At 51.5% G+C, this 70,774-nt stretch overlaps 1 protein-coding gene and 1 long non-coding RNA gene across 4 annotated transcripts; one reads left to right on the forward strand and one right to left on the reverse strand.

Annotated features, from left to right (window-relative positions):
- Nucleotides 1-29,575: 29,575 nt before the first annotated feature.
- On the reverse strand, nt 29,576-31,174 carry C1QL2 (complement C1q like 2). 3 transcript variants are annotated; one of them, XM_047872921.1, is made up of 3 exons: nt 30,793-31,174; nt 30,491-30,744; nt 29,576-29,814 (listed from the first exon to the last, which is right to left on the reverse strand). In XM_047872921.1, exons 1-3 carry the CDS (start codon nt 31,172-31,174, stop codon nt 29,635-29,637), a joined length of 816 nt encoding a protein of 271 aa, XP_047728877.1. In that variant the 3' UTR covers nt 29,576-29,634. The 3 variants fall into 3 exon arrangements, with proteins under 3 accessions (XP_047728877.1, XP_047728876.1, XP_047728875.1); XM_047872920.1 differs by having other exon boundaries at nt 30,491-30,739; nt 30,785-31,174; XM_047872919.1 differs by having other exon boundaries at nt 30,491-31,174.
- An 829-nt stretch (nt 31,175-32,003) lies between these two features.
- LOC125173337 (uncharacterized) lies at nt 32,004-39,318 on the forward strand. The gene is made up of 3 exons (XR_007154998.1): nt 32,004-32,921; nt 36,232-36,332; nt 39,035-39,318. It is a non-coding gene; the product is annotated as an uncharacterized LOC125173337 (long non-coding RNA).
- Nucleotides 39,319-70,774: the final 31,456 nt, after the last annotated feature.

The following is a 70,774-nucleotide window of genomic DNA, read 5'->3' on the forward strand; positions in this document are numbered from 1 at the left end:
GTAACACTGGGTGGGATACCCACAGGTAGGTGACAACCCTGTGCTTGCTAACTGCTTATTATATTCTTTCAGTGGATGCAAAAAATGAGGCACAGAGAGGATAGAAACTTGCCCAAGGTCACACAGCTACTGACGGGTAAATCTGGATTTGAACTCAGGCCCTGGTTCCACAGCTTCCATGCTCACAACCACCACCTTCTGCTGACTTCCTGGGGTGGAGCAGGGCAGGGGGGCTGGGAAGTGAGCAAACCAGAGTGACAGAGATAAAGGGCCTCTTCCTGCAAGAAGGTCAGTGACTCATGTCCAGAGGAGAGCACGAGGGACCGAAAGCAAGAATGAGAAAGCTAAGGGAACAAGGGGAAGACACAATGGCCTATTTCATCTACATCAAGAGTTGTTGTCAAAGGAAGCACACGGAAATTTTGACACCTCGTGGGCTCCTGGGGACAGATTAGAGACCAACAGAGGGAATTCAGGTACTTTTCTGCCTAGGCAAAGAAAAAACTTTCTAACAGTTAAGTTGTCCAGGGTTGGACTGGCGTACCTGGTGGTGAGGGCCCTATCATCTAATCCAAAGAGGTGACTCTCAAGAACAATGTCTGAATTGGGATGGAAAGCAACCCCTGAGGGCTCGCCCAGCTTGAAGACTTTATCAGTCTGTGATGCATAGGCTTGGGACTGAAATAAAAAAGAAAATATCAGAGTGGTTTAAGCTGTGTCTAAGTGACCCCAAATTGCACGCATGGAAATGCAAGCCATGTCGTCAATTGTCTGGATGTTGATCAACAGCTTTCCAAACACCAGACAACTGAAAACGTGTTTGTGTTTTCCCCCTGATGGTCGTTCTCCTGTTGATGAGAAAGTAAGAAGGCCCAACGAACCCACAATTGGCCGCAGGAAATGCTCGGCAAATCTGAGGACCCCTGTTTACACCCAACTGTGAATGCGAACCATTCATCACGAGAGAGAGAGAGAGAGAGAGAGAGAGCCCTTTCAGTTAGCTGTGTTAGCTGATGCTCATGTCATCCAAGCCTCAGTTCCTGCTCTGGAGGAACATCTGGGCGGGGGGGGGGGGGGGGGGGGGGAGGGGCGGGGCAGGGAGAGGGCCAGCCAAGGGCAGGAGCAGACCAACAATACCTCAGTTCCTTATTCCCATAGGGTGTTCGACTCAGCTTCAGTTAACAACGACAAACAAAGTTCACATTGACTAAATCACGTAGCCCAGTGACAAAGACATCCCGATGTTTTATTTAAAAACATATATCTTGGGGGCACCTAGGTGGCTCAGTAGGTTAGGTGTCCGACATCGGCTCAGGTCGCGATCTCATGGTTCGTGAGTTCGAGCCCCACGTCAGGCTTCGTGCTGACAGCTCAGAGCCTGGGGCCTGATTCTGTGTCTCCTTCTGAGCCTCTCCACTGCTCATGCTCTGTGTGTGTGTGTGTGTCTCTCTCCCTCAAAAATAAGATAAAAATAAAATGCCTGGGTGCCTCAGTCGGTTAAGCGTCCGACTCTTGACTTGGGCTCAGGTCATGACATCGTGAATAGTACCAAGTGCTGGCGAGGAGACGGAACAACAGGAAGCCTCACGGGCCACTGGCGGGTATGTGAAATGCAGCAGCCACTCTGGAAAATCGCTTCGAGGTTTCTTAGGAAGCTAAATGTACATTTACCACGAGCCTCCGCAATAATCTCACTCCTGGGAATTTATTCCAGAGAAATGAAAACGTGTGTCGACCCAAAGACCTGTACCCGAATGTTCATAGTACCTTTATTCACAGTCCCCAACACCTGGAGACAATCCCCGCCCATCAGCCCATCAACTGACGAATGGGTAAATAAAATGTGACCCATCCATACACGGAGGTACTACTCAAAACTAAAAACTGATGCAACCTGATGGATCTCAAAGGCATAAGGCCACCTCAAAGAAATCGGTATCAGAAGATGACAAGCGGTATGCGTCCGTTTATGAAATAAGAGCCTGCTGTTGGAGAAATAGATCAGTGGCCTCGGCGGGGGAGGTTAGGGGTGGGGGAAGAACGTAATCAGGAATGGACAGGGCGAGGGGATTTTAGGGGGCCACGGAGCTGTTCTGTACCTGATTGTGATGGTGATTGCACAAACCTACACGTGCACTAAAATTCACAGACTGTACACCCCAAAGTCAGTTTTACTGTGTGATAATTTTTAAAAATATAGCTAATTTTTTATATTTTTTATTTATTTAAAAAATTTTTTTATTTATTTTTGAGAGAGAGGACAGAGCGCAAGTGGGGGAGGGCAGAAAGAGAGGGAGACGCAGGCTCCAGGCCCTGAGCTGTCAGCACAGGGCCCGACGCAGGGCTCGAACCCATGAACTGTGAGATCGTGACTTGAGCTGAAGTTGGACGCTTAACCCACTGAGCCACCCAGGCGCCCCAAAAATACAGTTAATTTTTTTTTTTAAAAAGCAATATATCTGACATGAGAAAGATTTCATTAGGTAAAAAACAAAATGAGTCTGAGAAATGAGTCATTCATGTTTTTAGAAAATCTTATGTGGTCTAAGTTTGCATATGTTATGTAGATGATATGTAATATAGAGAGAAAAGTTCAGGAAACATTACAGCCATATTGATTGACTATGGCTACTTCTCCGGGCTAGGAACAGATAAGGGTAAGGAAGAACTATCATCTTTTATTCTATGTACGTCTGTATTTGGGTTGTTTTTTTTTTTTTTTTTTTTTTATACTGGTCAGGCATTACTTTCAATAAACAAACAGGGAAGGAAAAGCACCAGTGAGCCCTCATGAATTGTTTAATGTTTTGAAAATGGATGTGTTAGAACTCAAGATATAGTGTATCTGTCAGTACAAAGGTGGCTGCTGAGAAGGGACCCCGTGGAGTGGTTGTGATGGGAACGATGGCCCCGGGCAGACAGGTATCCCAAGAGGGACCCATGATGTGTTTCCCAGACAAAGACCCCATCAGTGCTACCTGCGGGCTGTGCCCTTGGCTCTGCAGGAGGCTATAAGGGGCTCATGCACAGCCCCCGCCCACGAGGACCTGAGCCCATCTGGGAGGACGAGATGAGGAAAGAAAAACCACTAATAGTAGAAAGAAAATTGACAGGGGTACCTGGGTGGCTCAGTCGGTTAAGCATCTGACTCTTGATTTGGGCTCAGGTCGCGATCTCACGGTTTATGGGTTCAAGCCCCGCACTGAGCTCTGTGCTGACAGTGCAGAGCCTGCGTGGGATTCTCTCTCTGCCCCTTCCCTGTGTTCTCTCTCTCTCTCTCTCTCTCTCTCAATCAATCAATAGAAGATTAAGAAGCCCAAGAGTGGCAGATGCCCTCCAGGAATCTGGTAACCATTTACCCGGAGTACCCCACCCCCAGACAGGTGTGTCCATTTCGCATACTCCTCCCTCAATCCTGCAAGATAACTGCTATTTGTTCTGTTTTATCCATGAGGAAATCGGGGCTCAGGAGACCAGGAAATCAAGGCTTAGTGTCCTGCCCGCCTAGGATACTAGCACCTTGAACACACAGCTGTCCGGGAGAGGGACTTGGATTCCAACCAGCTCTCTGTGAAGCCAGAGTCTATCCTCTCTTCCAAGATGATTCTGTGACCCTTAACTAAAAGCTGGTGAACACACACTGCCTAGAAGACCCGGACTGTCCACCCCCCCTCCCCGCCCACCCCTTGGTGGATGGAACACAGTTGTCAATGGGATAATTAAAGGAACAAGAAACAAAGTCCCAAATCGTCCCCAAAGACCAGCAAATAATTGGTCACGAGCATGGGTGGAAGGTAGCGATACGTACTTCAAAAAATATAATTTCAGAAAAAGCACACCACGAAGCTCCCTACAGCATAATCATATTAAATATTAGTCATCCAGAGAAACACAGACCTTGAAGACAGCTAACAGACATCCGCTCTTGATAGGTGAGGAGATTGGGCTTGAAGAGGGAAGCTGTTTAGTCAAGGGAGTTGCAGACCCAGCTCTGGAGCCAGGCCTCCAGACTGCTCGGGGCATCCCCAGCCAGAGTACCCGACGGCAGTCAGGGGGCTCTCTTCTCCCTTGCCCAAATTTCCCCTCATTACCCCAAGTTTGGAGTCCCCACTTGCCTAATAACATAGTCTCATTTCTTGACATGTTGCTTAATCACCCTTGTGGTGTTGAGCGGGTCCCCGGCTGAGGCTTCTGATCTCAAAGATGGCTCCCGGAAAAGCTGACATGTTGAATTAATGTAAATTTTTTCAGATAATCTTTTTGAAAAAAAAAATTGCTATACTATTTATATGCTGGCATGAAACCCAGAACCATTTGGACGTGTTTCTGCTCACTTTGACCTCCTCACAGCCCCTCCCTCACCCAGGTGAGATGCCTATCTTTGGGACAGGGATAGAATCCTCTGGTCCCAAATGGGTGTCTGTGGGATACTGGAAAAGAGTCCACGTGGCCCCTCTGTCCACAGGAAGGCAGTCAGCCTAGGAAGACAGAGCCCACTTGGTATGGGTGTTTTGTGGGTCCGGTGGGTGGAGGGTCCCCAGGCCACCTCAGATCCCCAGCTGAAGCAGAGTCCAGAATGAATAGCAGCCTGGGTCTCCACTTGGAGTCTGGTCCTCTCCCTCCAGATCCAATCACAAACATTGATTCTAAACCCTGGAATCAGGTCCAGGAGAGAGTGTAAGGAAATACAGTGGACCCCCAGGTGAGTCTTGGCTGGACAAGGTGGACTGTCCCCCTTAGAACCTCTGATACATGGCCTTTGACAAATACTTCCGAGCCCTTCTGAGGTAGTCTTGTTTCTTTCTTTTAATTTTTTAATGTTTATTTATTTTTGGGAGAGAGAGTGCACGTGAGCAGGGGACGGGCAGACAGAGAGAGGGAGACACAGGATCCGAAGCAGGCTCCAGGCTCTGAGCTGTCAGCACAGACCCCGATGCGGGGCTCGAACTCACAAACCCATGAGGTCATGGGCCGAGCCGAGGTTGAATGCTTAACCGACTGGGCCACCCAGGCTCCCCATGACCTTGTTTTGTTCTTGACCTTTGGTCACCTCCTTAACTGGGAGCCAGCTCCATTTCTTCTGTTCTAGGATGTTCCGTGTGAATTCTGCCACCATCACTGCCTTCATCAGCATCTTCAGCAGCAACATGGTCTTTAAAGATGGTAGCCTTTGGAGTTGCAAGACCTGCCTGGCTCTGGCCTTGACCGCCACTTCCTAGCTGCATCACGACCAGTTCCCTCTACTGCTTAGCTTCCTCCGGCACCTGTCGGAATAGCACTGTAAAACGTGTCACTGATTATATCAGTCATCTCCACTTGCCAGAATGGAGTGCCACAGACTGGGTGGCTGCAACAACAGAAAGTCACCTCGCACAGCATTGAAGCTTGGAACTCCCAGATGAGGGGGCCAGCTGAGCTTGTCTCTGGTGAGACCCTCTCTCCTGGCTTACAGATGGCCACCTCCTTGCTGGGTGCTCACCTGGCGGAGACAGAGAGAGAACAAGCTCTCCTGTGCCTCTTCTTATAAGGACACTAATCCTATAGGATCGGGTCCTCACCCTAATGACCTCAATTCATCTTAATTACCTCCAGACAGGCCCTACTGCGATATGGTCACTGGGGGTTGGGGCTTCAACTCGTGAATTTCAAGGGGGGTCACGCTTCAGTTTGCAGCCCCGATGAAAGAATCCTGGAGAACTTCTCTGACACCCCTTCTCTGGGAGGACCAGCATCTTCCTCCAGAGGCAGCCAGTGGCCTCCTGAATTCTCGATGGGGCCAGACAGGGCTGCTAGTTCTCCAGCTAGGATTTGCCCAGAAGTGGTTGCTTCATGGCCAAAGAGCACCCATGGTGGCCCAGAATGGCACCCCTAGTTCCTTCGTCCCCGACCACCCTGCCTCCCAGCTCGGTCCCTAGGAAGGGCCACCTGGGACAGGCCGGAGTCCTTCACCCAAGCACTCTTGCCTGGGTCAGCGCCCAGACCTCAGCCCTCACCCCAGGTCCTGGGTCGTGCCACCCCTTCACTCCAAACATCAAATGCCAGCTGAGTACCTGCTGGGTGCACAGGGCCGGCATGGGCTCCATGATTCCTGGCCCCTGGCCCTGGTTTGAGCTGATGCCCTCTCCATCCAAGCTCGGAGTGACTGTTGTTGCTGGAGAGGTGGACGAGAAGAGGTGGATGCCATCCCAGAAGCCCCCCAGTTGCATTCCCCCCACCGGCTCATGGGGGGTGATGGGTTGGGTGACGCTCATCCCCAGCCCTCTCCCTCCCTGGAGAGCTCTGGTTCAGCATCTTGGGGAGGGTCCACTTGCGCTGCTAATTTCTAACAAGGACACTAATTTCGGAATGTTTACTTGATGACTTTAATTGAAAAATAAAACCACTCAAAGCTAGGCAATTAAAGCTTCCCCGCTTGGATTTACAGGATTAACACTCAGAGATAAAACCGTTCCTCCTCCCCTTTCTCTACCCTCAAGTGTTGGTATTGGCCTTGGTCCTCTGTGTAGTGGCACAAAGGTCCCAGGTGTGACCCACGGTTTCCATCACCCCTCCCACTTCCTGTTCAGATTGTGGAACCGCCAGCCTGTGGGGTGCACTCACTCTTTCATTGTCTCTCTTCAGTCATTCAGTCTTCCCACAAGCACCTCCTGTGAGATGCCAGGCCCTGAGGAGGCAGTGAACCAGGCTGGCATGGCCCCTGCCACTGAGGAGCTCCGGGCTCTGCTCTGTGACCATGCTGGCCGGGACCTCGGAAAGAATCCCAAGACCACGGCTGCCAGAGCTGGGTGGGCCTTTCCAGCTGATCTGGTTCAACCACCATTTTACAGAAGTTATGGGGGCTAGGCTGCCCCCACCACCGACACCCTTAAGAGCTGTTCCATGGCTAGAGATACCCACCCACAACTTGGACCAGAACCTTCTGCCCCTCAAGTCCCTCCCCTCTCTGCCCCACAGAAGATGACGGCACCAGGCCCCCTGATAACTAACACTGGGCCCTTCCCTTTATCCCAGGGAACCCCCTACTCCCCACCCCCACCCCTACCCCTACCCAAAGCAGTTTCTCCGTGGCCCTGGCTGAAACTGTCAATATCCCCCATGCATCCACGTTTAAGTTCCTCAAAGTCAGCTCTTCTCCCTGAGCTGCCAACCCACACTGGCTGACTCCAGGGTGACAGATACAGCCCTGGAGGGAACTCGTGACAGGAGCACCCAGAACCTGACTCCTTCATCTACTGTCAGCTCCCTCAGACCCCGGGACTCTGGCCTCTCTGTGGAGTAGGAGAAAGAAAGGCATGCATTTGAACGCCCGCTCTGCCCTGATTAGCTCTGTGCTCTGGAAAATGAGATAATAGTTACCTTACAGGGTTGTCGTGGGCATTAAATAACACAGTCCCTGTAAAGCACTTAGCATGAGGCCTGGTACGTGCCAAGTGCTCAGATTACGTGAGTTTTCTTCTCTGCCTCCGGGATGTAGCCCCGAGACCTAGCACAGACTTTGGCATATGGAGGACCCTCAGTGCTGGGGACTGAGTGGCCCACCCCAGCCAGGACAGGGCTGTACAAGCCAAGCTGGCTGATAGAGGGGCATTCAACAGGCTTCGGGCAGATGCTTCCCAGGAACACCGCTCTCCTCGGCCTGCTCCCTGGGACACTTCTTGGCCCCCACCGGAGCCTCTGGGGTAGACCAGAGAGCATCACCCTCCTCCCTGGGCCTCTGGCAGCCTCGTTATGTCCACATTCTCCTCTCCCACGCACCGTTAGCTTTCGGGGTTTAGCTCAGTCTCTGCCCATGCTCCCTCAGCTTTACAAACCATCGGGAGACTGCAGGGCCTTTGCTCCTCTCCAGCGCAGACCCGCCCCCCATCTTGGGCCCTTGTCCCTACCCCATGCTTCTGTAACCCCTTAACCCCGTTTCTTCCCTGCCTCCCAGTCATGGACCAGCCTCCCTCTAGCGCCGTGGCCAGAAGTAGGGTGAATATTGTTTCTAACCAAAAGCCATGTCAGGGAACTATAGTTCAGAAGCGGCAGAGCCCATGAGGGCCCCTCTCAGAGACCAGGGAAAGCCAGTATGGCTGGAGATGGTGAGGACTGAGCTGGTGTCCAGATGGGCCCAAGGATGTGCCTTCATGGGGCCGAGCGGGGATGGACAGGGGAGCGTCAGAGGGTCTCTTTGTACAGTGAGCCACAGATGTGAGGGGGTAGAAACTAGAAGGAAAAGAACATGGGAGGCACGGTAGATGTCTGAGTGAGAGAAGACTGGGGGCCAGGCAGGCGGCAATGTCGGTGTGAATGGAGAGAAAGAGAGAGGTGTGAGGAAGTCTGCAAGGACCGCAGAACTGAGGACATGGGAGGTGACTGTGCTAGCTGTAGTGGCCGGGCCCTGGAGGGAGGGGGCGAGGGGAGGCCCAGAGGTGGGGGCCGGAGCTGGTTTGCCGAGAGGAAGAAGTAAGTGGTGCTGGCCTCCCTTACTTTCCCCGAAGCAACATAACTCCAGAGGGTCCGAATTTTCTCCTGTGAACCCATGGGACTTTCACGAGCTGGAAAAAAAATAACAAAAGCCATTTTCTAGTAAAGAAACAATAAAAGGAACATCCTTGGCCCTTGTTTGCTTATATATATTATCTACGGAATGTCTAATACTGACCAAAAATAAAAAGCCCCTGTGGGCTTAGGGAAGAAAACGGCGAGAGGAGAAGCTGTTTTATCTAATTTGTAAACACCCGTAGGGTTGGGGAGCAGAACTGGGGAGCCTCTCCCTTCCCCACGGTGGGTTCCCCAGCAGGGTCAGCAGACCTCAGGCGTCCACACTTGCTCTGCCACTGAGCTGTGCTTCACAGAACGTGAGTCATGAGTCCCAGCTGCAGCCAGCTGGATGAGAGCCCCGTCAAAGTGGCCAGAGATGTGGATGGAGTCGTGGCCTCATGCTTCCCCGACATCAGAACTCCCCATCCTGGGGAGCGGGAGCCCCAGACCGGGTCTGGCAGTGCAGTCAACACTGGGGCCCCGGGCCACACCAGGGGCTGTGAGAGCAAGGATAGAACCCAGCTTGGGGCTCCAGGGGAGGCTTCCTGGGAGAGGGGACTCCCAGGCTAGCTTGTGGGACAAGTGAAAGGTGACTGAATGAAGAGGGTGGGGCTTTCCAGGCCATGGTGGCCGGATGGGGACAAGGCGCTGAGAAGTAAGACTGTGTGGCAAATGAAACTCAAGCAAATGAAAATGGCGGTGGTTTGGCTTGACTGGTATGTGGGGTGTGTGGGGATCTGGGGCTAACAGGGGCAGGGAAGGACCTGTGTGCTGGCTAAAGACCCCAGGCTACCCAGGTAATGGGAAGCCCTTGGTGAAGTTTACCGGGCAGTGAGGGGCTGGGAGTACTGTGATTGGTTTCACACTTCCAGGAGGTCAGGGCCACGGCCCTGAGCTGTTTTCTTAGCGTCATGACCTACCAGACGGTCAAGATGAGTTGGGTGTGTGTGCTCGTTTCCAACAGCTGCTGTTGGAACTTGCCACACAACCAGGGGCTTCAAACAATAGATACTCATTCTCCTGCAGTTTGGGAGGCCAGATGTCTGAACTGAGTCTGACACAAGTTGGGGAATAGTGGTGCCTAAATCAAGATGTCGGGGGGCGCCTGGGTGGCTCCGTCGGTAAGCGTCCGACTTCGGCTCAGGTCATGATCTCACAGTTCGTGAGCTCGAGCCCCGCATCAGGCTCTGTGCTGATGGCTCAGAGCCTGGAGCCTGCTTCAGATTCTGTGTGTCTCCCTCTCTCTGTCCCTCCCCTGCTCGCTCTGTGTCTCTTTCTCTCTCTCAAAAAGAAATAAACATTAAAAAAAAAAAAAAAAAAAAAGATGTTGCCCAGGCTGGTTTCCTCAGCTCTCCCAGCTTCTGGGGGCCCCATGCATTCCTGGGCTTGCGGCTGCGACCCTCCAGTCTCTGCCTCCATCATCACATGGCCTTCTCCTCTGCCAAGTTCAAGTCTCCCTGTGCTCCCATCTTTTAAGGACACTTGTCACTACATTGGGCCCACCCAATGTCCAGGATCATCTCCCCATCTCATGGTCCTTAACTTAATCACATCGGCAAAGTCCCTTTCTGAAGTAACCTTCACAGGCTCTGGATCTCCAGAGATTAGGATGTGGATGTCTTTGGTGCATTACTTAGCCAGCCAGAGCACTGCCAGTTACCAGGTACGACTTGAGTGTCGGCCTCCGACCGCAGGGGATTCAGCAGTGAACAGGCAGGAACAGTGCCAGCCCGCATGGAGTCCCGGAGCTAATACAGGACCTGAGATCAGCCTCGCCTGTAGGAGTAGGGTATGTCCATGGCATGCTCCCCCAGATGGTTCCTTGGTCACCTGGATCAAAGGCATGTTGTTCCCACACGCTGGGGAGGAAGAAGAGTAGCTTGTGGGTTTTAAGGACTGGCCATACTTAGAGGGCTGTGGGCACTGACACTGACCAGCCAGAAGAGACTTGGAGCTGGACCCAACTGTGCCAGGGATTAACTCTCCAGTTGCTACAGCGTGGGGAGGTTTTGGGGTCCCGGGAAAGAGGCCAGGGCAGGTGGGTTGGCTCAGGGTTATCCATTAACCAATATGAAAGTATCTACGTATTTAAGTACCTAAGTAAAAATGTAAATATCTTAACCCACCAATATGGCTCTACTGGGTATTTACCAAGTAGCTATCAGCTCTGGGTGGGGGGGATTTGGAAGTTTGCTTCACACTTGTTGGAACCGAGGTGGTGGCCGAGTTGCTGAGTGGAGCTGGGCAGGAGGCTGAGAACAGAGGTTTCTAGCCCCGGGGGGAGCAAGGGTGCACAGAGGAGAAGCTGGCATCCCACGCCCAGCCCCCACCCTATCCCCCTCCTAATACCTGGAAGAGTGCGTCATTGAAACTGGTTTTTCTTAGGCATTGATGGAGTGTGAACAATTCCATTGCCTTCCTTTCTCCCCCCCCCCCTTAACTTTCCCCTAAGCACTCTGTATTTTTCTTAAAAGCCCTTTTATTATAGAATAAAATGTACTTGTCATCTAACTGCATTTGCTGGAGCCAGCTCTCAGGACTGCAAATCTGCCTGCTCCTGAGCCGGCCCCTTTGTCCCTCCACCTCGGGACAAAGGGACAAAGGGGGCCTCAAGCCCCAAGCCCCAAGCCTCGGAGGCTCTGGGGGTGGGGGGAGGGAGGCTGGAAAGGGAAGAGGCAGGGATGGGAATACCAGACTGAATTCCCCTGGAAAGGATGATGGATGTGCCGGGCTTCAGGAGCCAGGCAAAACCACTCCCTTTGGAAGTTTCCGCCCATTTGTTGCTCTGTAAACTGAGACCAGGAGCTGTGGACGTGACCAAACACTCTAAAGCGTTTGTAATGAAGGATGGTCTTCTGGACCACGTGAGGTGCAGCCTCAGTGTCCTCTCTCCGTTTGATATGCCTTGTGTTCATTCGAAAACCCATCTGAGCGGGGCGCCGGGCGGCTCAGTCGATTAAGTGTCCGACTCTTGGTTTCGGCTCAGGTCATGATCTCACGGTTTGGGAGATTATAAAATAAAATACGGATCGTAAAACAAAATACATCTAAGTATGTGCAAGGCAGCCTGCCCACCGTACCCCAGTTCACACACTTCCTTTCCTTCATTCTCAACTACTGTTGCCCTGACCCCAGACTGTACGTGACCCATGGGCAGAGCTCCCAGGTACATTGATACAGCCTTTGTCACACTGATACAGGGTGTGGGCCTACAAGCCCGTGTCCCCAGCACACTGGGAACTAGCTCCTGGGGAGAGAGCTCATCTTGGATCCTGGGACAGGGCCCTGCACCCAGGGGGCACTCAACATGTATGCTCTCAACAGGCATGAACAAGCGCCTCTTTGCAGTAAGACAGGAAATAAAATGCAGAAGCAAAGTGGCTGCCCTTCTAGAACTTACTTGCTAGTAAGGGAGACAGACTTTAAGTGAAGAAGCGGCAGTGTAGGTTTAAGTGCTATGAAGAAAACTACAGCCAGAGAGGGGATAGGTGGGGAGGTCAGGGAAGGCCTCTCTGAGGAGGTGACATTTCAGTAGACACCTGAACAAAGTAAGGGAAAGAGCTACGATAATACCTGGGGCGGGGGGTGGGGGGGGAGGGGAGGAATGTATTCCAGAGGGGCAGCAAGGCGAAGACCATGAGCGGGAGAGGGCTTGGTCAGCTACAAGACGTCAGGGAGGCCAGTGTGCCCAGGAACAGTGAATGAGGACAGGAAGCCACAGAGGGGCAGCTCCAGAGAGCAGAGATAACACCATGAAGGAAGGAAGGAAGGAAGGAAGGAAGACAGAAGGAAGGAAGGAAGGAAGGAAGGAAGGAAGACGGAAGGAAGGAAGGAAGACGGAAGGAAGGAAGGAAGGAAGACGGAAGGAAGGAAGGAAGGAAGGAAGACGGAAGGAAGGAAGGAAGGAAGGAAGACGGAAGGAAGGAAGGAAGGAAGGAAGGAATATGGAAGGAAGGAAGGAAGGAAGGAAGGAAGGAAGGAATATGGAAGGAAGGAAGGAAGGAAGGAAGGAATATGGAAGGAAGGAAGGAAGGAAGGAAGGAGGGAAGGAAGGGAGACTCAGGAGAATGGAATCTAAATCCAGACGTTGGGTCACCAACATGATCTTGAGCAAGTTACACTAACCCTCTGTCTCCCGTCCCCACATGTAAAAAAAGGAAAATCCTTATGGGTGTCCAACTCATTGAAATGAGAATTAGGCTCTCCAAAGAGCCAGAACTAGGGATTGAGAGGACCTGGTCTGGAGCGCCAGTTCTGCCATATTCTAGCTGAGTGACCTTGGGCAGGTCTTTTCACCTCTTTGAGCCTCCGTTTCCTCAGCTGTAAAATGGGAATCACGGTGCCTGCCCTGCCGATCTCAGAGGGCTGTAGTCCGATCACACGTCACGGCCCATATGGGGATGGTTTGCATGCGGCACCTGTCGTGCAAATAGAGGGGCTTGCTGGACACCGAGGGCCTAGGCCGACCTCTCCCCACCCCATCAGCTCTTCCTGGGACACCTCTTCCTCATCCATCCTTGTCCTCGGTGTTCTCTACCCCTCTTTGTTCCTCAGCCTCTGTGCCCTGCACCGTTCGCAGACCCCACTTGCCCTGTAGAAAACGGGGCGCCCAGGCCTTAGGGGAAATGGGAGCCACCTTGCTCTCCTCCATCTGCCCTCCCTCCACACTGTGTCCTGAAAGATCTTTCAACACGGACGCCTGACCCCATGTCTCCCGGATTCCAACCCTTCCCTGGCTCCCCAAGCCCTCAAACGAACAGCTCAGCTCTCTCTCACGTCCCCCAGGCCACTGGCCCTCACTGAACTTTCCAGCCTCCCTCTTGCTGGTCTCTGTCTACAAAGAACCAGTTTTAATTTCTCTAGATAGTATATGGCATTTTCCTTGCCTGGAATGTCTTCTCCTGTGCCACCAACTCTTACCCAAATGCCTGGAGAGCTCCTATTCATCCTGCAAAACCCCATAGAGGTGTCTCTTTTGAAGGTAAGCTTCCTGGAACATGTCCATGAAGCAAGCTCTTTCCTTCACAGATGTCGGCCCTTCCTTCTGCTGTGCTCCTCTAGAGCTTGTACACGCTTCCCTGATTATTCTTACACCACGATGCCCTTTGACGTGTCTTTGTCCTGTCCCTGCACCAGACCATACATAAGCTCCGTGGAGACCGCATCCAGGGCATCCCTGCTGCCCGGCACCGATCACAGGACTTGGCACACGGTCCAAGATGGTCACGAAACTCTTATTGAGAGGACATGAAATGCACCTGGGGGGGGGGGGGTGCATCTAGGGGCCACAGCCCCTCTGCCCTGAAACCGGAAGCGATTTAGAGTGATTCTTCGAAATGGCACAGGTGCGCGCTGGGTGGTCTTTTCCACCCTGCTCTATGCGGCAGCTCCGAAGTGAGAGGAAGCCCAGTCATCTACATTCTGAACTTAGTGAATATTACAAATGACCACATTAGTGAGACAGGCATTTTAGAGGCACCAGTATTGACCCAGGTAAGAAAGGCTCTAAATTTAGTGCCCCAAACACGGAGGCGGGTGAATTTGTAGCCTCACAAATGACCCACGTTGGGTAGGAGGCTGAATTCGATTTGCATGTCAGAGGAGCGTTATCTGGTACCTGATGTAAGACTAATTTTATTATTAAATTATCAACACTGATTTACTGAGAAATACGGTACTGCCGGGAGCTATTTTTAACCTCCCCGCCTCAGCCCCGCTCAGCAAACAAATCATCCTTTGAAGGACACTGCATTTGCAAAAGTGAATTAGGTGAATAAATATCCATCTATTCATGAAGTTTCTTTATTGAGAAATAAATAAATAAACGGCTCTTGAATGCCTTCATTGTCCCCCTGGCAGGTTTCCGCCAGGAGGGCGGGTGCTGCTGTGTGCAGGAGGGAGGGTGAAGGGGCCACCCTGTGAGGCGCGTGGGAGGGTGGGTGGGAGACGCAGGGCCTGGGGCCCAAGGGCTCTGGAAGGTTCAGGGCATCGGCCAGGGCTGGGGGGATTGGCCTGGAAGATGCAAGCTGGGACTCTGATACCAGCCTGTGGTGGCTCTGTCACTTACTATCCCTGCAGCCCTGGGCAAGTTACTTAGCCTTTCTGTGCCTCAGTTTTCTCATACATAAAATGGGGATGATTCCTACGTCATTACTGGGTGGCTGAGAAACTTCAATGAAGTAAGTCACACATGCAAAGTACTTAAACAGTACCTGGCGGGGCGCCTGGGAGGCTCAGTGGATTAAGCAACCGACTTCGCTCAGGTCATGATCTCGCAGTTTGTGGGTTCGAGCCCCACATCGGGCTGTGTGCTGACAGCTCAGAGCCTGGAACCTGCTTCGGAGTCTGTGTCTCCCGCTCTCTCTGCCCCTCCCCCGCTCATGCTCTGTCTCTCTGTCTCTCTGTCAAAAATAAATAAACTTTAAAAAACAGATACATAATAAAAAGAGGAGTACCTGACGCGTACCAAGAGCCCAGTAAGTTGTACACATTGGCACAGTCATCGTCATTGTTGGGACGGGAGAAAAGTAGAGACGGAAGCATCCAGAGACAGTCGGTCCTCTGATGTCTTAGGGGAGGCCTTGGAATCACAGCTGGGTTCCAGCTTCAGCCTCACCCCCACCCGGCTGTGTCACTCTGGGTAAGCTGCTCGCCCTTTCTGTTCCTCGGATCCTAAATCGATGAAATGAGTGTCATCACGCCTTTCTCTGCAGGGGAAAAAAAAAAAATATATATATATATATATATATATATATATACATATATATATACATGTATATATATATATATATGAATGACATCACCAATATAAAATCTACAGCATGGTACCAGGCACTGAGGAAGTGCTCAATAAACAATGGATGGTTAGAAACAGGAGGGTTACTCTTATCAAGATTAATGCAGTCGATCATCCCATTCCTGAAGTCTTAGGGCTCCAGTTTCCCTCTGCTCTCCCTCCCCTTCCACAACCTGGTGCTCAGCCGGGATAAAATGAGAATCAGGAATCCACCCTGAAGGAGAAAAGATATGCTCAGTGTCCTGAACGGATGGCACTTTTATTGAAAATGTTGGTATTGTGGATCGTGGATTGCATTGGCTCTGAGGTTTTAAATAGTGCGTTAAAACCATTATTTACCTTGATTGCTGAGGTTTTTTGGCACCCCCCCCCCTTACATGGGTGCCTCACCCTAGCCCTGGGCCTGCACGGAGGCAAGAAGGAGCCCTCATGTGGGGAACAGCGTCTGGCTGCAGCGGAAGGGGAGAGGTGTGCCATGAGGCGGTGGGGCTGGATCGTGATCCTCCAGCCCCACCAGCTTTGGGACTTGAGGTCACCCTATAAATGCCAGAAGACATGGTAGGTTTACCAAGCGAGGATCCAAGAGTGATTGGCCGCCATTTGATCGGGCTTGGACTTCCTTTGCCCCGTCTCCTGGAAGGGGAATAAGGGAGAATGAATTAGAAAACCCTGGGTGGGCCCCCGGCCCCAGCAACCGCCAGTAAATAGTCACGAAGCGATGGCAGTAAAAACAGTTATTTGCTGTTTAAGGGATGGGGCCACAGGGTCTCTAACCTGGCAGCCCCATTATTCCAGTGATATAAAGGAGGCAGCTGGCAGCAGACAGGGGACCTTAGTTAGCCAGCTGCCCAAAACACACATGTTAGAAACATGCTCTCACGCTCCTCTGTCCTGAAGCTCAGCTGTGCCTGAGCTCCTGTCCACTGGCCTCATGTGCACCAGGCCAGGTGATGGGCGTGCTTCTTCATTTCCACAAGAAGCTCTCCCCATCTTCTTAACAACAGAAGTAGAGTAAGACACAGTCCTCAGTTCCTCCTTCAGCAACCAGACCTCCCAACACAGTGGTGACCACAACGTGAGATTTGCAACAGGCCCCTCCAGAAATGGGAGTGTGCATGCAAGCATCCCTCAGCAAAGGTGGCCAACTAAGCAAAAGGTAACAGCCTGCAGCCAGGAGCCAAGTGAGGGCTCACGTGGCACATGACACAACCAAACTCAAGGCAGAAGGCATGCCATGCCCCAGACTCCCACTATCCTGCAGAAGTGGTGGGAAGCACCTTGGGTCGTGCCTCAGGAGAGGAGACAGATCCTCAGCTCCCTCACATATTCGTAGGAGGCTGATCTTGCCTTACAATTTTGGCCTCACTGCTGGGGAACTGCTTGTTCTTTGATGCCAGTTGCTTTGGGAGTAGACCCATCAGAGGCTGTCATGCTTCCTGCTGGGCTGGGTCACTGATGGGAGAGCTGGGCTCTCTCCCATCTGTCTTGGTAAGAAGCTGTTTAGAGAAAGTGAGAAAGGAGTGGATGGAGGCTTCTGGAAGCTCTGCAACTTGACTGGGCATTCCATTGGATAGAGATCATCTCACCTCCTAGCACCCACACAGGGCCTGGAACACAAGTATGCATTGAATGCATGAATGATGGATGGATAGATGACTGGGTGGGTGGATGATGATGGATGAATGATGATGGATGGGTGGATGGATGGGTGAATGGGTGGATGAGTGAGTGGATGGCTGGCTAGATAGATAGATAGATAGATAGATAGATATAGGTGATGGATGGATGGATGGATGGATGGATGGGTGGATGGATGGTTGGCTGGTTTCATAGATAGGTAAATAGGTGGATGACGAGGTGGATGGATAGATAGATAGGTAGATAGATAGATAGATAGATAGATAGATAGATAGATAGATATAGGTGATGGATGGATGGATGGATGGATAGATGGATGGTTGGATAGATGGATGGATGGGTGGATGGATAGATGGATGGATGGATGGACGGATGAATGGATGGATGGATGGATGGATGGATGGTTGGCTGGCTTAATAGACAGGTAAATAGATAGATGGACGGCGAGGTGGATGGATGGATGGGTAGATAGATAGATAGATAGATAGATAGATAGAGGTGATGGATGGATGGATAGATGGATGGATGGATGGATGGATGGATGGGTGGATGGATGGTTGGCTGGCTTAATAGACAGGTAAATAGATAGATGGACGACAAGGTGGATGGATGGATAGATAGATAGATAGATAGATAGATAGATAGATAGATAGAGGTGATGGATGGATGGATAGATGGATGGATGGATGGATGGGTGGATGGATGGTTGGCTGGCTTAATAGACAGGTAAATAGATAGATGGACGACAAGGTGGATGGATGGATGGATGGATAGATAGATAGATAGATAGATAGATAATATAGGTGATGGATGGATGGATGGATGGATGGATGGTTGGCTGGTTTCATAGATAGGTAAATAGATAGGTGGATGACGAGGTGGATGGATAGATAGATAGATAGATATAGGTGATGGATGGATGGGTGGATGGATGGATGGGTGGATAGATGGATGGACAGATGGATGGATGGATGGGTGGATGGATGGATGGATGGGTGGATGGGTGGATGGGTGGATGGATGGATGGATGTTTGGATGGCTTAATAGACAGGTAAATAGATAGATGGATGACGAGGTGGATGGATGGATGGATAGATAGATAGATAGATAGATAGATATAGGTGATGGATGGATGGATGGATGGATGGATGGATGGTTGGCTGGTTTCATAGATAGGTAAATAGATAGGTGGATGACGAGGTGGATGGATGGATGGATGGATGGATGAATGGTGGATGAATGATCTAGTAGTTATATCCAGGAGGTTATGGGAGGGTTGGGGTACATGCATGAAAATGATCTCTAAACGGCCTGGAGTAGGGGTGGGAATCTCTTTCACTCCCTCTCTCCTCAGGATTACCGCATCCAGACCTCTCACTTTGAGCCAACAAAAGCCCTTAGGATCTGATAGGACTGACTGGGCTGACTATTTATCAGCTGTGTGGCATTGGACCAATCACTTCATTCACCTCAACCTATCTTCATTACTGTACCTTATCTTTTACTGATAAATGGAAAAGTAATAGCTGGTCCACCCAGTGCCTAGGGTCATTACAGAAATAAAATGGGAGGAAGCCTTCTGTAATCTCACCAGGCTGGAGTGTCACTACAAATGAGAGAGAAAACAGCTTCCAGCGCACTTGAGAAAGTATCCAGTGAAATAAAAGTGCGAAGCTGCTGCGGGGCCACGTCCAGGTCTCCGCACCCGTGTTTCCAGGGCGTCGCGATTTCAGGTCCCTTAGGCAACTCCAGCCCCCGTCCTGAGATACCGCTTCTCCCAGTCCCTCACTCCATCATGCAGTCCTCAGGCCTGAACCCCACCCCACCCTCCAGCCCACCCCAAATACGAGCCCCAAACACATTTCACAGAGAGGCAGCCGCAAGTCTACTATGCGTGTTGGCGACGAGGGGACTGAACCAATGGCACAAAGTTCTTTCCGTTGTGGCATAAGAAGGGCCCAACAAAAGAGGTGTTCTGAGCCACATAGAGCACTACTGCAATTGATGCTGTTGTCCACCCCCCCCCCCCGATATACACAAGCACCCACCTACACAGACGCCCCATCCCACACAGAAGCGTCCTGGCCACAATAAACCTCCAGCACATTCGCCCCCAACACCCATCACTTAAACCACACCTACCTCAACATATACACATTCTGTATGCACACATGCACAAACACACTCACTCGCACACACGCATCCAGGGACAGAAAGGCTCCACGAGACCCCTCCTGGAGGCGAGCCCCACACCCATGCCCTTGCCCATGCTGCTCCCTCCCCTCCAGAAAGAGGGACCTCCGGCTCATGCCAGTCCCCACCTCCATGTGGCCCTGCAAATGATGGAAGCCTGCATGCCTCTGCTTCTCCTGTCCTGGCCCTCCCCTGGGCCCAGTCACTCCCTCCTCTGTGCTGCCTCCTCCCTGCTCCGAGTGACAGGTTCCCTGCCCTGGGCCCTGGTCTGGTTCCTCTCCTTCACTGAGAGCCTCTGCAGGACTGAGTTGAGTTTCAGGACGTTTTATATCTCAGGGCCCGGGACAGAGCTCAATGTAGATAAATCAATACATCCTTGGAGAAGGGGTACATAACGGGCAAATCTTCAGTACGTGAGTCTTTTCTGCTCAACCCCATTGTAGCCTCACAAGAATGGTGGCTATAATTTCAATGGCAGAGGGGCGCCTGGGTGGCTCAGTCGGTTAAGCATCCGACTTCAGCTCTGGTCACGATCTCATGGTATGTGAGTTCAAGCCCCGCGTCGGGCTCTGTGCTGACAGCTCAGAGCCTGGAGCCTGTTTCGGATTCTGTGTCTCCCTCTCTCTCTGACCCTCCCCCATTCATGCTCTGTCTCTCTCTGTCTCAAAAATAAATAAACGTTAAAAAAAATTTTTTTTTAATTAAAAAAAAAAAATTTCAATGGCAGAGCCAGAATCAGAGGTCACCCCCTCCAGGAAGCCCTCCTAATCACTTAAGTCCTTCGCAGGTCCTCTCACTTCCAGATAGAGATCCCCTATGCCTAGACCTGCCATCTTAGCACCCTTTCCCCTCTGAGCATGGTCTCCCCACACACCCCAGCATCTCTGTGGGGCAGAGGAGGGGCTTTGTTGCCACAGAGATCTGGGCTCGAACTCGGGCTCCATGACTTCTTAGCCGTGGGTCTGTAGTATAGGTCAGTTAATTAACTTCTCTAGTCTTAGTCCCCTCGGCTGTGAGATGAAAAGAATAACACCCACCTTGCAGGGCCGTAGAGCTCTACACGAGGTCACGCTAGTCACTCGCACCTTCCAGAAGGGACTGGATAATGGAGGGAATGCTATCGCTCTTCTCGATAATTGTTATTCCTGCCACCCTCCAGATGGAAAGAGGGTAGCAGCCAGGTGCCCTGCCACAGTCCTGGGTACACGGTGGATACCCACTGAGCAAATTTTTTAATAGAATATGTGGCAAAGCTGGTTTGCAAAGTCTGGAGGCCGGCTGACCTCCCCCATCAGACTCTCTGCCCTCGAGCAGGGTCTGGGTCTCTGGGGTGAGCCTCCAGGAGCTAGGGAAAGGAAGAAGAAACCAGCCGTCCAAAGACTTGTAAGGTCCGTATTGATCTCGTGGGGGCAGGGCGGGCCTCGAAGGAGGCCAAGGCCTGGGCTGCGTGCCCTCAATATACCCTCTCCAATGGGCTGTGATGAGCCTCCCCCGACCCAGCCCTGGGAGCTTTAGCGGGGATTAGTGGGTGTTCTTACTATGCATGGCAAGAGACCCTGAGCCACTGGGCTGTGCTTGTCAATTTGAAATCAGGCTGTGATAGAGCTAGGCCGTCAATGGGAGTTTGCATATTCATGCAGCAGAGCCCTGAGATTTAGTCATGGCTCCAGGCCCAGTTATGCAGGGGCTTATTAGCCTGGGAGTCCACAAGGGAGCCCCACCAGGATCTGCACAGGATCGTTGCAGACACAACCAGCGTGTGGGGACCAGGCCAGGCACTGCCTACCACGTGCCTCACCCTCTCTGGGAGGCCGAGACATAAGCAGAGCGAGAGGCACTGGTTTGAATTCCGGCTTTGATATGACAACGGGTGAAAACGGCCTCCCTCCTCCTCATCGGTGAAATGGGTGCGACTGCGTTTACCTCACAGGCTTACTGGGGGGATCGCAGACATGCTTGGGAGATGCCGTTGGCGACCCCTAAGCCACTGACATGCTCATAGACACCGGCTGTTGGCACTGGCATCCTGCCTCTTCTCCTTGCAAGCAGCCTTGGAGCAGCCTGGGTTCGATGCTTCCTGACGTGGGTCAGCTCAGGACAGAAGGGAGCAGCCCTTAACGACACCTACCATCCCCAGGGCTCAAGCACTTTGTGCCTCCTCCGACGTCCTGACATCTCATTAAATACTCCCGGCCATCCATGTGGTGGGAAGACTGGCCCCATTTTACAGATGGGGAAAGTGAGGCGTAGCCGGTTACACATCGGCCGAAGTGTAGCAGAGCCAGCTTACGGTGACGGTGAGTTTGAATCCAAGCTCACAGACTGCTGTGGAGCTCCACTGGGTATCAGTAGCTTAGGAAAGTGGCAGGTGGCATAGGCGGAAAAGTGACTTTTTCAAAACGAGTGTTTGAATGCAGATTATGACTTCCCATTACACACCCGTTGACTCGTTCATTCCCCCGTTAGCCTTATAAAATAGACAGCAGTTTGTGGAAGAGGAAACCATAGCTCAGAGAGGTTGTATGACAAGCCTCAGATTATCAGTGGGCCCGCACGAAAGACAGGGCTCTGGATTATAAATTGCAGAGCCTAAGACCTAAGCTTCACATTTGGGGCACTACCCTGCTGTGTGATCTCGGGCAAATCCCCGGCCCTCTCTGTGCCTCGACCCTCTCCAGAGTTGTTGTGAGAACTTTTGAGCTATTTAACTTGCTGAGCCTCACTTTCTTCCTCGTCTAGATTAAGCAAGATAACACAGATAAAGGGCTCAGCTCAATAAAAAAAAAAAAAAAAAAAAAAATTGGTTAAAACCACATTGTGTTTCTTTCCACTCTGCATCCATGACCTGGTTGCTTTTAAAGGGTTGAGCTATTTTCGTGCTCGCAGTTGCTGCCCACTGCTCTGTCTGGTTCCAGAGCACACACGTCAGATGCCCAGTGTGGCCTGGCATCCCTCTGCCAGGGGCAGTCTCTTCAGCCGGCCTGGAGTCACCAGGCATCAGAGGAGAAGGCCCCACCCATCCCACCTTCGTCCCCCAGCCCCCGGTCCAGGGACTAAGGGAGAGGCAGCAGCACCCAGCAGAGGAGAAGGCCATTCTCCGGACCTCAGGCCTGGGGACCTGGGGACACAGCTGAGTAGCCAAACGGGAGCCCGGGTCCTGTCTGTTTCGCACTCACAAAACCGCCCTCAAAAAACTGCGAAACTCTGCATCTACCTGGAAGAAGAGACCTCTTAATTCCCACAAAGACCCACGGGGGCAAACAGACACACACCATTAAAAATCACAGCTCTGCCGATCAGCTGCCCAAGAGTCAAAACCAAGAGCAGTATTCTGTCTAGGAAATCCTCCGGCACCATCAGGGCCCCGGACTCCAGTCACCCTGCCTCCACGAACCTTCTCCCCTCCTCGGATATGCTGCATCTTTAACAAGGTTCCAGTGTTGGAAGGAACACGGGCAGCAGACAAGGACCGTCCTAACTGGAGCCCGGGAATCCCCGACCTTGAGGTGTCCAGCGTCTTCTCAGTCTCCTCCCGCCCCAGTCACCCATCGCACACGGCCACGAGTTCCCTCCCTTGTCCCTGGGCCAGCAGGAGCCAACCAGGGCTGGCTGGAGTTTATCTCTTTCCTCCATTCATCCAGTCCCAAGGGAGGGGCTGCTGGATGGGGATGATACACCAGGAGGCAGACGGTAAGAACAGGAGGGGAAGCGCTTGAATAATCTACAGACTGGATAAAGGCACCGGTTACATTGCTTTGAAAATAAGGAGGGGGGGCGCCTGGGTGGCTCAGTCGGTTGAGCGTCCAACTTCGGCTCAGGTCACGATCTCACGGTTCGTGGGTTTGAGCCCCGCGTCGGGCTCTGTGCTGACAGCTCGGAGCCTGGAGCCTGCTTCGGATTCTGTGTCTCCCTCTCTCTCTGACCCTCCCCCCTTCATTCTCTGTCTCTCTCTGTCTCAAAATAAATAAATAAATGTTAAAAAAAAGTTAAAAAAAAAAAAAGAAAAGAAGGTGGGATTTTCCCACGCGAGGGTAGAACCCTGTACCAAAGTGGATGAGCAACCCTGTGAGCAGAGGCTGTTCCTCTGCCAGCAAAGGAATGTTTGGAGGATTTGTTTCCACGAGCTGAGTGCATTGTCTGTGGGACCATGACTCACACCTCGGACAAAAGAGAAATGGGGCACGATGTGCCCCTGAGAGTTGCTCGGGAGTGATCGGTAAGGGAGAGAGCAGGTGCAGAACAGTGTTCAGAGAGTTTTATATTCTTCATGAGCAAAACTACACATAGGTGCGTTTGCGAAGTCCGGAAGAATACGAACCGAGCCGTCAGCAGAAATTACCCCTGGCGAAGGAGGCTGTATAATACAGGAGAGGGCGAGTTCTTAATTTCCGTCTTATATTTCTCTATACCGTTTACATTCTTCGCCAATGCCTCTTGTGTCAACAATTTTTCAAACCAGTGTTTCTCATGTGAAGAAAATAGAAGAATCCTGACAGTGGTGGGTGGCTCAGTCTGTTGAGTGTCTGACTTCGGCTCAGGTCATGATCTCGCGGTTCGTGGGTTCGAGCCCCGCGTCGGGCTCAGTGCTGACAGCTCAGAGCCTGGAGCCTGCTTCGGATTCTGTGTCTCCCTCTCTCTCTCTCTGCCTCCTCCCCCCAGCTCATACTTTCTCTCTCTCTCTCTCTCTCAAATTAATAAATAAATAAATAAATAAATAAATAAATAAATAAATGTAAAAAAAAAAAAAAAAAGAATCCTGACAAAAAAGGTACCAATGGAGGGACCCCGCTAGAAGTAAGGCTACTGCCCAAACAGTCCCAGACATTTGACAGACCTCCCAGAGGCTCTGGGGAGGGAACTTAAATCAGCCCAGAAGCCACAGTGTGGCAGTGGTCATAAATTCATGACAACTGGAAGGTTCTGCTGATTTCTAGAGGTGTAACCATGGCTTTGAACGTTGCAGTCAGTGCTTCTTTGTATACAGTCCTCCCCATTCATCCAAACCTTACAAACTCAGGGCCGCTGAGTGGACGCAGGTGGGGACAACAGCAGTATTCACCTTGCTGGGAAAATCCCCTTGACCCCGCTAGGAAGTCAGACACCTGAGTGGAAGTCTTTTCCAAAATCAACCCTCTCAGCATCCTCCAGGATTCCCCCATGCATGCATGCATCCATCTATCCATTGATTACATAATTTTTTATTGAGCATCTACTGTGTACCAAGCACAACTCTAAGTACTGGGCAAAGAGGGGAGGTTCAGTGGTGACCCAGACAGAGGTTAGGTCTACCATAGTGAAGCCTGCCGTCCGTGGGGAAGACAGACAACCAAACCGTGGTATGGGCAGCACCGTGGTAGCGAAGGTCACGGTTTTGTGGACCCTCAGGGAAGGGGTGAAGAGGAGACCCTCGGGCACAGGGGGAGGCTGGGGGCCAGTGGAAGACCTGCCAGTTGAGCCCTGGAGGGGTAGAAGCCAACCCAGAGGGGATCGCATGAGTGGTGTATGGAACAGCAAGAAGGAGGAGAATGAAAAGTTCTGGAAACTAGCTGATTGCCATATCAGGGGAGAGCGGACACATAGGGAGCCTCCACAGAAAGGCTCTGATGCAGCTTTACCTTCAGAGTGTTTGATGGGGAGGCTTGTTTGTATCAATGCACCCTGAGTATGGTTTGTCTTTAAGATCTCACCCCCCCTGCCCCGCCCATATCCCCAAAAGAATCTGGGGTCTGGGGTCAAACGGATCTCAGCAGCAGTTCTGGCCTTCACCTTGGGCAAGTCTCAAAAACCCCTCTGAGCCTGAGTTCCCCATCTGTAAAGTGGGGCTGGTAACAAAATTTACTTCCCAGAGACATTTTGAGGAAACAATTATGCCCCAGCACCAATTCTTGGCACATCATAAGGTCTTAATAAATAAAAACTGTAGTTCTGCCTGGATTGGCCGTGATTTGGTGATTGTCAAAGCTCAATGAAAGGCACACGAGAGCTCATTGTACTATTCCATTTTCTTATGAGTATTTCTGACATTATTATGGTAAAATTTGTTTTTAAAAATGACTGCTCGTATTATTTACTGCAATCGCTGCTATGATTCATGCTCCTCTTGGGAGCGTTCTCCTTCATTGAAGGGAATCAGAACATGGCAATAACAGGAGACCAAAACCTTCCTCTGAAATTCTTCATTTCCACCTGCCAAGTTCATTCTCCCCGACAGTCAGAGGGGCCCTGAGAGAGACCCCGCAACCCCTGGCCCATCCTGATTCCGTGAGTTTGCTCCCATGCCAACATCAGAGCTTCAAAATCAGGTATAAAAAGGAACTATGGAAACTCGGATTTTATTTACTTTTAATCTAAAAAGAAAAATCAAGCATTACTAATACTTCAAATATGGATTGAAGCTGTGCATGCAGGGAATTAAGGTGCACAGCCTTACCCGTGACACATAAAAGAACATATTCTCTTGCCTAAGGTTCTGGAAAAAAACGGCGAATCAAAGAAAACATATGGATTAACCCTTGTTTCTTTTCGTTCCAGTGAGAGGAGACCTTTCTCCAGCTTGGTTAGCCCACTGAAAGAAAGTTACTGACTTCAATGGGTAGATCCGTTGATGAATACGAATACACAAAGATAGACTTTTTTTTAAAGTATGGATTGACAGTAATACACATAAATTATTCACAAGTCAAATACATAGATTGGGTGTGAGTGCTCAAAAAATGTTTGTCCAATAGGACTCATGATCGGTGAAGTTTGGGGCAACTGGTCTCCATAACATGGCCCTCCACGGCATCATCACATCTCCGTGCAGAGGGGGACCTGGATGCTTTGTCTTGGGCGCCCAAGAAGACCACCTGCTCACATAGATAGGAGGAAAGTGTAGCAGACAGCGTAACTTCTCTCCAAATTTCCAGGGCCAGGTGCGTATCTCCCGCACTTCGGACAGTCCTGAAAATAATTAGTCACATAGATGTAAACTGGGAATCAAGAAAGGGGCCTCTTGCCAACCAGGGACAGCCATGGTCGCCGCAGCACAGTCCTCTGCACCTGCAAGATGCACCCCCCCACCCCCGGCCACCACCACCACCATCAAAAGGGAGAAGGGAAAGCTGTTATATGAGAAGGTGGTCAATAGACCCTAAGGAGAAGGGCGGGGGGAGGTTGCTGATGGAGACACGTAGATCCAAATAGAGCATTTGGAGTTTGGAACCTAAGCGTCCTCCTGGACCATCAACACTGACCCCAAGGATAGAATGTCCATGCCATCCTCAGGAGTGGGAGCCTCTGTCTGGAGTGCTCTCTGCGGGGAGCCTGGGCCAAAGGAGCAGGGCTGGCACCTCTTGTCTGACCCTTTGGGGGGGTGCTGAGACTCCCTACATCGGGGGATGTTAGAAAGGGTAAGAAGGGCATCTCACGCATGCGATCTCTTCCCAAAGGCCTTTGAACTCTGGCTGGTAGATGTGCTTGGTCTGTGCCATCAGGCAGAGGCTCAGCCTGGAGGTCAAGTCCTGGTTCAGCCTTTCAGCTTTGTGAACTTGGGCAAGCGACTGGAACTCTGGGAGCCCTCATCTCCCCACCTCCCAAAGGGACAGGACAAAAACTTTCCTACTTCCTGGTAGATGCCAGTATCATAATCCCAAGGACGAGAAGGGTAGGTGTCCGGGGCAAATGGTTTCTGGCATATTCCAGGTGCACCCCACGACTGATGGCATGCAAAGGCGGCAGTGGTGACAGGCCTGGTGACCCCATCCCTCCCTGCCTCCTTCTCGGGGTGTCCTCCAGAGATCATAGCATCATGGACTTCAATGAGTCCCGAGGGACCTGCCCGGGACTTGGAGAATGTGCAGACACGGAAAGAGGTTGTCCTGAGCTGGTGAGCTCCTGCCTCCAGTCTGCCACCTCATCGATCTGTCATCCTCTTAGCAGCTGACACCTTCAGCAGCACCTCCCAGCTGCCTGGGCATTAGAATTGCAAGAAACCCGGCTGCGCTGGGGAATACAGATGAATCTCAGATTCAAATTCGTCTAAGTATTGTGAACAGCCAGACCCGGGCAAGGCGTTTCTACTGCCTTTCTACCAAAGGGGAGTGGTGGGGGTTTTGTTAGAAGTACAAATTGCTTCTTAATGCGGAGGATAAAGCTGGGCTCGGGCACCTCCTTAGAAATTCCTCCTGCTCCCAGGAAAGCCACCACTGCATGTCAATTTTAATTTTTGAAATTTAAACCGAGGGCTTTGTGCCTAAGCTCCATTTCATCGGAAGAAGGGGAGGAATAAGTCAAAAAGGATTAAGGGCCCACGGGGGATTGCAGATCCATAGCAATTAGACTTCATTTGGGTCTCAGACATTTGGTTTTAATCGCATTTCTGGATGATACCATCGACAAAGTATCAGAAATTGATACGGATGCAACTGCACGTGGGCCCCGACTCTGCCCTCCCCTGTTCCTGGCTCAGCTGGGTTTGGGCTCCACAATTGGGGGTGGGGGGTGGGGGGGTAGAGCAGGGTGGGGTGAGGAACTGGGGTTCCTTCTGGGTCTGGAAGTAGGGAGATGGTGGTGTGGGTGTGTGTGTGTGTGTGTGTGTGTGTGTGTGTGTATTTGTTTTCCCCAGCTCTCTTCGAGTACTTTATCCCTGGCCTCAAGGCAGATGCAATCATCACTAATATTCAAGAGAATGCCAATAAAACATTGTTCAAATAAAACAAGAACCTAAAGAGGAATAGTGAACGTGACGGGACTCAAGGCAGGGGTGTCATTGTCTCTCAGATGGGACTCACAGCTTTCAGCTCTCTCCAAGAACTGAAGTCAAGCACAATGTGATTTGGGAGCCATGAAACACTGTCACATACCCCATTGACGTGGACCTGTGACTACGCGTGTGTGCGCGTGTGTCACCTGGATTAGCGATGACAAACATATTATATCCACATGAGGGGCGTGTGTGCACGCGCGCGTATTTCCAGTTTTCCCCGGGGGCACGCACTCTGGGGTCACCTCTGCACCAACTCACATTTCCCTTCAAACAGCTGATCACGATACGCTCAGTAAGACCTGACAGGTTGCTAGCTGGTTATTTTGTAGACAACTGACTGTTTAGTGGAACTCAGGGCCTTAAAAGCAAAACAAAAACGGAAAAAGAAAAAAAAAAATCAAAACCATGCGGGGTGTTTTCCTAAACTCGTGAGTACGGAATAGTGCCGGGAAGTAGAGAGGGGAGACCAAACAAATACATTCGGGTTCAGAACAGGCGTCTCACCCCACCGTGCAAACGGAAGGGAAGCCCCCCAGAAAAAGGGTGTCCCTCCCCGATCGATCGTGTCTGTCTCACCACACGGTTCTGCGTCAGTTCAGGGAACTGATGGTCCACGGAACTGCCTCTGTTCACCAGCTCTTTTGAGAGATGTGGACCTAGCCGGTGTGTGAGTAAATGGACTTGTGCTGAGTATAGTATGCGCCTGAGTGGGTGTATTTCTGCCGGGGGGACTTCTGTGCTTCCCTTTGGGGCAAACATCTCAAAGATCACCTGCTGACAAGTGCCTCGTTCCTGGCTCCCCCTCAAAGAGGTGCCTTCTCTTCCCCTTCCTCCTCCAGAAACGCTTGCCCCTTGACCTCCTCCCACAAGGCTATCCTCTCCTCCAGCCTCTAACTACCCACCCCCCTCCTCTGGGCTCTTCCAGTTAAAGGCTGCCGTCCAGGGGAGGACATCTCCAAAAGGAGGGAGGCTGCTGCCCTACTCCCCACATCTTTTCACCCACCCAAGGTGGCAGGGCCAAGGCAGCGGCTGGCAAGCAGGACACAGATGAGGCTATGCAGGGCCCAGTTAAGGTCCTAATGTCAAGGTGGATGTCTGGAGGCCGGGTCCTGGGGCCGCGCAGAGAAAGAGTCAGAGCCCATGGTCTAAAAACATATTTTAATGCATCAAGGTGGGTCTGACCCGGGAGTGCGGTGGAGAGGTGAATTTTCCGTTTGCTGGGATTCTGCTGCGGGTGGTTTTGGCTGATGGACAGGGAAATTTGCACAGGTATTTTGGGGTCACCAAGAAGGATGCCCCAGGGAGCTCCTGCTCACTTTGGCCTACCTCGATGGCCAGGGCTGGGAGCCCTCCGTCTCAGGGCACTCGGAGAGGGAGGAGGGCTGGAAGGGCAGGCCTCCCGCCAGGCCTGTCCAGTCCAATCACGTTTGCAAAGTCTGCACTGAGCTGCCTCCACCTCCGGGGGTTCAGGTTCCCGCTCACCTCGCCACTAGGGCATCCCCTTCTCCCTCCCCAGGTTGGGGACAGGGACCAGGAGGACAGCCCAGAGCTGAGCGAGTTGGTGAGTTGCAGACACACTGAGGTCTGGAGGGGGGCAGGGAGGACAGCAGGGATGTGTCTTTTCCATAGATATCAGGAAGAGTTATGAAGCGAGAGTGGTCCTCTCCAGCCAGGGAACAGCTCTCCGCCACGGGCCCAGGGCTGCCCGAAGCCACTCCACCTCGCGCTACCTGCGCTCCTAATCCGGGTACAGAAGAAAGCCGGAGAACGTGCTGTATTTGTTGTTATTGCCTCCGTGCGCCTTGCCGCCGTCCAGCTTCACGTACACCTCGTCCCCTGAATCGAGGTGCAGCACCACGCTGTTACTGGCGTAGTCGTAGTTCTGGTCGGCGTCCTGAGCGATGGCGCTGGCCCGGACCTGGGGGCGAGCCGCCAGAACAGGTGGGCCAGGGCACCTCTGTCTGGGTCTTACCCAACCCCCACACGGCGCCCCTCAATCCCGCCGGCCTCTGCCCCAGGCTCCAGGGTTCACACTCCCACCCAGGCTTCTCTCTCTCTCTCTCTCTCTCTCTCTCTCTCTCTCTCTCTCTCTCCAACTTGGCCAACTCCTTTCCGGTCCCCTCCTCTCCCGGCAGCCGGCAAGTCAAGTTCAGGAAGGAGGAAGAGAGGGGGCTTCATAAACCCTGACCCAGCGGGGAAGGGGCAGAACCAGGGGACAAGGGCCAAGAAGAAAGAAGGCTGTAGGGCAAAGGGCGACGGGGGCGCCAAGGGAGAGCTAAAGGAAAAAGGGAGGGCTAAAGGAGTCCGAGGAGCCCGCCGGACTGCCAGCGGGTACGCGAGCAGCTGGAAAGCGCACTTGGGGTGGCGGGGTCTCTGGGCGCTCCGGGCACAGCCTCCCGCGCCACCCTCGGACAAACGCGACCCGGGGCGCGTTGAGAAGCGGGATGCTGAGGCGCGCTCCCTCCCCGGGGCTCGCTTGGGCGTTCGCGAGTGGGGAAAAAGGAGTCTGGTTTCCCAGGCGGCTTGGAGCGCGGGGTGGGGACGAGAGTCTGCGGGGGTTTGCGGGGGCCGGCAGGCGGTGAAGGGGTACTGACCTGCCCGTTCTTGCAGAGGTCCGCCCACATGCTGGTGCCGTCGCCGCCGCGCATGAGGATGTGGTAGGTGAAGAAGTAGATGCCGCGCACCTGGCAGCTGAACTTGCCGGTAGTGGGGTCGTAGTGATTGCCGAGATTGGTGACCACGTCGTCAAACTTGAGCACCTCGTAGCCTTCGTGGGGGCTCTTGAGACCCACGTAGAAAGCGATCTTGGGACCGCTGAAGGCGGCGCTCAGCGCGCCGGTCACCTCGCCTTCAGAGTCGCCACCGCCCCCGGTTCCGCCACCGACCACCCCGACACCGCCTGCCGTGCCTGCCGTCAGCTGCAGCCCGGGCAGCCCGGGCCGCCCCGAGTCGCCCTTCTCCCCTGGGGGACCCCTGGGTCCAGGAGGGCCCGGCTCTCCAGGGGGCCCCCGCGGCCCGGGCTTGCCGGGTCGCCCCGGGTCGCCCTTGGGTCCCTGGATGAAAGGGGGAGGGGGGTTGGCGCTCAGGTCTTGCATGACTTCCAGGGCGGCAGTGCTGGGTCCGGGCGGCGGCGCCTTGGCTCCCGCGGGCCCCGCGCCGGGTGCGGCGCTGTACGGGTCGCAGATCATGCGGCAGGTGCCCATCATCTCGTAGTGCGCCGCGCCGGGGGGCGCCGCCTGCAGCAGCAACGGCACGGCGATGAGCAGCCCCAGAGCCATGGCCAGGAGCACGCCGACGGCCGCCAGGCAGGCGCGCCGCCGCCGCTGCCACAGCCGGGAGGCGACCGCCACCAGCTCCTCCTTGCCGCCCGGGGAGGTAATGGTGGGGCGGCGCGGGCGGCCCCGCTCCCCGCGCTCAGGGGCCGACTCCGCGAGTCCGGGCCGCGTCCCCGACGTGGCGACCCCCTGCTCCGGGCGCCCGACCACTTCTAGCGAGAGGCGCCTCGGCCCCGGTGCCGGTGCCCACCGCGCTGGGGCTGCTCGGGGAAGCCGCGGACCCCGGCGCGCATGGCGGGGGGCGCCCAGGCTGAGCCCGGCGCCCCACGGGTCCGGGCGGCGGCGGCTGGGGAGCGACGGGTGCGGATGCGGCGTCCCGCGCGGGCTCGGTGGCGCTGCCTGGTGCCCGGCTCGGCGGGGCTCGGCGGGGCTCGGCGGGGTGCGGCGCGCAATGAGGGCGCCCCGGCTCCGTGGCGCGCTCTGCTCTGCTCTCCCGCTGCTCGCTGGCTCCCGCGCGGAGGGGGGACCCAGCTACCCTGACGTAAGGAGTCCGGGGCTGAGCGGCGGAGGCGGCGAGGCAGCGCGCGCTGCCATCACTCGGGAGACGGCGCCCTCATGTCATCAGCCCTCGGTCCTCCTCCTATCCCGCGGCGTCCTCGGCAGAGGCGGCAAAGGCGCGGTCTCTCCTGCGGCGCCCGGGAGCCACAAGTGGGCGCAGCGGGCGCTGCCCGGCCCCCGCGCCTCAGACACACCCACCCGCGGCGGCCCGCACGCGCCTCCCACCCACCGCACACCAACGCCCACGCGCGCACTCACGGGCGCACCGCAACGCCTCACCGCCTCGAAGTATCCCGGAACCCCGGTGCCAGCAGGGTCCTTGGTGGGTCACCTAATCCACCCCCCTGCCAGCAAGCAGGGCCCGGCTTCCAACCACCGAGTCCAGGGGCAGCTCAGTCCCGTGAGGCCCTGGAACGAAGGACTTTCCAAAAGCCCTCCTGACTTACCTTCTTCAGAATGAAATCAATCTTGCTTCTGGAAGGTCTTTCACGCCCCTGGCCCGAGGACTCCAAAAGACCACCCCACCAACTCTTTGAATGACTCTTTGAAAAGCCCAAAAGCCCCAACACGAGTCTTTATTAGCCCTCGGCCGCTTTCTTCCACCAAGAAAATCACGGGCCTTGTCCTCTGCCTAAAGATCATTTAAATGCAAATCGCCCCGCATTTGGCGGTAACCTTGGCACAGCCAACTCCCACTCCCAGGCAGATCCACAGACAGGTTCCTTTGAACACCCGCAGCTCCCTCCTTCTGAGGTGGGTTTAGTTATATATTTACCAAAAAAAAAAAAAAAAAAAAAAGTCCAAAGCCAATCGGAGACAAAGTTTTGAATAAGAAGTGACACCAGATTGAGAGAAGAATTCCCCAACTCTGGTGCAGCATGCGAGGAGAAAGGGAGGATGAGAAGTACTCCTGGGTACAGGAAGACCTCCAGCTCAGAACTCAAAAGCCCTGGTCCCCTGGTTCTGTTCTCGTCCCGAGCAGCCGTGCGACTTTGAACATTCGCTTCTCTGACACCATTTTCCTAAAAGGCCAGCACCTGCTCCAGCCCTCCCTGACATGGGAATGCCTCGGGCTGGGCCTGCGAAGAAAGTCCAAGTGCTGGTGCCAAGTGCTTGGCAACCCGTCAGTATCCCCGGAACGACCGTGCGCCCTCCTGAGGCTATGGCTTCGAGAGGAACATTCATCTATCAGGTACGGTGTTCTTGTGGGTTACTTAAAAATCCATTTTGTTTCTCTGGTCACTCTGGGTCAGTTCCCCGCCCCAGCCCACGTTGCTGCAGCCTCTTTCTTTGTGGGTGGATTTCCCTGGGCGTCACGTAAGATCTGTCACCTGGTCCATATAGGCCTTTAATGCATATTTGTGGAAAAGATGACTGAATGTAGGCTGGAGCAGACTTTTTACCCAGGAGAGAAAGGAGAATAGAAGCCCATTTGCTGGGCACCCACTTTGGTGCATCAGGTGCTTTCCATGTATGTGCTCCTTCATTTTCTCCTCCCAGCATCCCTACGGATTAGCAGTTACTCTCCTGTTATACAGATGAGAACGCAAAGGCTTTGAAAGTGTAAGGTGCTACCCAGTGTCCCCCATCCACACGACAGAGCTCAGGGCCTCCTCGTTCCCCGGCCAGAGGCTCTGAGAACCTGGCAGTGAACTCTGTTGACAGCTAGCTCCTGGCCATTCTTCATTGGCTTGCTGAGTTTTGAGGGCCTTCCATCCCTCCCTAGGGCCACCCCTAAAACGAGTGAGCCACAGTGATTCCAGGAGCCACACCGCCCAGTTCCAACCCTGGGTCTACAACTTTGTAGCTCTGTGACTTTGGGCAATTGCTGCGCCCCTCTGAGCCTCCGTCTCCATGTGTGTAGAATGGGAATGCCAAAAGCACCTGTTTCAGAGTTATTGAGAGATTAAATGGGTCGATTAATAGAAAGGCCTGAGACTAGTAGCTGGCTCAGTAAAGGTTAGCTTTGTTATTAACTCTTGATAGCTTAGACCTCCATTGTCATGATTAAGACCTCTAAGATGAGGCATGTAGGTAGTAAGCAGAGTGGAGGGTATATTTGTGATTTTAAAAGGCGAGAGGGGCTGCCTGGGTGGCTCCGTCCGTTAAGCGGCTGACTTCAGCTCAAGTCATGATCTTGCGGTTCGTGAGTTCGAGCCCTACATCGGGCTCACTGCTGTCAGCACAGAGTCTGCTTCAGATCCTCTGTCTCTCTCTCTCTCTCTCTCTCTCTCTCTGCCCCTCCCCCACTCACTATCTCTCTCAAAATAAATGAATAAACTTTTAAAAACTAAATAAATAGGGGCGCCTGGGTGGCGCAGTCGGTTAAGCGTCCGACTTCGGCTCAGGTCACGATCTCGCGGTCCGTGAGTTCGAGCCCCGCGTCGGGCTCTGGGCTGACTGCTCAGAGCCTGGAGCATGCTTCCGATTCTGTGTCTCCCTCTCTCTCTGCCCCTCCCCCGTTCATGCTCTGTCTCTCTGTCTCAAAAATAAATAAACGTTAAAAAAAATTTAAAGAAAAATAAAAACTAAATAAATAAAAGTAAAAAAGAAAGAGACCCAAGACCACCCACATGCTCTACCCTTCCCCAGAGAAGGCGGACCGGACCGTCCCTCCCACAGCCCTCTCAGACTGCCCTGCTCTGGCTGCCTGCCCTCTACCGAAACTGCCCAGTGTTGGCAGTCACCTGTTCCACCTGGACAAACATTTTCCAGGCAGACGCTGACTCGGTTTGAATTCCCCAGCCTTGCAGACCACCATCCCCGAATGCTCATGTTTCTGCCTCTGCAGAATCTGGGCAGGGAAGAAGCAAGGAGGGGCGAGTGTTTGAAACCCAGGCTCCCACCCTCGCAGACTCAGGCAAAGCAACGTTTCCTGGGGATCAGCATTCCTGGGAGCACCAATGGCCTTGCAGGGAGGAGGGCTTCTTCCCAAGACCAGCCCTCCACGAGGAGCAGGGACAGTGGCAGCTAGAACAGGTGGAGAGCAGGCGGCCTCCTGCCCCAGACCGCATGAGTTATCAGGTGCTTCCCCTGCCCCCCTCCCATCCTCCCTCCCGCCATGGCAGAGCCAGAGAGAGTGGCCTGCTGGAGCCATTTGACATCCCTCTTCATCGGCCTGGCTTCTGCTGTCCCTGAGTGATTCTCATCATCGGTGACTGTCTTCTCATTAATATTAATTATGACCTTTCTTAGCATATTGCCTTCCACTTAGATCATGGTTTTACATTTTAAGGCCCAGTAGTGACTCAAATCTGCCCCAAATTGCCACTAGTAATCCAGCCTGCATTTCTTCCACCAACACCTCCACCTTCTCACAAAGCCCTCGTGGTCTGTGATATATAGTTTAACACTTGGTCACACATTGCCTTCTCTGGGACTCTAACGGCCCCCACCAGGAACGAGCCCCACTTTTAATTCATCTGTACTCCAGTGTCCTCAGCCTGGAATGCCTGTCCCTGCTTCTCTCTCTGGACTCCCCTAGTTACTCTTCAAGTTCCAGCTAAGTGTCACCTCCTTGTGCGAAGTCCTCCCTGACCCCTCCCCAAGCAGAGTTGACCATTCCTGCCCATATACCCTTAAAGCACCTTGAATATACACACCCCTGCCATCGTATGTCGTACGGCCAAATATTTGTTTCCTTACTAGCCTCCCCCACCAGGCCATGAGCTCCAGAAGGTCAGGAATCGTGTCATTCCTTTGTTCCACAAATATCTATTCACCCCCACTATATGCCAGGCACCGTGCTACTTGCCGAGTGCACTGTGGGGAATAGAACAGGTGTGGCCCCTTCCATTCTAGCTATCCTCCAAGTCCTCCCTGACTCCTTTATGCCTCTTTCTACTTGGGCCACTTGGGTTTATATTATATAGCTGCTATCTGGCATGGCTGTTTGTTGGCATGCTTTCTTTGAATTAGATCTGTGCCCCCCAACCAGGCTGTAAGCTCTTTAGAGACATCATTTTGGATGCATTGACCAATCTCCTGTCTCCGTCCCCAGGCGGAAGGGCAGTATGAGATAAGGTCGGAGAGGTGGGCGTGGGCCCGTTACATAAGGTCCTGGGGTCTGTGTTAAAAGGTGTGGATTTTGCCCCGAGTGTAGTTGAGACTCCTCAAAGGAGTTTAAGTAGGGAAGTGGCGGGATACCACCTACATTTTGCAAAGATCGGCCTGGCTGCTCCGTGGCGAATGGTGTGGGGGATGGAAAAGAAATAAGGAAACCAATTTGGGGGCTATTGTGTAATGCAGGCAGAAGGTAACAGTAGCTCGGTGGGGGATAGTCACAGAGAAGTAGGTGGACTTTCCAGGCCATGGAATCCATGAGTCTTGCTCATGGATTCAAGATGGAAGTTAAGAGAGGAAGAGGAAGAGACATCAAGGTTTCAGAGCGCCCCCCCCCCCCGCCCTGTTGCCCAGGCCAACCCACCCTGAGCCATGACCTGCCATGAGAATTAACTCTGGATGGTGTTAAGCTACTAAAATGTCGGGGTTATCTGTTACAGCAGTTGGCCTCACCTGACCGACACAGGACTTCGATAGGATCCTTCCCAGTCGAGAGGCCGGGGAAAACACTGGACCACAGTGGACTGACGATGCATGTCAGGTGAGGGAGTGGAGACAGTGTGCACAGACAAGTCTTCGGCAGCTTGAGAGGGAAGGGGACAGAGAGCTGCGGGTGGCAGCCCCAGGCTGCCGTTGGATCCGGAAAGTGAAGTTGACGATGGGCGTAACTGAGGCAGGTTTATTTGCTAATGAAAAGGATATAGTATGAAGGGGGAGATCAGCAATCCAGAGGGAGCTGGGATAACCCAGTGCCTGAATTTCTTGGTAACCGACTCACCACAGAAATGCAATCGAAGTCTGATACCTTTAGCAATAATAACAATAGGTAATGTTTGATGAGCACCGACTACCGACCGGCAGGGGCTGTGCCAAGAGTTTTAGATACATTCATTCTTTTTATTTATTCACTTTTAATTTTTTTAAGCTTTATTTATTTTTGAAAGAGAGTGAGTGGGGGAGGAACAGAGAGAGAGGGAGACACAGAATCTGAAGCAGGCTCCCAGCTCTGAGCTGTCAGCACAGAGCCCGACTCGGGGCTCGAATCCACAAGCTGTGAGATCATGACCTGTGTCGAAGTTGGACGCTTAACCGACTGAGCCACCCAGGTGCCCCATACATTAGTTCTTTTAATGTTCTATGAGATGTATGCCTCTGCTTTACAGATGAGGAAATGGAGACAAATCTACATATTTATAAATAAGAGTAAGAAAGGAGAGCAAGGAAGGAGCACTAACTTTACCAGCCAAGCAAGTTCCTGTGGCAAAAACCAAAATGGTCTTTGTTCCCTCCCTTTTTCCCTCCTCCCACCCTTCCTCCCCCCTCCCTCTCTCCTCCTTCCCCCCTCCCGCCCTCTTCCCCTCCCCTCCTTCCCTCCCTTCTCATCTTTCTTTCCTTCCTTTCTACCTTCCTTATGCACTCAATTATCTGCTCATTCATTCTCTCAGTAGGAATTGTATTGGGCACCTACCAAATGCAGAACACTGCTGTGCAGGGGTGGGATGGGGTGGGGTGGGCAGGAGCAGGAGAGAGAGGATTCAAGGTGATGACCTTGCTAAAGAGCTTACATTCCAGTTGGAGGGACAAGACTAAAAACTAGAAAGCACTCAGGGGTGCCTGGGTGGTACTTGATCTCGGCTCAGGTCATGATCTCATGGTTTGTGAGTTCGAGCCCCATATCAGGCTCTGCGCTGCTGGCAGTGAGGAACCTGCTTGGGATTCTCCATCTCCCTCTGTCTGCCCCTCCCCTGCGTGTGCGCTCTCTGTCTCGCTCTCTCTCTCTCTCTCTCCAAATAAATAAAATTTAAAAAATAATTTAAAAAATAAAAATAAATTTTAAAAATAAAAACCAGAAAGCACTCAGGCAGCTATGTAAGACATCTATTTAGGTAGTGTAGACAAGGGGTGTAAACAGGAGGAGGCTGCCAAAACCAAGTCACGTGGTGAGTGGCCGCAGCATTTAGGAAGCCTGTCCAAAGATAAAGAGACAAAGCATAACCTTAAAGGACAGGCAAGATTTGAGCTGATGAGAGATCTGCTGGGGGAGGGAGATGGAACCTTCCAAGGGGTGTCTGGGGCACAGTAAGAGACTGGTCTCTGTGGGGCAAAGGAATCTGTGCAGGGCTGGTGGAGACAGCGGGGTGCATGTACCAGCTTTGCTATCAAGCCCCCAGCCCCCACAAATATTGGTTAGCGTGCCTCCAGCTCCGTTTTCCTTATGTACCACTGTTGGACTTTCTGGAGATATCATTGTAGTCCTTGCCCTGTAAATCCAGCCCCCAGCTGCTCAGCCTCCCTCTGTGTTTAGTGAGTGATCGTTTTGAAAGAAAGATGCTGGGCAGTAGGCTTGGCATCCTGTGGGGAGACGGGTACCAATTCCCAGTCCTTTCAAGCAGGAACAAGTGCCCCACAGTCGTGGGCCAGAGGGTGGGTGAGGCTGGGCACATAAGCTCCCAGTGTTCCGAGAGGCTGGGCCACCGTGACCCAAGAGCTCCTTCTCATTTCCAGCTGTAGCTCCTGAGATGCTCACAGCTGAAGGGGGTGGGGGAAGAACCCTCCAGCCTCAGCCCCTGCAGATATCCAGACAGTCCTGCTCGGTGACCAATGAGGAAGCGCCTGCCAGGCCCATTAGCCTGGAAGCAGCAGCAACACGTTTGAGTCGAGAGGGTCAGCCAGCCCCGGACAGCCCTCGCCTGGCCCTCTCAGAGACTATGACTAGGGCCTTAATTATCTCTTCTCCAAAGAGCTCGCCCCGGCTGGGTCTTTACAGAGCTGTGGGTCTGCAGCCGTCCCCGGTCTGCTTTATGCAGAGCCCAAGTTCCCCGCAATACCCCCAGCTGCCAAAGACAGCTGTCTCAGAAATCCCAGGTCATGGTGAGTCAAGCTGAGGCTCCCCCTCCACTGAGCCAGCCTCACTCCCACAAGGCACCAGCCAGCCCTCTAGCAGGCAAGGTGGTGAAATTTACTTGTTCCTCCGTGCGGCAAATATTTATTGAGTGCCTACTATGCGCAAGATAAAGGGGAATCCCGCTGAAAACAGAAACATTCTGCTCCTTGCTGGCTGAGTAAGCCTGTTCAGATTACCTTCCCTTCCTCCTCTTTCGCCTCCCTGAGAACATCCACCAACATGGACTTGCCTCACCGGAGCCACTTACGCTCCAGGGCTGGGGTGACACATGTGACAAGTGACAATCTCAGATGGCCCTTGTATTATCCTGCTTTCTCTGAGTGACTTTTCCCCTTTAGGAGGCTGTATGCTCTTCAAGCAAAGACCCTGCCATTTGGGCTCCTTGTGCCCACAGGACTCGCCCCGGGACTGAACATTCAACATGCATTTAGGATATGAAGCAGAATGAGACGAGAGAGCCCAGTGCTGGCTGTATTTTTCCCTGGGCAGCACAGCAAGCTGCCAATGGCTCCAGAGGCCACCAGAAGCTTCTTATTTGTTTGTTTGTTTGTTTTTGTTTTGTTTTTCCTTGCAGGCTTTGTGTTTCTCTCGTGCTGTTAATAAAGTTTCCATGTCGTGAAAACACATCTATTGATTACAGAGGGAAGCAGGCTTTTGAGCCAAAAGTTCATTGAGGCCATACGATTGCCCCTAGAGGGAGACTCAGCCCTTTTTCAGACAGATGTGGAATTTAGCCTTGGAGCAGGGCCACCTACCACTCCACTATCCATGGGTAGCTTCTCCAAGCTAGGCACTGAGGACACTTCCTGGCCCCGAAGATACAGACAAGGCAGGGAACCCAGCACTGTGCCACAGCGCTCCTGGGACCTCGGCCATCTCTGTGCACTCTCGGAGCATGTGGATACGTCTCCTGGTTCCATCACCCTCCCTTTGGTGCTGTCTTCTGGGTTCCCTGCAAGCATTTCTTTTCTCTGGGACCCTGCGTCCATTTGTGGAGACATGAGCAGAGGAGGGTATAGATGACAGTGAGTGCAGCTAAGACCCCATCTGTGCAGATCAAAAATATCCTGTGATTCTATCAAAACCCAGTCCCACTGGTGAGTGCCTGCTTCTTGAGCAGGGCTCAAAGGCTCCCAGGGCTCACCTGGCAGGCCTGCCTCTGTCCGTGGTGCTAATGGCTGCGGCTGCCAGACTTCCTTTGGCAGGAAGGAATCGGGTTTCAGAAATCCAAGAATTAACTCATGTTCCCAGGCTTCAGTGTGAGACCACAGCTCTTTGTGGAAACATCGGATACTCCACATGTGCCCTCCCTCTCCCATCCTTACCCCTGCACAAGAGGCTTCCCCCGCTGGCTGGGGCAGAGGTTGGGTAGCTGAGAACTGTTCTTCCCTCTCTGCTTCCTGCCTTTCCTTCCTCCTGGCCCCTTGCTCTGTGTTGTACCCACCCTGCCCCCCACACGCAAACACATACACACACACACAGACACACACCATGAAACTCAGCTGTAATGAGGCAACCACGAACCCTCTCCAACAACTACTTTTCCTCCCCGTCAGGAGAGAGAGAAATCAAGCACAAGGCTAAAAGTGCAGCTGTAACACCACCAAATGGGCTTCCTTGAAACTCTAATGCTTTTTCTTTCCCTGCATTGTAGTGTGTGGAAGGAACACACAGCCTTGGGAGATTCATTTAGGGAGGGTGCAGCTCTGTAAGCAGATGGCACCCAGCAGGCCTAATTGGAGATCATCAGGAACCAGAAAAGTCCTCCAGCCCCCAAACAAAGGGCCCAGCCTCCACTGGAGTCGCTGTCAGGGGCAAGACTAAAATCCCCAAAGGATTTTTCCACGCACTCATTCTTGAAAGAAAAACAAAATGTAATGCTAAGTAAAATTGGTTTGGAAAACTTTTGGTCAAAAAATGTGTCTGTGTGTGTTTGTTTTGTTGATGCATGTTCCAGAACCTTTACTAGGCCAATAGTCATTGTGCTATTTTTCTCTGACGTGTTTGGCCAGATTTGATGTACTAACTGGAGCGTGCACTCTGGAACATTCTTGCTTGAGTTGCAATCTTGGCTCTGCCATTGACTAGCTGTCTTACCTTGAGCAATTTCCTGAATCTGTCTGTGCTACTGTCTCCTCCTTGAAATGGGGACAACAGCGGGGTCTACCTCTGAATGCTGCTTTGAATGGGAAATGAGCTAATACATTGAGAGCTCTTAGAATAGTGTCCAGAACGGAGCAAGCCCTACTCATGCCTGACATTACGCTTCGCAGGGGCACTAATATTTGTGTAACCCAATCTGGGAAATGCTGGGTTAAGGCATGGTCTCCAGAAGCTGCCACAGAAATGCCACACAGCCTTTGTACAGGCCGTCTCATTTTTTTCCTCGTGAAATGTTCTGACTACTTCAAACTCCTGATGAATTCCTTTTAGCCTTCAAAACCCAATTCAAAAGCCTCCTCCCAGGAGTAGCCTTCTGTGAATCTCTGAAGCAGAAGTTAGTCGCTCTAAAATCTTGGAGCAACATCTTGGCTTGTCATCGCCTTTGATTAGAGAATTTGCCACAGTCAATTGCAATAATTACTTTATATGCCTCCCTCCCCCAATATACTATGAACTCTTCGAGAGCAAGAGCTACAGTCTGTTTATGCCTAGGGCCCCAGTGCACAACAAAACACCTGCGACACCCACGGTGCTCATCATGGACATAATTCATTAACTAACTCGCTGTGCGTGCCTGCACATGCTGGGGAAGGTGACGCATGAAGTCCTCCCCCATTCACTAGCATGATGAGGTGAAAAGCATGAATGGCTCATGCCTCCTCCCTCCACTTGCCAGCTGTGTGACCTTGAGCAAGTCACTTCTCTTCCCTCAACCTGTTCCTCGTCTTCAGAAGTTAGCAACGCTCCTTACTTCTTGGGGTTTGAGGAAGGTTCGAAGGTAAATGTCAGCCCTGCCCATCCCCCTCCCCTCCGCATGCACACACACGCACACACACATCTTGGGGTTTTCTGGGTGAAGAATAGAGAGGAAAAGGAAAGCAGGATCCAGGGATATGCAGGAGGAGGTGTGGCGAGGGGCAGGTATGGTAACGGTCCAGTTTCAAATGCCCTGATAGCTTCCCCCTAAGCACACCTAACCTGACTGGTCTACTGACTCCATGCAAGATTCTGGAGCATGCACTGAGAAGAAGGAAGCTTGTGACTCACAAAAATGAAGGCGAGAATTCACAACAACTTGGCTGGACCTTCACTTATGCTAAGTGAAATCATTCAGACAAATGCCATATGAGCTCACTTATATGTGGAATCTAAAACACAAACATGAACCAACAAAAACAGAAACAGACTCAAATACAGAGAACAAACTGGTGGTGGCCAGAGGGGAGGTGGCAGGCGGGGATGGGCAAAACAGGTGAAGGGGATGAAGAGGCACAAACTTCCAGTTATGAAACAAGTAAGTCACAGGGATGAAAAGTACAGCCTAGGGAATATAGTCAATAATATTGTAATAATGTTGTATGGTGACAGATGGCAACTACATTATCATGGCGAGCACTGCATAATGTATAGAACTGTCCAATCGCTATTCTGTGCACCTAATTTAATATAGCATTGTATGGCAATTGTACTTCCATTAAAAAAGAAGTGAGGGAGGGGCGCCTGGGTGGCGCAGTCGGTTGAGCATCCGACTTCAGCCAGGTCACGATCTCGCGGTCCGGGAGTTCGAGCCCCGCGTCGGGCTCTGGGCTGATGGCTCAGAGCCTGGAGCCTGTTTCCGATTCTGTGTCTCCCTCTCTCTCTGCCCCTCCCCCGTTCACGCTCTGTCTCTCTCTGTCTCAAAAATAAATAAACGTTAAAAAAAAATTAAAAAAAAAAAGAAAAGAAGTGAGGGCAAGGAATTAACATCACCAAAGGAAGCCCTCCTCCCTCCCACTGTCCTCCCTCCTGCAAGTCTAGGCCCAATCAAGAGTCCACAGTCCCTTCTCTCTCCAGGCCTTGGATTTCCCCTCTGTCAAATGGGTGTGATCACTCAAGCCTTGTTGAATCTCCCTGGACAGATCCTGGGAGGCAGACCAGGAGCAGGGACATCCTCTCAGGGCCGTAACTCCTATCCCCTGGTCACTCAGCCAGTCCCCAAGTCACAGAATAGAGACGCCTCCCCTGCTCTTCCTTCCTCCTCCTGCCAGTGAAAGCAAAAATGGAATCAGAGCTCAAGGCTGGGGTTCACTGGCCCCTGCCAGGAGAAGGGGGCTCCCCCCAGAAGGACCTATGGCTAGAAGACGGGCCGGTGAGGACAGCTCAGCCAAAACAGTGTTTCAAGTGGAGTTGGGCACGGTGGTCTCCTGAACCCCAGCTGCCAACGATGGTCTCCAAGCTCTCAGCTCCCACTCAGCCCAACCCAGACCTTGCACCGTTCCTGTCCTCTAACACCCCAAATAATCCCGCTCAGTCCCTGTACCACACAACAGAGTCTGACAGTGAGCATAGCTACCTCCCTGAAGCCCTCGTCAAATGCAAATACTCTAGAGGGGAGTAACCTGTTGTGTCACTAACACTTTAGTCTGAATTAGTATGATAGAGACTTTCTGATTGCTAAGACACCTGCGCAGCCTGAGAGCTGGGTACCAGGGAGGGGTAAAGTCTGGCCAGGGGAAAGCAGTACGTGAGGTGGAAAGAGAATGGATCCTGGTGCCAGTGCCAGGTTTAGATTCTGCCTGCTTACTGCTGGGCGACACCTTCTCTGATCAGAACTTCCTCGTCTGTCGAATCTGTGCCATAGAAGCACTTCACAGGCGTGAAGAGGAGCAAAAGAGATCATGTATTCAAAGTGCCTGGCACATAATGAGCACTCGGGGCATTTAGTCCCCTCTCCCCCGCCTTCCTCCCAGAAAGAGAAATGACATGAAGTGGGGGATGGGCAGAGGTGGGAGCCAGGCTAAGGCCATAATCACGCAGTCATGCTGGGAGATTTCTTTTTCACCAGGGCTGGCCTGGTGGTTTCAGCGGGAGGGAGGTAGATGTGGGGTGCAAAGGGCCTCTCTGGCTGCTGTTCATGAGGTTCCCTCTCCAGCAGTGGGAGGGAAGGTGGGCTTGGCCCTTAGTCCTTTCCTTGCTCTCCACCTGGAAACCCTCTGCCTGGCCCTTCTCAGCTACCAGTCGGCAAAGCTACTCTACATGCAAGAGGCTACGCCAGCCGGCTGAGTGTGGCCCATGTTGACACAAACACGGGAAGGGTCTGCGAGAAACAGGGGTGGCCACGGCCTCTGTCTCCAAGAGAAACAGCGAGGGAGATTCAGGGCCAGGCATCCCCATGACACCATGGACGTGCGGGGAATGCAAGCGGGCCCAAGACTGAGGCCACCAGTGCCAGAGCAAGGGTGAGCTGACCCCCAGGGTTTGCAGGGGCTGAACTTGGCCCAGGAGTCATTCCAGCTGAATGTTTCCTCCTCTGGAGCCCTCCCTCCTCATGCCTCTCCGAGTCCCAGAGTGGAGAAAAGGGAAGGCGTCTCTGCCATGTGCCTTCTGTGCGCCCGGGCTTTGCTTGTGCCCATGAACTTGATCCATTAAAATCCCTGCCAAACAGGCACCCACCAGGTGGCAAAGTCTGCCCTCCAGTCTGGGATTAATAAGGGGATCTGTGAATTTTGATGGGGGGAGAAAACACATCTTTATCATCACTCTAATTGAAATTTAGCATTTTCTTCCATTAGGAAGGTAAGCAAGGAACCACAAGTAGAGGTAGTAACGCTTGTCACTTTGTCACCAAGAAGAATCACAGGTATTTCCATGGCATAGAACAGAAATCACAGATCCTAGGACATAGAGTCGCATGATAGGTAGACCCCACCAGTTTGGTTAAAGGAATGCACTTACTGGGGGGGCTCAGTCGGGTAAGTGTCCAACTTTGGCTCAGGTCACGATCTCACGGTGCGTGGGTTCGAGCCCCGCATCGGGCTCTGTGCTGCCGGCTCAGAGCCTGGAGCCTGCTCCTGATTCTGTCTCCCTCTCTCTCTGCCCCTCCCCCACTCACACTCTGTCTCTCTCTGTCTCAAAAGTAAATAAGCATTAAAAAAAATTTTCAAAAATGCATTTATAGAAAAGCACACCTATCAGCCCATCGTAAGTTTGTGCTTTAAAACATTTTGATAATTTAAAAAAACTATGTCCTTTCTAACTTGTGCATTGTATTTCATGCATATGAGAGAATCTTTCAGAGGAGGGCTCCATGGTCTCACCAGGCAGCAAAAAGGGTCGTTAGTACAAAGGAGGTTAGGAACTTGTTGTCTGAAGCCAGTTTTGTTTTGGTTTGTTTTTGAAGCTTATTTATTTATTTTGAGAGAGAGAGAGAGCATGTGGGAGGCACAGAGAGAGTGGGAGACAGAGAATCCCAAGCAGGCTCCACACTGTCAGCACAGAGCCTTGACTCGGGGCTTGAACTCAGGAAGCTTCAGATCATGACCTGAGCCAAAATCAAGAGTTGGATGCTTAACCGACTAAGTCATCCAGGTGCCCCTGAAGCCAGGAGTTTCTGGCCCTGGTCTGCAGCATGCTGTGTGACCTTGAGCACATAACTCCTCTGTGCCTCAGTTACCCGTCTATAAAATGGGGATAATACTGGTATTTGTGATATATGATGCTTAGAGGGCTCAGTGTGATAAAAGTCTTAACACACTGCCTGCCGTACAGTGAGTACTCTGATATCCAAACAGCCTATCACCCCGATTCATCCTCCCTTCCCGGGCACAGGGCACCTGCCCGGCCTATCTGTAACACATAGAATTCCACTAGAGAAACAAAACCAACAGACCATCTATATTAAGGGATTTGTTGCAGGGAATTGGCTTTAAGTGACTGTGGAGGCCAGGTAGGCAAGTCCGAAATGTATAGAGTGGGCCACCAGGGAGGGCAGGCTGGAACTTTCTGGCACAGGGGCTGAAGCTGCTGTCTGTCCACAGTGGAATTTCTTCTCAGGGAAACCTTAGCACTGCTCTGGAAGTGTTCATTGAATCAGGCCCACCCAGATTATTGCGGCAATCTCTATTTAAAGTTCACTGATCAGAGACATCAATCTCGTCCGCAAAATATTTCACAGCAACCCTACATTAGTGTCGGATTAACTGGGAACCTCATCTAGTTGACATGTAAGACTGACCATCACACCAGCCAAGGAGAAGACAGGGAGGTCCCGGAGAGTTTCATGGAGAGGGAGGGGACTCGGTGGGAGGGCTAAGGGTGGACCCACTCTATTAACCCACCAGTGCTCCATCCGGCTTTTCATTTAGACGCTTGCTCAGAGCGTGGCCCCCTCACCTTTTTTTGGGTGGGACATCTGTGGCCGTCCAGTGTGCCCACAGAAGATGTGGGGAACTCTGAGAGGTCCCACAAGGCATTTACAGGATGCAAACTTGGGCCAGGCTTCGCCCTGGACACCAGCATGAGTAAGATGTGGTTTTGAGGGTCCCCGCCTGGAGGGCATAACAGGTAGGGGAGAAGAGCCGCTCAGAAGTACAGGTTAGGTGCAGCCTCCACCCAAGAGATGGGAACCTAGCAGGATGGACTCTGGGGAGGGGTCTCCTGGGCTGGTTCGACCCGTTCTGGACCGGCATCTTGACTCTAACTGCCAGGTAGACTTCACTCTCGGCCCCACAGCCACAGACTTCCGGAAGAAGCAAAATGTGTTTTAAGCATCACTGATCCCACCTCTCTGCTGAGAATCCTAGATAAGCTCCTGACGGGGCACATTCTCCTTCAGGGAAGGGGAGTGGGAGGCCCTGAGTCTTTATCAGTTATTCTATGAACTCCAGGTGCACGTGGGGCCACACCCCCTGTCTCTCCGAGGACAGTGCCTAATGACACCCTTGTCCCTTTGGTCCTGTGTCCTATGCACACTGAAGCAAGGGGTCGCTTCCTGCTTGGGGTCCAAACTGGAAGGAGACCCAGAAGCGTGCAGCCCTTTATGCTTTCTCTGTGGACGCCCCCTGGTGGCAGCAGGCAGTTATTACGGGCCAGTCCCTTGCTCAGGTTCACGCAGGTTGGGCCTCAGCCGCCAGGCGGGTTGGTTCTGTCTGGGGAGGCCAGGGCAGGGTTTTCAGAGAAAAGGGGACAGCTGATCTAGGTTTTATAAACCAGAGGATAAAGAAAGAAAGGGCTTTGGGGGCCACATGCAAAGGCAGAGCGCATTAAGGAGAGGGGATCTTGAACCCCACAGCCTGGTAAACCATGGGAAGGCCGAGAGAGGAGGGGGTTACTTCCAGTGGGTAGAAAGAAAGTAGGAAAGAGGAGGGGCATGAGCGAGCCCATCAGCAATGCTGAAAGTGGGAACAAACCTTTGCCAGATCCTGGGTCAATCTGGGCCCTCATTAATTTGGAAACTGGAGAGTCAGATCCTCTAAAGACAGTGGAAATTTTTGTTATAAAGAACCCCTGTCAAGTCCCCATTTCTGTGACTCATAAAGTGGCCTTCTGGCAGAACAAAACAGCTCACCGGTAACAGGAGGGCTCCAGGGACCAGAAGGGAACTGGGCAGGGAGCTACCACCCACATCAGGCACAGGTTCATTCCCAGGGGTGAGGAAGCCCCTGCCCCCACTAGCACTACCCCCCAGAGAGGAACTGGGGAGTTTACACTCCACACCTTGCTATAAAATTATGACAAAGGTTGAAGGGTGCAAGGCATGCATTCAGCCCTTGGTCACCTGTCTTCTTATATAATCCTCCTGACACCTCCTCCAGGAATATGTCATTAGCCCCGTTTTACAGATGAGGAGCCTGAAGCTCAGAGAAGTCGAGCAACTTCCCCAAGGTCACACTGCAATTAGGTGGCACAAGCGGTCTTTGAACCCCGTTCCGCATGTAGCCTTCACATCCTTTTTGCTGCCTTCCGCAAAGCTTTGGACATTAGAAACAAGTGTGCAAAAGCCATCCCAGTCCGCCCTCACAAACCCCCTGGGCAGGTGGAGGGCATGGCCCTCATGGCTAATGACCCTAGGTACCATGAGCTCCGTTTGACACACGGTAAGACCAGAACCTCGAAGAGTCAGACCTCGGCAGAGCTGTCGCCAGCCGGGGGATCCTGGACAAAGGACCTCTGTGAGCCTCAGTTTCATCATCTGGACAGTGGGACTAACAGTACGCAGCAGACACCTCGGGTCCGTGACCACCCTTCCAACAGCCAGCCCTGCATCTCTGTGGCCGAGGTGCAGAAAGTGCTGACTGGCCGCCAGAGCCCCCCCTACACTCCTTTGCCCAGGAGGCAAGAAGGAACCTGGAATCAGAGCAGCCCGTAACCAACAGCCAGCGGTAGCTGCTATAGAAACGCTCCTTTTAGAGGGACAGCTCCAACACGCATGCGCACGCGGCACACCTCTCCCAGCCCAGCCCCGCCTCGCTTCTCCGCTCCCCGCAGGTGTCCCCTGGCCTCACCTCCCAAATGGACCCTGACGCTTGTGCTGCTGTCTCAGGTTCTGCTCCCTGGCAGCGTGTTCGAACTGCATGAGACCGTGCAGGTACCCTCACGGCTTGCTACTCTGTGCCTGGTTGAAGGGAGCACTAAATTGATCATACTTTCAGGTCAGGCGTTTGTATCTCCTCTGTCTTCTGATCCTCAAGGATATAGTAGGTCCCTGGCTTCTTCCTGCCTCTCGTTAAGCCCGGCTCTGGAGCAGCCCCAGCGGGCTTCCATTCTTCTGATGACCAGGAGCACAACTCCAGCCCTCACCCAGCATCCCGTTGGTCATTTGGCACCTGTGAGGTCGGGGACAGAAGACCTAGGTGGCCCTGGCTCCTGATTAGGATTCTATTGGCATCTCGGCTGGCCTGGCCCTGCCCTCTGACATCTGGAAAGACCCAGAGGTGGGTCCTTTGTGGCCCTTTATCCCGATTCCAGCAATCTAGAAACCAGATAGGCTGGCTGACAATGCCGGGCACAGCCTGTCTTCCCTTCCTGAGAGCCTTCTCTGTACCTACCCCGCTCCCTACTTTCAGCCCAGACCCCCACTCACCCCACCCCACCCCACCCCCAAGTGACATCCATACAGCCTGGGGTTCCCGCCCCGAACAGATGAGCTTTCACAAATATTGAGAATTTGCACTTTCTTAAAGAGGCTAGACACAGTAAAGCTTAAACCAAGGCGGGGGGGGGGGGGGGGGGGGGGGGCGGCGCGGCACAAAAGGTGGGCTTTCCAGCATTAGCCACAAGATACTACGGAGTGTCATTCAAATGCAGAAGGGACAGTATTCTGCCCGAAGGCAGGCCTCTTGGGGTGGGCAGGTCAGACTTGCAGTGGAAAGTCCACACACATGCTTTCAAATTCCAGACAGCCCCTCTCCTCCAGACCATCCCCCTCCCCGGATTCAAACTCAGGCTAGTCTGAGTCCAAAATCCATGGGCTTTTCCTCAGAATAACAGTAGGGATGACGGTGGAAGAAAATAAAGCAGGCCCCTCTCCCTGCCTCCCCACCTCCTCTCTACACTTTTGCCTTGGAGTCTGGAGAAGACACAGAGGCAAGGTCCCCCCTCTCTCTCTACCAGCTCTAACTCTGTCCTCTGGGCTGGATCGCATGTGCTGGGCCCACTGGGGCTCCCGTGTGTCCTCCCCTGGCGAGCAGGCCCCGGGCAGCAGTGGTCAGAGAGCCCAGCCAGCCCCAGCCAGCCCCCTGCCCACCCTGGGCCCTGCTCAGAGGACAAGGCTGAACTGATTCTGTCAGGAAGGGTTAGACTCGTCTCCCGGGCTGGCTGGATTCGGGGGGATGAGACAAATGCATTTGGACAGCCTGGATCCAGAGTACTATGTGTCAACCATGCTGGGCCACCTCTCCGGCAGGCAGTGTGCTCCCCGGAAGGACCGGGCAGACTCACATCCATCCTGTCTTGAGAAGGCTGATGTCAGGGCCCGAGGCTCCAGGAGGAGAGAGGAGGAAGCAGGTGACTGCAAGCCGAGGATCCTTGGGGGAAAGGTGTCAGGACTGCTGTGTCCAGGCCACTGTGGAGAGGCCACCAGCCAGCACTTTCGCCCTGTTCCAGGCGGACGCTGACGGGTGCCCGATTCCAGGATACGGTTATAGCAGCACGAGCCCTGCCCGGTTTTCGCCTGCTGGTTGGGTGGATGAAAGGAGGGCTGATGACTGGGTGAGCACAACAGGCCTCCCTCGCTGGGAGAAGGCTCTAGATCACTCCCTGAGGAGACTCCTCCTCTCCCTACCGCCTCTCAGACCCCGCATGCCTCCTGCACAGACCAGCTGGTGTGGCCGTGGGTAGCAGGGACGCTGGATAGAATAAGCAAGAATGGAGTCCTCAAGCCTCCAAGCCACCCCCCCCCCCACCCCCCAGATGAGCTTGCAGAGGGAAATTCCACGAAGCTGAGCCCTCGCCAGCCCTCTGCCTGTCAGCGCCCCCGTGGATAGCTACTCCCTCATCCCAGACTCTCCACGGCCTTCCCCGGATAAACGCAAGAACCGAACACTGCCCTGAAGTGATAGAATCCCACTAATAAGAATTTCCATGCATTTGGTCGTCTTGAGGACACAAAACAACTGAGCGTCACCACACAGCATCGGGCAAAGCAGATTTCTTGTCAGTTAGCTCAGCTGGTTGGAAGCTGCAGCCGTGAACGTCGTGGCCACCGAATCTGAGTAACATAGGCAGGTGTTATGAACTGAACATGTCCCCCCCCACCCCAAAACTCATGTGTTGGGACCCTGCCCCGCAACATGATGGTATTAGGAGGCGTGGCCTTCGGGAGGTGACTGGGATTGGGTGAGGTCACGAGGGTGGATCCCCAGGAATGGGATTAGCAGAGCTCTTACAAGAGTCACAGGAGAGCTTGCTTCCTCTCTGCTCTCTGCCACGTGAGGATACAACGAGAAATTGGCCATTTGCAACCCGGAAGAACTCTCGCCAGACACCAGATCTGCCAGAACCTTGATCTCGCCATCTCTAGAATGGTGAAAAATACATTTTGTTGTTGATAAGCCACCCAGTTTGTGCTGTTTTGTTATTAGAGCCTGAGGCAGGACAACAAGTGGGAGCATGAGAATTAGGCTAGCGTGAGAATCGTTCCTGGCCATGATCCCTGGCCTAGCCTCTAATTGGCTGTGTGATTTGGGGCAGACGCTGAAACCTCTCTGAGACTCGTCTGCCTCCTATTTGCCTGTTTTGCCCAAAAAATGATTTGGGAGCAGCTGGAGCCAGCCTTCCTAACAGCGCCTCCTAGGTGCTCATTTGTCTTTTTTCTCTTTAAAGTTTATTTATCTATTTTTGAGAGAGACAGAGACAGCGCGAGTGGGGGAGGGGCAGAGGGAGAGGGAGAGAATCCCAAGCAGCCTCCGCACTGTCAGCACAGAGCCCGACGCCGGGCGCCAGCGCATGAGACCGTGACATCTCGACCTGAGCCGAAGGCAAGAATCGGACGCTTAAAGGCACTTGCAAATATCGGAACTCTTCCTCCACACGTCCCACTGAGAGCCACCTCTCAGTGTGAGAAGGTGCGTAAGCGCCCACGTGCTGCATGAGGCAGGCCTGCCCTGTGCTGACTTGCGAATGAGCCAGGCAGTACAAAAGGGACAGGAGGTGGACACAGGCCCGAGGCAGTCGTCCCCGGTAGACCCCTTAGCTCAGTGCCAGGGCCTGCACCTGCTGTGGGCCCGTCAGCACCAAAGAGGCTTGGGCCCTTTCTTGAGCCCTCTTAACAAGTGCTTCCTCCAGATGTAGAGCCTCCGAGGTTGGCCCCGCGAGCGGCTCAGAGGTGAGAGGGTGCTGCCCCCACCCCGAGGCCTTCCATCCTTTCCTCTGATGGTTACCTTGGTACCAACAACCCCCAACCCCACCCCATGAGGCTTTAAGTCCTGCTTCTCCTGTGAAAACCGGCCAAAGGGTAGGCCCAGAACCTTTCCCCCAAATCCCCACCCCCATTACATGAGACAGCAAGACTTTGAGAAAGAAATGGAGGCCTGGAAAGGGGGTTAAGGAGCCCTGCGCCCTCATAATCCAGCTTTCTTCCTGGCACCTTCTTGGCCACTGCCAGGGCCCTGCCTCAGCCAGGACCACCTCTGGGTGCTCACTGAGCCCCCACACCAAGACTCTCAGACAGCACCAAGTCCAGTTGGGAGAGGGAACCCACGCAGCGCAGCCACGGCCGGGGGAGCTGGGCTGCGGGGGTGCAGCGAGGGGCCGTCTCCCCTCCGTGGAGAAGGCGCGACGGGGAGGTGAGCAAGGTTAATCAGATGGTTCCACAAGGCTGATGGTTCCACAAGGCTGCCTAGAACTTCTCCACCTGGGCCACCCACCTGCACTGCCCAGAGAGTTCTGCTCCCCCAAGGCCCCCCAAGCTCCCCAGCTTTAGCAGCTGTTTCCCTACAAAGCCAAATGTGTGTGCAATGTTTCCTAATGAATGCAAAGGCTGTCTGAGGCACTCCAGCCCCCTCATTTAGCTCTGAGGTGTAATTAATACATAAATTAAGCTCCTGCAGACTCACAAATGCCCAGGAAAAAAAAAATGAAAAATATAATTAGTTTGCCCATATGACTCCATCTGTCAGCTCTGAGCTCAATGCCACATAGCAAATCCTGAGGGCTTTGGCCGCGTTGGCCATGCCAGGCGCTGCTCCTGTCCTGCTCTGGGGGAGCCGGTTCTCTGTGGCAGCCGTAGGGAGCCGGAGGCTCGGGTCCTGAGTATCCCGGCCAGCAGAAGCCTCTGGAACACGTGCACCGCAGGCTGGGAGCACCCGGAGACCTGTCGACGTGGCCCTGGGGTGGCGAGGGGTGGTGAGGGCAGCCACGGGGAATCTGTGTTTGTGTCTTCTCGCTGTGTCCTTCTCTGGGCAGAACCGGAAGTCGGGGGAGTGGAGAGCAGAGAACCGGAATGGGTCTAAGACTCGCCTTCCTCCAACCTGTCATCCCTGTCACATACTATCTACAAGAAAGACAAGCCGGAAAGGGTAATGGGAACTGGAGGGGAAGGAGACAAGAAGGCAGGGGGTGTGCAGAGGGGGTCTAATTGAAAACCACATATGCGGGAAAAACTCTAAAAAATGAAAATGGAAAAAAAGCAAAAATACTATCATATTTATAGATAATATAAGTGGTATATAACAGGGGCGCCTGGGTGGCTCAGTTGGTTAAGTGTCCGACTTCGGCTCAGGTCACGATCTCCTGGTTCATGAGTTCGAGCCCCACATCGAGCTCTGTGCTGATGGCTCAGAGCCTAGAGCCTGCCTCAGATTCTGTGTCTCCCTCTCTCTCTGCCCCTTCCCCACTCACGCTGTTTCTCTCTCAAGAATAAATAAACATTAAAAAAAATTTTATATTCTAAAAAAATAAATTAAATAAATGGTATATAGTATATATGTGTGTGTATATATATATGTATGTGTGTATATATATATATATATGTAATATACCAAGAGCTTTCACATTTAACATATCACCAGATTTACAGCACTTTGGGAAAAGGACAAACAAGTTTTTTTTCTTCCAAAAATTTATATTACATGTTTATTTAAAAACATGTAAGTAAGGGACCCCTGGGTGGCTCAGTCAGTTAAGCATCCGATTCTTGATTTCAGCTCGGGTCATGATCTCAAGGGTCATGGGATTGAGCCCCGCATCGGGCTCTTTGCTGAGCATGGAGACTGCTTGAGATTCTCTCTCTCCCTCTCTCTGCCTTCCCCTGCTCGTGCACACTCTCTCTCTCTCTCTCAAAATAAACTTTTTTTAAAAAACATTTAAGTAAGAGTATGAAGTAAAAAAAACAGCCCCAAATATTTCTCCCCCTCCCGCTCAGTCCCTGGGGGATTATATCATTAATAGTTTATCTTTTAATTGCATATCCTTTTTCAGTGCATTAATATTCAAGGCGATGACTGTTAAAATGCTTTGGCAACTCACGTGCTCTCAGTCACATGTACCATCACGTGTGCATCTTTCCACATGTACAAAGCTCACCTTCACTGTTTTGAGCAAATACACAGTCTTCCAGCATATGAAGTGGTTTATGTGTGTTTTATTTCTATTTACCACTTAATTTATGTAATCTTCTATTGATGGATTCTGGGCTTCTTTCTAAAATTTCATTCTTGGAAATAAAGCCGTGGAAATATTCAGGGCTGGTATTATTTTTCTCGCGTGTTTTTTATAAATTTTTTTTTATAGTTATTTATTTTTGAGAGACAGAGTGAGACAAAGTGAGACGGGGGGAGAGCAGAGAGAGAGGGAGACACAGGATTGGAAATAGGCTCCAGGCTCTGAGCTGCCAGCACAGAGCCTGACGCAGGGCTCGAACCCACAGACCGCGAGATCATTACCTGAGCTGAAGTCAGACGTTCAACCGACTGAGCCACCCAGGCGCCCCTCTCGCGTGTTTTTAAAGACTTCATTTCTGGACGAGTTTTCAGTTCACAGCAAATTCGAGAGGAATGCACAGACATTTCTCATATGCCCCCTGTCCCCACACACGCACACCCCCCCCTCCATTATCCACATCCCCCATCAGAGTGGCATCTCTGACAACCAGTGACATCACTGTCACCCAAAGTCCACAGTTTACGTTAGGGTTTATTGTGGGTGTTGTACATTCTATGGGTTTGGACAGATGTTTAATAACCAGTACCCATCGTTATAGTATCGTACAGAGCATTTTCACTGCCCTAAAAATCCTCTGGGCTCTGACTGCATTTTTCTTATTTTTAAAGATAGAAATAAAACAAAATCTAGGAAGATCAAGGGCCCCGCCTGAGAGCTGCACAACTAAGAAGTGGTAAATCCCACCTGTAGGAGAGGGGAGAAGGGGAGGAAGGTTCAAGAACAGAGGCAAAGAAAATCAGGGAGGGGCAGAGGGTTGGATAATTAGAAGGCCAGCAGATAATTACGTTTAAAAAAAAGGTTAAACTGTTTTTAAAGCTACCTTTGTTAAAGCGGTTCCTTGCAGCCTTGCACAGAATTGTGAAAGATTGGACCTTCCTAAGTGTCCAGCCATCTAGGGGAGGCTGAACACCTAAGGCCATGATTGAAGACCTGCCGGGGATGGGGGGAAGCACAACAGCATGGTAGCCATCGCGACAGTGACAGAGCAACACAGAAGAGGCCAGGGTGCGGTCTGTGGTGGGTAGAAGAGCAGAATTCAGAATGGTGTGTGGCTTAACCGAGTCCCGGTGACGGCACGCATGTGAACGAGAACAGGAAAGATGGGCAAGACGTGGCAAGTGGTTGTATTAGGGTGATGGCCCCATGGGTATACAGAGTTTCCTTTCTGTGGTGATGAAGCATCCTTGCTTGCCCCCGGGAGGTCTTGTCCAGGACCTGTAGCCGCAGACCCCAGCCAAGTGCATCACCCACCGTGTTCTCACAGCCTGAGGCAGGGTTGGGATGTGGAGCAGTGGAAGAACCTTCCCCTCTCTGAGCTCATCTCTGTCATGGAGGGGAAGGAGGACATTTAACATTTAACTTAGCTGGGCTGTCAGAAGCTAGGATTGGCCCGTCACCATGGACTACCTCCCTCCCAGGTCCCAGCTGATGCCTCCACACCCCCATGACCTTTGCTGCTAGCACGAGCAAGGAAATCCAGCGACTAAGGAGTCCAAGGAATACAGCTTCCCTGCCTGGGGCAAAAGAGGAGTTCTGCAGTGACAGGGGTGAGCTAACCCCAGGCCAGGTGTCCTGGAAAGGAGAGGTGACAGGAAAGCAATGTAGGGAATTCTAGGAGGCTCCCAATTTTTGCCATACACTTACACCACTTGTACTAGTGCTCATTTGATGTTTAAACCAACTCCTTTTTCAGGTCCTAGAGGAGAAAGCAGGAAAAAAACCTCTCTGCCCTCAGCCACAGCAATTTCTTACTTGACACATCCCCCAAGGCAAGGGAATTAAAAGCAAAAATGAACTATTGGGATCTCATAAAGATAAAAAGCTTCTGCACTGCAAAGGAAACAATCAACAAAACTAAAAGGCAACCAATGGAATGGGAAAAGATATTTGCAAATGACATATCAAAGGGCTAGTATCCAAAATCTATAAAGAGCTCACCAAACTCCATACCCAAAAAACAAATAATCCAGTGAAGAAATGGGCAGAAAACATGAAGAGACACTTCTCTAAAGAAGACATCCAGATGGCCAACAGACCCATGAAAAGATGCCCAACGTCGCTCCTCATCGGGGAAATACAAATCAAAACCACACTCAGATACCACCTCACGCCAGTCAGAGTGGCCAAAATGAACAAATCAGGAGACTATAGATGCTGGCGAGGATGTGGAGAGACGGGAACCCTCTTGCACTGTTGGTGGGAATGAAAACTGGTGCAGCCGCTCTGGAAAACAGTGTGGAGGTTCCTCAAAAAATTAAAAATAGATCTACCTTATGACCCAGCAACAGCACTGCTAGGAATTTACCCAAGGGATACAGGAGTGCTGTTGCATAGGGGCACTTGTACCCCGATGTTTACAGCAGCACTTTCGACAATAGCCAAATTATGGAAAGAGCCTAAATGTCCATCAACTGATGAATGGATAAAGAAATTGTGGTTTATATACACAATGAAATACTACGTGGTAATGAGAAAGAATGAAATCTGGCCTTTTGTAGCAACGTGCATGGAACTGGAGAGTGTGATGCTAAGTGAAATAAGCCATACAGAGAAAGACAGATACCATATGTTTTCACTCTTATGTGGATCCTGAGAAACTTACCAGAAGACCATGGGGGAGGGGAAGGAAAAAAAAAAAAAAAGAAAGGTTGAGAGGGAAGGAGCCAAAGAGACTCTTAAAAACTGAGAACTGAGGGTTGATGGGGGGTGGGAGGGTGGGTGATGGGTGTTGAGGAGGGCACCTGTTGGGATGAGCACTGGGTGTTGTATGGAAACCAATTTGACAATAAATTTCATATTTAAAAAAAATAAAAATAAAAAAAATAAACCAACTCCTTTTTAATTGCTTTTAGTTTTTCTTGTTTTCTAATTTTTAAATTTTTTTAATATTTATTTATTTTTGAAGGAGAGAGAGACAGAGCATGAGCTGGAGAGGAGCAAAGAGCGAGGGAGACACAGAATCCAAAGCAGGCTCCAGGCTCTGGGTTGTCAGCACAGAGCCCAATGCGGGGCTCGAAGTCATGAACTGCAAGATCATGACCTGAGCCAAGGTCAGACGCTTAACCAACTGGGCCACCCAGGTGCCCCAATACCTTTAGTTTTTCAAAGATACCTATCATAAATGGAAAACCAGTGCGTAACGATGAAAAGAAAAAATGTTCTCCCATCGTCTTCTCACATACCTCCAGAGGCATGGGCACCATGCTGTGGGAATTACTCGTGAACTGGCAAGTGCAGAAAAGGACCTTGGAACTCAGCAGATTGGAGCCAACCGCCAAAGAGCTGTGTGCCCCTGGGCAGGTGTTGGCTTCTCGAGGCTCAGCTTCCACACCTGTAAAGAACACCTTCTTCTAGAGAATTCGTGAAGACAATGGAAAGCTCCTGTCTCAAAATGATAGACCTACTACAATGTCTCTACAAGGAGAACTCAGGACAAGTTTGTTGTCCATTCCTGAACCGGAGGGACTTCATGCGTGGAAAAAGGAAGAAAGGGTAAGGAGTAGAGAGGAAAATGGGGGGAGGGGGTAGCTCTCTGGTTCCCAGTCCAGGTCTAAAGGACCATCAGGCATCTACAAGACAGGAAGCCTCAGGCTCCCCACGTAGAACAACACTAGGGTGCTCCTGGCATGACCAGAAAGCCACCGTCATTCCCCACCTAAGGCCTTTGTAAGGCCCCACTTGAAGGCTTTTAGCTTCGTGATCCAACGCCCGGTTATCTCCTCTTTCTCTGATGCAATTTCCAGAATACACCCAATTTCTCTTCCGATGTTTTACTCATGTTATATTAGGGACAAGGGCCCTTCGTGAGGCTCCTGGTGGGCTGCCCTTCCCCCACCCCTGGCCCAGCCTTTACCTGCTGCTTTCCTGGCTTGAGGTTCCCGTCAGACTCAAGGGGAGAGAGGGGCTGGTCTGTGGTCTTGTCTTCACCTCCTGCTCTGGCCTCAGCCCGCCCTGTGGCTCCTGCCCCTTGATACGTGGAAATGGCTCCCACCAAGGTCATTAGATTTGCAGGTAAAGCCAGCCCAGTGCACACATCCAGACCCTCGAGTTCTCTGGATGGCACACCCACTTGTCACATGTGATAGCACACCAGGATCTAGGCTGCTCTCGCCTGGAAGTGACCTGCCCCAGGGTCACCTCCTCCAAGGTCACAGGGGCTGACATCCCATCCATCAGGGGCACTGGACGGGAAGCTTTGCTCTGCAGCCCTCCAGGTGCTCACCTCCACCTCCTTGAAATGCTTCCCTTTGGGAAGGCTGTGGCCTTGTTCTTCTGCCTTTTTCCAGGAAGGCAGAGTGATGTCATGAGCCCCCACCTTTCATGATTATGCGCATTTCTAGGCACCTCCAAGATATGCATACTTACTTATTTTCTGTCTAAGAACTCGATTGGGGCACCTGGGTGGTGCAGTTGGCTAAGCGTCTGACTCTCGATCTCAGCTCACGATCTCACAGTTCGTGAGTTCAAGCCCCGCATCAGGCTCTGCACTGATGGCATGGAGCTTGCTTGGGATTCTGTCTCTCCTTCTCTCTGCCCCTCCCCCGCTTCTGTGCGCTTGCTCTCTCTCAAAATAAATAAACATTAAGAAAAAGAACTAGATCAATCATAAAATACATAGATACATTATAAAGCACATGCAAAATTATACTTTAAAGGGGAAGATACGTTGATAAAATATTTTCAAGAGAATGTTTTGATTGTACTCATTAATAGTACCCAGTAAAAGCCCTTTCATGTTCCCACTAAAAGATATCAGCAATAGCCCTGTTAGTGAGAGCAAGGTGATTGAAAATGTCAGATCTGATTAGTGAGTCACATTTTTTCCCCTTCCTGTGTCTGACAGAGTTCCTCCCAGGAGCAGAATGTCAGGTCTGACACGTTTCTTTTTGTCCACGTGTTGTCTCTTGATCGGTATCCTGGCCAGTCCTTGGTAACTTTGCAGACATCTTTCTAAGCTGGTGCTAACGTCAGGAGGTTTGTTTGGAGGTTTGTTTGCCCAGCATGTGAAACTGCACGTTCGGATAGGCTGGAAAGGGTTTTCTTATTTCTGTTAAAAAATATACACACTTGTTTCATTTAGCATAATACCCAAGTTAAAAAATATATACACTTGATTATATACACTTGATTCATTTAGCATAATACCCTCTGGGCCCATCCCTATTGTCACAAATGGCAACAGCTCATTCTTTTTAGGCTGCGTTACATTCCACTGGGTGTGTGCAGGGGTGGGGGTGGGGGTGCCATATCTTCCTCATCTACTCATTTATCTGTAACACTTGCTTCATATCTTGGCTACTGTAAACAATGCCACAGTAAATATAAGGGTGCATGAATCTTTCTGAATTAGTGATTCTGTTTTATTTTGTTTAATGTTAATTAGTTTATTTATTTTGAGAAAGAGAGCACGAGTTGGGGAGAGGCGGAGAGAGGGAGGGAAATCCCAAGCAGGCTCCACGCTATCAGCACGGCGCCCAACACAGGGCTCAATCTCACAAACCCTGAGATCATGACCTGAGTCAAAATCAAGAGTCGGATGCTTAGCCGACTGAGCCACCCAGGTGCCCCGTGTTTTTGTTTTCTTTGGGTAAATACCCAGTAATGGAATTGTTGGATCATATGGTATTTCTATTTTTAATTTTTTGAGGAATCCCCATACTGTTTTCCACCGTGGCTGCACCAATTTACATTCCCACCAGTAGTGCGTTGAGGGTTCCCTTTTCACCACATCCTCGCCAACGCTTGTTATTTCTTTTCCTTTTGATTTTAGCCTTCTGACAGGTCTCAGGTGATATCTCATTGCGGTCTTGAGTTGCATTACTCTGATAATTAGTGATGTTGTGCCTTTTGGCCATCTGTATGTCTTCACCAGGGGTGTGTGTGTGTGTGTGTGTGTGTGTGTGTGTTGAGTTGTAGAAGTTATTTATGTACTTTGAATATTAACCCCTTATCAGATATATCATTTGCAAGTATCTTCTCCCATTCACTAGGCTGCCTTTTTGTTTTGTCGATCGTTTCTTTCTCTGTGCGAAAGCTTTTCATTTTGATGCAGCCCCAGTAGCTTATTTTTGCTTTTGTTTCCCTTGCCTCAGGAGACATATCTGGAAAAATGTTGCCACGGCCGATGTCAGAGAAATTACTGCCTGGGCTCTTTTCTGGGATTTTTTTATGGTTTCAGGCCTCACATTTAGGTCTTTAATCCATTTTGAGTTTACTTTTGTGTGTGGTTATGGAATGAATAAGTCAGGGGAATAAAAGACACACATAGGGAATATAGTCGGTGGTATTGTAACAGCATTGTACGGTGACAGATGGTAACTACGCTTGTGGGGAGCACAGCATAATGTATAGAGACGCTGAATCACCATGACATACCTGAAATTAATCACTTGAAATTAATGTAACATTGTGTGCCAACTATACTCAAATATAAGTTTTTATACATATATATATATTCTAGTATTTTCTTCCTGGCTCCCAAGGGTTTTCTCACACACACACACACACACACACACACACCTGCAGAACATGCCCCCCACCCCACTGGTGAAGTAATTAAGAGCTCAGACTCCAGAATCGAGCTACTTGGGTTCTGCCACTATATTAATATTCCAACTCTGTATAACACAATACCCCAAACAAAATATCTTAGAATAACCAGTACCACGAATTATCTCCCACAGTGGCTGCGGGTCTGGATCTGGGGAGTGGCTTGGATCAGGCCGTTCTGACTTGGGGTCTGTTAGGAGGTCACGGTCAGATGTACACTGGGGCTACATTCATCCAGGGCTTGACCAGGGCTGGGGTTTTCCTTCTACAGAACCTCACTCACAGACCTCGCTCACACTCACGGCTGGCAAGCTGGTGCCGGGTGGGGGCTGGGGGGCCTCACTTCTGCACCATGGGCTGTTTGAGGGAACTTAGGGCATGGTGGTGGCTTCCCCCACAGCAAATGACTCGAGAGGCCAAGGGGGAAGCTGCAAGGCCTGTCCTGACCTAGTCTGGGGACAGGCTAGCTCTGATTCATTGTGGGAAGTGGCTCAGGCATGGGTGAGTATAGGAGCTGAGGGTCACTGGGGGCACTTCCTAGCTGTGCGAGCTCAGGGAGGTGTCTCTGTGCCTTGTCGCCTTATCCACAAAACAAGAGAAATGACGCCTGGAACTAGTTTATTGAACACAGTAAACTGAACCAAAGCATAAAATGGTTCTATTTTCTCCATCCCTGTCACTTTCCACCTGGGCGCTGTCCCCAGAGGACGTTCTAGGCAGGTGTCCAGTCCAGCCCTGTTTATAACTTTCTTCTCATCTCCAATCAATCACTTATTTCTTGTGCCCTTGGCCAGCCCAGGCCAGGCCTCTGGGCCCTGCAGCAAGGTGGCGACCCTGGATTTGCCTGTGGCTCCCTGACCTTCCCTCTGCCAAGTTCCTTTGTCCCCCAGGTGGTTGGGCTGGAAGGAGGGGGGACCCAGAGGAGTGACCGCCCAACCAGGTACAGCTCTGCCCTCAGCAGTCCCCGTCAGGCTAATGAGACCATCTGTGTGGCCGATGCCCTAATGTCACTCACTGGGGCATGAGCAGATTCTTTGCTAGGTCTTCTAAGAACTGAATGACTGCAGAGTCCTCTGACAGGGGTGACCCCCCCCCCCCGTGCCCCTTTCTGCCGTCCCTCCCACACTCCATCCCAGAGCGGATGCCAGCCTGCTCCTTTCTATCCACCTGTCTCCCACTAGGAAGGAGGTGCCAGTTTGCCCCACTTGCGGGCACCCCAATGGCTGAGAGGCTTTCTCCTGGGCCCCTCCTGGCTTCAGAGAGGCCGGGACCCCCTCCCCTGCCCCAGGAGGAGAGCAAGGACACTGCCATGCTCTGTCCCAGGCCAGCCCTCACCACCCGCCCCAACTCTAGCTCCGTCTCTGCTTGCAGAGTCTGGGAGAGGCTGTTTGACAATTTTATCACCTTGTTAATAAACTTGGACGGGTTCTGGTGCCCTCGTTGTTTTCTGCTCTGTGTAGAGTGGAGCCCTCTGTCCTCGGCTTCTATTCGCAGGAGTCTCGTTTCTGAGGTGAGATTCCAAGTCCCACTGCCCAGTGCTGCCTGCCCACCCGAGGGTCCAGGCATGAGGGATCAGTGGGAGGAAGCTCTCACCCCGTGACGCCTTGATGTCACCGTCCCTGGGCCTCTGTGCTCTTTCCTGTGCATACACATTTGTCACCTCTCCCTGTCCACGCCTTCACTGACTCTCCTCTCCTGTCTGTCTTCCAGAATGACTGTACAGAAAGGGAACCTGACCCTGCCACTCTTGTGCTTAAAATGGCGCCTCTCGGGGTAAGTGCAAACTGCCAAGGGAGTTTGCCAAGGACGCCAAGGGCGTCCATGTGAGGGCAGAGGACAGGGTTAACTCCCGATGACCCTAAAAGGCTCTCCAGTTTCCCCAGCAAGGAGGGGACTGCAGGGGTCCCTATCCCAGGCCCCCTGGGTCTGAATACAAATCACCATACAAAGCGAGGAGCCACGGGGTTGAAGCTGCCCTCCTGGAACGCAGTCCTGTTGTGAATGCAGCTGCGTGGGGTTCGTGGAGCAAGCCTCTCCCCGGGACACTCAGACAGTACCCCAGTCCTGGCTGCGCCTGTGGCTGAGGGGGTGAGCCTGCAGCCACTGTGCTATGGTTTGCCAGGTCCTTGGCTCAGCACCCAGAGCCATCTCCCAGGGCATGTTGCCCCTCTCCTCCCCTCCACGTGCGACACTCACGCACCCACTGCCCTCCGGCCACACCTCTGCTCACACGGTTCCTTCTGAGCGGAGCGCACCTCCATTTCTTCCCCACGCTGCCCCCCGAAAACCCTAACTCCCTAAGTGCACCTGCCCTGCTCCGCAGAGGATTTAAGCACAGCGGCAGGAAGGCACTTGTCCCTGGGCAGCAGGTGCAGCCCCACAGAGAACCTTTGGCTCCTGCCTCAAGGAGCTCCAGTGAGCAGGTGACGCACACGGGTCAAGGACACAGCGGGATGCTGGGAACACAGTGTGCATGAGGCCACCTGCGGTGCAAGGAAGAGGAACGGGTTGTGCCAATTGGTAGAGGGGAGGCTCCCCCACCCCTGGTGATTCTTGCTGAGTGACCAAGGAAGGGGGTGCTTTCCTCTGACACAATGACCCAAGGCGGGACACTACAATCTCCCCGTGCCCATGGCGCAGGTAAGCGAGGCTGGAGCTTTCCAATAAGTCTCTGCTGGAGGCTGCCGGAGGCACAGAATAACATCGACACACCTAACATCGATTAAGTGCCTACTGTTTCCATACACTTCTACACGCTTTCTACATATTAACTTACTTAATTTTCACTAATAACACTATGAGATGGACACTGGTATTGTCCCCATTTTATAGACGAGGAAACTGAGGTTCAGAAAGGTTGAGAAGCTTACCCAAAGTCACGTGATTGGTGCAGCAGAACCAGGATAGGAGCCGGGGTATGAGTCTGGTCCAAAGCTCCCCCTTTTCAAATTTTTTTAAATTTTTCTAAAGGAAAAAAAAAATCAAATATACGCAAAAATAGAATAATGTAATAAAAGATCCTGTACCCTTCAGCCAGCTTCAACAATGATCAACTCACGGCCAATTTTGTTTCACATATATTGGCAACCACTTTACTCCTCCTCTATTATTCTGAAGTAAATCGCAGGCATGATATTATTTCATTCGTGAATATTTTAGGACAATTTCCTAAAAGATAAGAACTCTTTTTTTAAAAAAAAATATAGCCACAATACAATTATTGTGCCTTAAAAAATTAATAATTATTGCTTAATGTCATCAAATATTTAGTTATCGCTCAAATTTCCAATTGCCTCACCAATACCATATTATTATCACAGTTTGTTTGAATCAAAATAGAAATTAGATCCATGCACAGTTGTTGGACCTATATTTTTTAGGCTTCTTTTCATCTGTGGGTTCCCTAAACTCTCAATGTCTCTGGACGCCTGGGTGGCTCCAGTCGGTTAAGCATCTGACTTTGGCTCAGGTCATGATCTCCCCGTTCATGAGTTCGAGCCCCACGTTGGGCTCTGTGCTGACAGCTCAGAGACTGGAGCCTGCTTTGGATTCTGTGTCTCCCTCTGCCTGCCCCTCCCCTGCTCTCTCTGCCCCTCTCTCTCAAAGAATAAGTAAACATTAAAAAAAATTCTGCCTCACTCTCTCTCTTTCTCTCTTTCTCAGTGCCGTGATTTAATTGCTAAAAAAACTGGATTGATTTCCCTCTTAAATTTCCCACAGACTGGATTTTCTTCATTGCAACCCCCTGGTGAAGATTACTCATTCCTCTGTCTTCTGTATTTCTGTAAATTAGTTGTTGGATCTCAATCAGGGTCGGGTTGGAATTCTTGGCAAGGCTACTTCAAAGACGGCGTGATGTTCTCCCAGAAGAGAGAACCTAACTGTGGCTGCTGCTCAGTGCTTGGATACCTAATTCACCAGAGGTTGTGATCTGGTGATATTCCAATGCTACCATTTCTCCTCATGTGCTTTTATCAAGAGACACTTCCTCTCATGTGCTAGTTGGCTGCCCAGCAGTATGATTTCTATGGGAGAGGCAGAATGGTTCCTTCTCTCCTTTTATCTACTAGCTTTCAAAAACAATGTATTCATTTCCTAGCATCCTCTGTAGTGATCAAATAGATCTGGGTTTCTTGGGAGTTTGTTTTTGTTTCTGAAGTATCATTTTGAACATGTGGATTATCTGGCGGTTTTCAATTCATTGTAGTTACCAAGATTAATGATACTCAGGTTAATCCTGTCTTTGGCCGGGGGGACCTCCTAGCCAGACCTGACTCCTGAGCCCTTGTGACACCATCCAGTAGTGTTTGGAAATGTCCTTGTGTTGTGATATGACAGGATGTTCCAGGCCCCCCAGCCATCTCCTGTAACCCCTACACGTAAAGTCAGTGATGGCCCCCACATATCTCTGTGGACGTCTAAGTATCTAGCACATCATGATTGTGCACCTCGTGGCAGAGCGTGAGGGAGAGTCCTGCACTGGGACATGGACAGCTCAGACTTTCTTGGAGGCAGAGACCAACCTTCCATGCCTCATAGCTCCCACCTGCCCACCCACAGTGTGCTCACGTCTGCCAAACCTAGAACAGAGATTCCTTAAACCCACTGGATTATTGGGCCTCACAAGCCATGTGGCAGGACTTCCACTCTTCCCTTCTTCCAAATTCCTGCTCTCATTGTGGGGCTCCCACCTCACCATCTCTTTGAGCCACCATTGGCCTTCATCCACTCCTCACACAAATGCCAGCTCCACTGCTGATATACCTTCTGGCCCATCCTTTGAGAGGGCTGTTCACTTTTAACCCCCATGGTTGGCCCTGCTTTTGGGGCCTCTGCTCTCTCTGTGGCTGCCCCACCTGGGGTCCCACTGTCTGCTAGCCTCTAGGCTGTCCTCCTTATCACCCATTCATCTGTTGGGTCCAGCTCTTGTCTCTCTGGGAACTGTGCTCTCACTCAGTGGTATGATCTGAACTTGGCCTCTGACACCCCTTAAGGCTGGTCTCCAGCCACTATCACCCAAATGTCTTCAAGCCCTGAACACACCTGACTTTCATCTTTCCTTCTCTTGTCCCGCTCCTCTGCAGAGGACCCACTGGCCTGCCCAGCTCTTTGGTGGGACAGGAATGCATCTAGAAGAGGCTGAGCCACGGTTCCGGGGAGGAAACTGAGCAAGGCCATTCTTCTTCTTGAGGCTGCCAGGGGAAGTGCTAGGGGACCAGAGGGCTGAGGCAGCAGGTAGCCTGCTCACGTCACTTGTGAGCATTCTCAAACCCTGAGAAAGGTTGGATTAGGTGGCTCTGCCCACCAGGGTGTGACCAACGTTTGGCTTTTCCACTTTGGCAAGGGGTGAGGAAGGGTCTATGAGCCAGCATACCACCAAACTTCCTGCCTCCAGCAGCAGGCTCGCGATCCACAAGTTTGAGCCCCGCATCGGGCTCTGTGTTGACAGCTCAGAGCCTGGAACCTGCTTTTGATTCTGTGTCTCCCTCTGTCTCTGCCCCTCCCCTGCTTGTGTTCTGTCTCTGTGTCAAAAATAAGTAAACATTAAAAAAAAAAACTTAACAGCTAATGCACAGCAGAGGAAACAATCAACAAAATGAAAAGACAATCTACAGATTGGGGGGAATAATTGAAAACCATGTATCTGATAAGGTGTTAATAACCAAAATATGTAAAGAACACATACAACTAAATATCAAAAATATAAACAATCTAATTAAAACATTGGCAGAGAAACTGAATAGGCATTTTTCCAAAGGAGACAGCCAGGTGGCCAACAGGTACATGAAAAGATGCTCAACATCATTAATCGTCAGGGAAATGCAAATCAAAACCACAATGAGATATCACCTCACATCTGTTAGAATGGCTATTAGCAAGAAGAGGAGAAATAACAAATGTTGTCAAGGCTGTGGAGAAAAGGGAACCGTCTTGGACTGTTGGTGGGAATGCAAACTGGTGCAGCCACTGTGGAGACCAGTACGGAGGTTCCTCAAAAAATGAAAAATAGAGCTACCACGTGATCCAGCAATGCCTTGTCTGGGTCTATATTTAAAGGAAATGAAATCAGTACCTTGGAGAGAGATCTGCACTCCACGCCCACTGGAGCATTATTCACAATAGCCAAGATACAGAAACAACTTCAGTGTCTGTCAGTGAATAAATGGAGAGAGAAAATGTGAGATTGATAGATAAATGATGATAGATAGATGATAGATAGACAGACAGATGGACGGATAGATAGATAAATAGATAGATAGATGGAGTATTATTCTACCCTAAAAAAAAGATTGCTATTTGTGACAACATGGTTGAATGTGGAAGACACAGTGCTAAGTGAAATAAGCCAGACACAAAAAGAGAAATACTGTATGATTCCACTTACCTGTGGCACTTGACTCGTCAAAGTCCTAGAAACAGAAAGTACAAGGGTGGTTGCCAGGGGCTGGGGGGAGGCAGAATGGAGAGTTATTATTTAACGGTACAGAGTTTCAGTGTTACAAGATAAAGAATTCTGGAGATGTGTTGCATAACAAGGTGAAGGTACTTAACACCACTGAATTGAATTCTTAAAAATAGTTAAGATGGTAAACTTCATGCTATGTGTGTGTCACCACCACAACGACAACAACCATAAAAGTTGAACACTCTCCAGCACTGTAACTGGCCTGTGAATTCTCTGGGGACGGCACCCTTTCCCTGGGATCCTGCCATCGGTGATAACTGTGCCCCCCAGGTTGCTACTGTGCCCGTTCCTCTTGTCCCCAGATCCAACCCAGAGTGCGGTCCCTGGATCTGGAGGGGGAGGGCGGGGGTGGTTCTGCCACATCGCTGGCTGGGCCCTGGGCCTTCCCGGGCTAATGCTGCCTCGGTTCTAAGCAGGTCTATAGAGTTCCCACAGCCAGCCTCAGCAGCACGACTGTAGCCCCATATGGGTGGCCCACCTGCCCAGAGCCCCAGAGAGGAGGCCAGGGCAGTCCCCTAACAGAGGGTAGAAATGATTGCGAGCAGAGAAAGTGGAGATGGAATGTTTTAAGAGGCTTGGTAGGTAGGTTAGGGAAGGAGAGGAAGGAAGGGGAGTAAGCAAAGCAAAATGTGTTGCTTGATTTTATTTTATTTATTTAAAATTTAACTTGTATTTAAAATAAAATTAAAATTTTACTTAAGATGAATTTATTTTACCGAGGGTAGACCGATGCCCATGTGGCTCAGTCAATCGTCCAACTTGTGATCTGGGCTCAGGTCATGATCTCACAGTTTGTGAGTTCAAGCCCCATGTCAGGCTCTGCGTTGACAGCACAGAGCCTGCTTGGGGATTCTGTCTCTCCCTCTTTCTGCCCTTCCCACCCCATCTCTCTCTCTCTCTCTCCCCCTCCCTCTGCCCCTCTCCTGCTCACATGCCCATGCACGCACTCTCTCTCTTGAAAAATAAAATACAAAAAATAAAATAAAATAAAATAAAATAAAAGGGAGGGTAGAGGAGGGAGGGAGGAGGCTATGAGATCCACAGGAGGGGACACTGAGTCTCTGATGAGTGAAGCAGCTGCTGGCCCAGGGCTCTCCCCATGCCCAGCTGCCCCCCTGCAGACCCTCTGGGTGCCTCAGGCTAGGGGTGGAGGCACCCCCAGGAGGACTTGGCTGCAGGCTGCCAGCTTCCAACCACAGCGCTGCCCACATCCCCCTCTGCCAAGAAGCCTATCTCCCTAATTAGCCTCATTGGAGGGAAATCTCAGATACTTGTTTTCTTAATTCTATAATAATTTGACAAGAAAAAGAAAAAGAAGGGAGGAACCTATGATATACGATGATACATTTGGAAGTGAAGCGTGCTTGCGTGGGCACAGAATATTTCTAGAAGGATATGCAAGAACTGGTAATGTGTTGCCCCCGGAAAGAGCTGAGTGGAGACTGGTGGAGGCAGGGGGAGCCGGGCATGAGGAGGCCAGGAAGCCGACATTTCATTCTAAGTACTCTCGTGGTGTTTTTGTTTTCTACCTTGTGCGTTATCACTTCTTTCCTCCACAGGGAGCTTGTTTTTGTTTTGGTTTGCTTTGTCCAGGAAGCAAATTTTATCAGTTAAAACCTGACAATGACAGTCAGTCATAGCGCCACCTCATGTCAACTAATTTACACGCAGATTAAATGCAAATGGGCGGGGAGGGGAGCGGCCCCGGGGGCTGGTTATTGGGCAGCTCAACCATATAACCGAAGACCAGGTCCTTTCCACCCCTCCGCCCTGTAGCCTCAGTGTGTGGACTTGGTCCTCAGGCTTCCGAAGTTCATGGCGATGAAAGTCAGGCAAATGATGAAATACGACAATGCCCAGAGGTGGAAAAGAAGCCATGTCTTCCTTGGGTTTATTTTCAGGACTAAAGAAACCTTTCCCCGAAGCCCTTTGACAGATGTAGCCCACATATCTCCGCTGGCCAGAATTACGTGACATGTCCATGCCTGAACCAGGCACTGCTAAGGGAAGGGACGAGTTTGACCATCTTAGAGCAAGCCATGCACCTCAACCCGTCGGACGCAACTAGCGCTCTTGAAAACGATTGTTTCTCTAACAACTTCCTTTCAATCTAGAAACAAAATTCATAGATAACATAACTTACCTATAAATACAAAGTATGCTTTAACTGTAACGTAAAGGAGAAATTAAAAGTACATTTATAATAAAGGAATATACCCTTGAATAAGCCGATGCCCAGACGGTATAGTATATAGAACGAGGTGGAGTCATGACATACTTAGAGCTACACACGGAAATGCCAAAGCTGTGACGGCTACAAATGCAGACAGACGCAGGAGATGACTCAACCAGCACAAGGCCATTGCCACACAACAGCACGATTTTCCACAATGGTGAGGAACTCTCGATAAAGTTTCAAGCAAAACAGCATGCAATCTTCCCTTGATTTATATGGCAATTGTGTTCTTAGAGCAGCTGGGCTATACCAAAGATGTGCAAAATGATAGTTTGAGTTTAATGTCAAATGCAGTGAAGTTCTAGGCTTAGAGACAGTTGTTGTTGTTGTCGTCGTCGTTGTTGTTGTTGTTGTTTTTAACCTCTATAAATGTCTCATGGGACATCAAAAAGTCACATGGGACATGGGACCATTTTCTCAAGACCATCCCACACACTATTGGATATTCAGCATTGCCTAGACCCTACTCCTGCACCCCAATGCATGTAGCAGTATGCCTCCCCCCCCCCACACAACGCCACCACCAATTTCCAGAACACACTTAGGGAATGGCACCAGCCCCTTTGAGAACTGCAGGCTTAGACCACCCAGTGCCCCTGACCACGTGACTTCACGGAACTGGGTGCCTGAACAAAACTGGGTTTTGATAGGAAACTCACAAGGCAACTGGAGGTTAAATAGACAGTCAGCAGTCTACTAATCACAGGTAACATCTGGAAATATTTGCTTCTAGGGTTTCCTACAGTATGCATATTTTAAAATATGAATAAGAATGTCTCATTGACTGAATGGGCCCACCTCATTGGGAATAAATGAGAAATGGCTCTATTTTCCCTCCCGTCGCTGTTTTTTGGCTTGGCTCCGTCAGTGGTCCTTTCCTAGTCCCGGATGACAGCTCAGGCAGTCCTATAGCTTTTCAGTTACTTTGAACTCCCATGACCCTAGTGGTGTTTTCAAGCAATGAAAGTGCAGTCTTGTCTACATTGAGACTCAGCCTGGCAAAAGCTTCTTACTCCCTCCTGCTCGGACCTGACCGACAGCTAGCACAGGAGGAGGGGGTGGGCCTGTTCTCTTGCTCCCTGCTCTCTTGTTCTCTACCTCCCTCCCCAAGAAGTTCCTCAATGTCAGTGATGCGCTGATCTTCTGTGACACCCCCCTCTCTAGTCCCCAGTGGTTCACCCTTTACAGCCTTTTCCCGGGGAACTTTCTCCCACACAGTAGGCTGTTCTCTTGAGTGGGCTTTTTTCAAAACAGCTTAAGCTCAACTTCCAGGGTCTCCCTTTGGTTCCTAGAAAACATGTGCTTCTTTGTCTTGCCCAAGTGCATTTTCCCGGCAACTGACTCTGCCTCCTCACCTGACATCCAGCTCCAGGTCTGTCTCCCACCTTGAGAATTCTCCAGAGAGGAAGCAAAAGCCCTTCTCTGCTCACCTTCAATCCTAAACTGTCATGGAGCCTTGCCACGCAGTAGCCAAAATTTCCTCACTGGCCAGCCGCTCAGGTGTCCCGGGGCAAGCATGGAGCTAAGGGAGAAATGCCATTCTCTCCTTCCTGTAGGAACCCCACCCTCCACGAGATTTTCTCTTGGAGCCTCTTTTCTTGGCTCGGGTGTGGACCCCCAATCTTGTCCAACATGAAGAAAGGGAACCAACTCTACAAATTAACTCCAGTGAATGTCTTTTTGAGTTGCTAACCTTTGGCTTTTAAAGCTTGGGGAAGAAAGAAAGGTTAGGAAATTACTGAAAAA

Source organism: Prionailurus viverrinus, chromosome C1 (assembly GCF_022837055.1).
Source record: "Prionailurus viverrinus isolate Anna chromosome C1, UM_Priviv_1.0, whole genome shotgun sequence".
Taxonomy (NCBI): domain Eukaryota; kingdom Metazoa; phylum Chordata; class Mammalia; order Carnivora; family Felidae; genus Prionailurus; species Prionailurus viverrinus.

Coding starts and splice junctions, on each gene's coding strand:
- C1QL2 (XM_047872919.1), bottom strand. CDS start 31,174: ATGGCTCTGGGGCTGCTCATCGCCGTGCCGTTGCTGCTGCAGGCGGCG. Junction 29,815..30,490: donor ACCTCTGCAAGAACGGGCAG/GTCAGTACCCCT, acceptor GCTCGCCCCCAG/GTCCGGGCCAGCGCCATCGC.